Source organism: Symphalangus syndactylus, chromosome X (genome assembly GCF_028878055.3).
Source record: "Symphalangus syndactylus isolate Jambi chromosome X, NHGRI_mSymSyn1-v2.1_pri, whole genome shotgun sequence".
NCBI classification, from domain to species: Eukaryota; Metazoa; Chordata; class Mammalia; order Primates; family Hylobatidae; genus Symphalangus; species Symphalangus syndactylus.
In genome coordinates this window covers 68,391,199-68,463,287 of record NC_072447.2, presented here as the reverse complement: position 1 = coordinate 68,463,287, position 72,089 = coordinate 68,391,199, and positions in this window count along the sequence as shown.

The following is a 72,089-nucleotide window of genomic DNA, read 5'->3' as shown; positions in this document are numbered from 1 at the left end:
AAAGTATACAGACAAACACAGAATATTATAATACTGTAGTTGTGCTGTGTAAGCTACTCATATCTTGAGTACAAAAACTAAAATATGAACCTATCAAAAATAATAACTAAAACATCTTTTCAAAACATGGACAGTATAATAAGATATAAACTGAAACAAGAAAAAGTTTAAAAGTAGAGGGGGAATGAAGTTAAAGCGTACAGTTTTCATTAATTTTCTCTTTGCTTGTTAGTATGTTTATTTGGTTTGCAATCACTGTTAAGTTGTCATCACTTTAAAATAATGGATTATAAGATGTTACTTGCAAGCGTTATACTTGCAAGGTTATAAGATGTTACTTGCAAGCAAATCAAAAAACCTACAACAGATACCTAAAAATTAAAAGGAAAGAATTAAAACATACCACCAGAGAAAATCACTTTCACAAAAAGGAAGACAGGAAGGAAGAGAAGACCACAAAACAACCAGAAAACAAATAACCAAATGGTAGAAGTCCTTACTTATCAATAATAACATTGAATGGAAATAGACTAAACTCTCCAGTCAAAAGATAGAGTGGCTCAATGGATTAAAAAGACAAGACCCAGCGATCTGTTGCCTACAAGACACACAAGTGTGTCTATTTTTCAAGTCCTATTAAATTCTGTTCTGCACTGTCTGTCCTACTGTACTATAGGTTACAACCCAAACCTCTCTTCTTTTCTTTTTCTCCCCTTTCCCCATTCTTCCACTGACCTTCCGTCTTCCCCCACCCCCATATTTTTCTTTTTTATTATTTTATTTTTACTTTTATTGGTAAGTCAGAATATTGTTCTTTTGTTGTAAGTTTAAATGTATTGTTTAACAACATTGTGCACAGTGCTCCTTTTATAAAAGTGAATTTTTAAAAACCATTATACTGTATTTAACATTCCCATTTTATTCCCATAATTACTCATTTGTGGCCTTTCTCTCTCTCTCTAACTTTTTTTTTGTCAAATAATCAGCTTTTGGTTTTGTTGATTGTTGATCCTATTGTTTCCTTTCTTTTACTTCTATTTTGTTCTTTTTTAATTTCTTGAATTATTTACTTAGGTTACTATTTTCAGTCTTCTTTGTTAATACAAACATTTATGTCTTCAGAATTTCACTTTAAATACCACTCTAGCTGCATCCCACAAGTTTTGATGTGTACTACTTTCATTCTCATTCCAAACCTTTTCTAATTTCCCCTATGAATTCTCCCTTGACCCACAGGTTATTTATAAACTATTCTTTGAATGGCCAAGTATTTCAGGCATTGGGGGTTATCTTTTGTTTTTGATGACTAATTTACTTGTGTTGTGGGAAGACAATGTGATAAAGAGGGCAATGACTCTTTGGTAATATTTGCTCTGTGTTATAGTATGTGTTTACTTTTAAAAAATGTTCTGTTTAGCCTAGTATGAATATGTACTCATTTTTTTTTGTTCAGTGTCTTATTTTACATTCATTCATCAGATAAACCTTGCTATGTTGTTTAATTTATCTCTATCTTTATTTAGTATTGGTTTGCTTCATCTAGCAATTACGGAGAGGAATTATGTTAAAATTCTATAATATAAATGTGATTGTCAATTTATCAGTTTCTTCTTGTAAGTCTGATGGTTTCTGCTTTACATATTTTGAAGCTATATTCTTTGGTTTATAAATATCCAGAATTGATACAGATTCTAAGTCAGTTGTTTAATTTAGCATTATTTATAAGGTTTTAATTGTATTATGTGTTTTTCTGCCTTAAAGTCAGCTTAGTCAGATGTCAATATAACTTCACCAGCCTTCTGTTTATTATTTTTGTGTGTATAGTTTCTTCATTCATCAGCTCTAAAAACTTTATTTTGAAATAATTACAGATAGAGAGAAATTTGCAAAGATAATACAGAGAGTTCCTTTATAACCTTCAAGTTTACCCAACTGGTAACATCTTACATAATTATGGCACAATATCAAAACTAAGAAATGGTCATTGACACAATGTTTGTGTATAGTTTTATGTTCTACACATATATAATATGTATAGTTCATACTATCACATGTGTAGATTTTAATAACCACCACTGACTTAAAATACAAAACTATTCAATTACCCCTTTACAGCCACATCTACTCTCTAAAATCCACCATCCCTAAGCCCTAATAACCTCTAATCCATTCTACATTTCTATACCTTTGTCAATTCGAGTATGTATATGAATGGAATATACAGTATGTGATCTTTTGAGATTGGCTTTTTTCACTCAACATAATCCATCCTTGAGATCAATCCCAATTGTTGTGCATATTAATACTTCATTATTACTTATTTGCTCTTTAATTGATAAATAAAAATTATGTATACTTATCATGTACAGCATGTTTTGATATATTTATACATGTAATGGCTTAATCAAGCTAGTTAACATATGCATTACCTCACATACTTATCATTTTTGTGGTGATAGCACTTAAAATCTATGCTCTTAGCAATTTTCAGTAGTTAACTATAGTTATTATATAGTATAGTTTAGTTAACTCTAGTTAACTATAGTCACCATGTTGTACAATAGATCTGTTGAACTTATTCTTCCTATCTAACTGAAATTTTGTAATATTTGACCAACATCTTCCCAGTCCTTGGAAATCATCAGTCAATTTTCTACTTCTATCAACTCAACTCTTTTAAATTCCACATATAAGTGAAATCACGTGGTACTTATCTTTCTGTGCCTGGCCTATTTTACTTAGCACAATGTCCTCTAGGTTCACCTATGCTGTCACAAATGGCAGGACTTTCTTCTTTTTAAGGTTGAATAGTATTCCGTTGTGTATAAATGCCACATTATATTCATCCATTCATCCATTGATGGACACTTAGCTTGATTCCATATTTGACTATTGTGAATAATGCTGCAGTGAACATTGGAGTGCTGATATCCCTTCAACGTACTGATACCATTTCCTTTGGATATATACCCAGTAATGGAATTGCTGAATCACATGATAGTTCTACTTTTTGTAAATTTTTTATTTTATTATATTTTTTAAGTTCCAGGGTACATGTGCAGGATGTGCAGGTTTGCTACATAAGTAAATGTGTACTATGGTGGTTTCCTGCACCTATCAACCCATCACCTAGGTATTAAGCACAGCATACAATAGCTTTTTTTCCTAATGCTCTCCCCACCCCCCTGTCCTCCCCTGACAGACCCCAGTGTGTGCTCTTCCCCTCCCTTTGTCCTTGTGTTCTCATTGTTTAGCTGCCATTTATCACTGAGAATATGTGGTGTTTGGTTTTCTGTTCCTGCGTAACTTTGCTGAGGATAATGGTTTCTAGCTTCATCCATGTCCCTGCAAAAGACATAATCTCGTCCTTTTTTATGACTGCATAGTATTCCATGGTGTATGTGTACCATATTGTCTTTATACAGTCTATCATTGATGGGCATTTGAGTTAATTTCACATCTTTGCTAGTGTGAATAGTGCTACAATGAACAGATGCAAATGGTATTTCTGGTTCTAAATCTTTTGAGGAATCACCACGCTGTCTTCCACAGTGGTTTAACTAATTTACATTCCCACCAACAGTGTAAAAGCATTCCTATTCCTCCACAACCTCACCAGCATCTGTAGTTTCTTGACTTTTTAATAATCACCATTCTGACTGGCATAAGATGGTATCTCATTGTGGTTTTGATTTGCATTTCTTTAATGATCAGTGATGTTGAGCTTTTTTTCATATGCTTGTTGGCCACATGTATGTCTTCTTTTCAAAATTCTCTGTTCATCTCTTTTGCCCACTTTTCAATGGGGGTGTTTGTTTTTTTCTCATAAAATTTGCTTAAGTTCCTTGTAGATTCTGGATATTAGACCTTTGTCAGATGGATAGATTGCAAAAATTTTCTCTCATTCTGTAGGATGTCTGTTCACTCTGATGATAGTTTCTTTTGCTGCACAGGAGCTCTTTAATTAGATCCCATTTGTCGATTTTTGCTTTTGTCGCAATTGCTTTTGGTGATTTCATCATAAAAATCTTTGCCCATGCCTATGTCCTAAATAGTATTGACTAGATTTTCTTCTATGGTTTTTATAGCTTTGGGTTTTACATTTAATTCTTTAATCCATCTTGAGTTAATTTTTGCATAAAGTGTAAAGAAGGGGTCCAATTTCAATTTTATGTATAGGAATAGCCAGTTCCTCCAGCACCATTTGTTAAATAGGTAATCTTTTCCCCATTGCTTGTTTTTGTTGAAGGTTTGTTGAAGATCAGATGGTTGTAGATGTGTGGTTTTATCTCCGAGTTCTTTATTCTGCTCCATTAGTCTATGTGCCTGTTTTTGTACCAGTACTGTGATGTTTTGGTTACTGTAGCCTTATAGTACAGTTTGAAGTCAGGTAGTGTGATGCTTCCAGCTTTGTTCTTTTTGCTTAGGATTGTCCTGGCTATACGAGCTCTTTATAATTGTATATCTAGAAAACCCCATCATCTCAGCCCAAAATCTCCTTAAGCTGATAACCAACTTCAGCAAAGTCTCAGGATACAAAATCAATGTACAAAAATCACAAGCATTCTTATACACCAATAACAGACAGACAGCCAAATCATGAGTGAACTCCCATTCACAATTGCTAAAAGAGAATAAAATACCTAGGAATCCAACTTACAAGGAATGTGAAGGACCTCTTCAAGGAGAACTACAAACCACTGCTCAATGAAATAAAAGAGGATACAAACAAATGGAAGAACATTCCATGCTCATGAGTAGGAATAATCAATATCGTGAAAATGGCCATACTGCCCAAGGTAATTTACAGATTCAATGCCATCCCCATCAAGCTACCAATGACTTTCTTCACAGAATTGGAAAAACTACTTTAAAGTTCATATGGAAACAAAAAAGAGGCTGCATTGCCAAGTCAATCCTAAGCCAAAAGAGCAAAGCTGGAGGCATCACGCTACCTGACTTCAAACTATACTACAAGGCTACAGTAACCAAAACAGCATGGTACTGGTACCAAAACAGAGATATAGACCAATGGAACAGAACAGAGCCCTCAGAAATAATGCCGCATATCTATAACCATCTGATCTTTGACAAACCTGACAAAAAGAATAAATGGGGAAAGGATTCCCTATTTAATAAATGGTGCTGGGAAAACTGGCTAGCCATATGTAGAAAGCTGAACTGGATCCCTTCCTTACACTTTATACAAAAATTAATTCAAGATGGATGAAAGACTTAAATGTCAGACCTAAAACCATAAAAACCCTAGAAAAAAACCTAGGCAATACCATTCAGGACATAGGCATGGGCAAGGACTTCACGTCTAAAACACCAAAAGCAATGGCAACAAAAGCCAAAATTGACAAATAGGATCTAATTAAACTAAGAGCTTCTTTACAGCAAAAGAAACTACCATCAGAGTGAACAGGCAACCTACCGGATGGGAGACAATTTTTGCAACCTACTCATCTGACAAAGGGCTAATATCCAGAATCTACAAAGAACTTAAACAAATTTACAAGAAAAAAACAAACAACCCTATCAAAAAGTGGGCGAAGGACATGAACAGACCCTTCTCAAAAGAAGACATTTATGCAGCCAAAAAGCACATGAAAAAATGCTCATCATCACTGGCCATCAGAGAAATGCAAATCAAAACCACAATGAGATACCATCTCACACCAGTTAGAATGGCCATCATTAAAAAGTCAGGAAACAACAGGTGCTGGAGAGGATGTGGAGAAATAGGAACACTTTTACACTGTTGGTGGGACTGGAAACTTGTTCAACCATTGTGGAAGTCAGTGTGGCGATTCCTCCGGGATCTAGAACTAGAAATACCATTTGACCCAGCAATCCCATTACTGGGTATATACCCAAGGGATTATAAATCATGCTGCTATAAAGACACATGCACACGTATGTTTATTGTGGCACTATTCACAATAGCAAAGAGTTGGAACCAACCCAAATGTCCAACAACGATAGACTGGATTAAGAAAATGTGGCATATATACACCATGGAATACTCTGCAGCCATAAAAAATGATGAGTTCATGTCCTTTGTAGGGACATGTATGAAGCTAGAAACCATCATTCTCAGCAAACTGTTGCAAGGACAAACAACCAAACACCGCATGTTCTCACTCATAGGTGGGAATTGAACAATGAGAACACATGGAAACAGGAAGGGGAACATCACACATTGGGGCCTGTTGTGGGGTGGTAGGAGGGGGTAGGGATAGCATTTGGAGATATACCTAATGTTAAATGATGAGTTACTGGGTGCAGCACACCAACATGACATATGTATACATATGTAACAAACCAGCACGTTTTGCACATGTACCCTAAAACTTAAAGTATAATAGAAAAAAAGAATTTTAACATAGTCTTTTTCTAATTATGTGAAGAATGTCAATGGTAGTTTAATGGGAATAGCATTGAGTCTTTACATTGCTTTGGGCAGTATGGCCATTTTCACAATATTGATTCTACCTACCCATAAACATGGAATGTTTTTCGATATTCTTGTGTCTTCTCTGATTTCCTTGAGCAGTGGTTTGTATTCCTCCTTGAAGACATCCTTAACTTCCCTTGTTAGCTATATTCCTAGATATTGTATTCTCTTTGTGGCAATTGTGAATGGGAGTTCATTCATGATTTGATGCTCTGCTAGGCTGTTGTTGGTGTATAGGAATGCTTGTGATTTCTGCACATTGGTTTTGTATCCTGAGACTTTGCTGAAGTTGCTTATCAGCAGGAGAAGCTTTTGGGCTGAGTCAATGGGGTTTTCTAGATATAGAATCAAGTCGCCTGTAAATAAAGAGCATTTTGACTTCCTCTCTTCCTATTTGAATACACTTTATTTCTTTCTCTTGCCTGATCACACTGGCTAGAACTTCCAATACTACATTGAATAAGAGTGGTGAGAGAGGGCATTCTTGTCTTGTGTTAGTTTTCAAGGGGAATGCTTCCAGCCTTAGCACATTTACTATGATATTGGCTGTGGGTTTGTCATAAATGGCTCTTATTATTTTGAGGTATGTTCCTTCAATACCTAGTTTATTGAGAGTTTTTAACATGAAAGGATGTTGAATTTTATCAAAAGCTTTGTCTGCATCTATTGAGATAATCATGTGGTTTTTGTCTTTAGTTCTGTTTACATGATGAATTACATTTATTGATTTGTGTATGTTGAACCAGCCTTGCATCCCAGGGAAGAAGCTGACTTGATTGTGGATAAGCTTTCAGATGTGCTGCTGTATTTGGTTTGCAAGTATTATATTTAGGATTTTTGCATCAGTGTTCATCAGGGATATTGACCTGAAGTTTTTGTTGTTGTTGTATCTCTGCAGGTTTTGGTATTAGGATGATGCCATCCTCATAAGATGAGTTAAGGAAGAGTCCCTTCTTTGCAATTGTTTGGAAGAGTTTCAAAAGAAGTGGTACCAGCTCCTCTTTGTACCTCTGGTAGAATTCAGCTGTAAATCCATCTGGTCCTGGGGTTTTTTTGGTTGGTAGGCTATTTATTACTGCCTCAATTATAGAACTTGTTATTTGTCTATTCAGGTATTTAACTTCTTCCTGGTTCAGTCTTGGGAGGGTGCATGTGTCCAAGAATTTATCCATTTCTTCTAGATTTTCCAGCTTATTTGCATAGAGGTGTTTACAGTATTCTCTGATGGCTGTTTGTATTTCTGTGGGGTCAGTGGTGGTATTCTTAACATTTCTGATTGTGTTTATTAGAATCTTCTCTCTTTTTTTCTATATTTGTCTAGCTAGCAGTCTATATATTTTACTGATTTTTTCAAAAAACCGGCTCCTGGATTCGTTGATGTTTTGGAGGGTTTTTCCTATCTTTATCTCCTTCAGTTCTGCTCTGAGCTTGGTTATTTCTTGTCTTTTGCTAGCTCTGGGGTTTGTTTTCTCTTCGTTCTCTAGTTCTTTTAGTTGTCATGTTAGGGTGTCTATTTGAGATCTTTCTAGCTTATTGATGTGGGCCTTTAGTGCTATAAATTTCCCTCTTAACACTGCTTTAGCTGCATCCCAGAGATTCTGCTACATTGTCTCTTTGTTCTCATTAGTTTCAAAGGACTTCTTGATTTCTGCCTTAATTTCATTATTTACCCAGAAGTCATTCAGGAGCAGGCTATTCAATTTCCATGTGATTGCATGGTTTTGGGTAAATGCCTTAGTCTTGTGTTCCAATTTGATTGTGCTGTGGTCGGTGAGACTGTTTGTTATGATTTCAATTCCTTTGCATTTGATGAGGAGTGCCTTGCTTCCCATTATGTGATTCTGTGGTGATGAGAAGAATGTATATTCTCTTGTCTAGGGTGGAGAGTTTTGTCAATATCTATGAGGTCCACTTAATCTGGGTTTAGGTCCCAAATATCTTTGTTAATTTTCTGTCTCAATGATCTGTCTAGTATTGTGAGTGAGGTGTTAAAGTCTCCCATTATTTTTGTGTGGAAGTCTAAGTTTTTTTGAAGGTCTCTAACAACTTGTTTTATGAATCTGGGTGTTGCTGTATTGGGTGCAAATATATTTAAGATTGTTAGCTCTTCATGTTGAATTGAACCCTTTACCATTACGCAATGCCCTTCTTTGGCTTTTTTGGTCTTTGTCAGACACTAGGATTGCAACACTTGATTTTTTTCCGTTTTTCATTTGCTTGGTAGATTTTCCTCCATCCCTTTACTTTGAGCCTATGTGTGTCATTGCATCTGAGATGGGTCTCTTGAAGATAGCATACAAATGGGTCTTGGTTCTTTATCCAGCTTGGCACTCTATGTATTTTAATTGGGGCATTTAGCCCATTTACATTTAAGGTCAGCGTTGATATGTGTGGATTTGATCCTGTCATCATGTTAGCTGGTCATTTTGCAGACTTTTTGTGTGGTTGCTTTATAGTGTCACTGGTCTGAAGTACATTGTGTTTTTGTAGTGGCTGGTAACAGTCTTTCTTTTTCACATTTAGTGCTTCTTTCAGAAGCTCCTGTAAGGCAGGTCTCAGCATTTGCTTTTCTGAAAAAAGATCTTATTTCTCCTTTGCTTATGAAGTTTAGTTTGGCTGGCTACAAAATTCAGCATTGGAATTTCTTTCCTTTAAGAATGTTGAATATTGGCCCCTAATCTCTTCTGGCTTATAGGGTTTCAGCTGAAAGGTACATTGTCCTCCTGATGGGCTTCCCTTAGTAGGTAACGTGTCCTTTCTCTCTAGCTGCCTTTAACTTTTTTTTTTTCATTCCAACTTTGGAGAACCTGAAAATTACATGTCTTGGGGATGATAATCTCACGGAATGTTTTACTGGAGTTCTCTGCATTTCCTGAATTTCAATGTTGGCCTGTCTTCCTTGGTTGGGGAGGTTTTCACGCATAAAACCTGCAATATGTTTCCCAAATTGGTTCCATTTCTCCAATCTCTTTCTGGTACACCAATGAGTTTTAGATTCAGTCTCTTTTCATAATCCCATATTTCTAAGAGGTTTTATTTCTTTCTTTTCATTCTGTTTTCTCTATACTTGTCTGCCTGTCTTATTTGAGAAATGTAGTCTTCAAACTCTGAGATTCTTTCCACTGTTTGATCTAGTCTGCTATTAATATCTATGATTGCACTATGACATTCTTCCAATGTGTTTTTCAGCTCTATCAGGTCAGTTACATTCTTCTCTATCTTGGCTATCTTGTCAGTCAGCTCTTGCTATGTTTTATCATGATTTTTAGCTTCTATGCATTGAGTTACAATGTAGTCCTTTAGCTCAGTGAACTTTGTTCCTATTCATATTCTGATTTCTATTTCTGTCATTTCAGCCATCTCAGCTTCAGCCTGGTCTGAACCCTTGCTGGAGAGGTTGTGCAGTCATTTGGAGGAAATAGGGCACTCTGGCTTTTTGAATTTTTAGCATTCTTGCACTAATTCTTTCTCATTTTTGTGGGCTTATCTACCTCCCGTCCATGAGGTTGCTGACCTTTGGATGAGAAACAGCAAAGATGGCAGCCTTCCCCCTGCTCTGGGAGCTCTGTCCCAGGGAAGTACAGAACTGTTGCCAGCCCAAATGCACCTGTAGGAGGTGGTTGCAGATGCTGTTTGGGAGGTCTCACCCAGTCATGAGGAATGGCATAGGATACCTGCTTAAAGAAGCAGTCTGGCCATGCTTGTATAGAGCAATTGTGCTGTGCCAGAATACTGCTTCCACCCTCTTTTGGTTTGAACTCTACCAAGGCTGCTGGCTGAAACAGCTGAGTTGCTCAAACAACAAAGATGGCAGTCTACCCCTTATTCCAGGAAACTCTTTCCTGGGGAGGATTCCAATCTCTATCAGTCAAAGAACACCAGTGGGAGTGGCTGGAAGCCCAGATTGCAGGTCCTGCCCAGTGAGGAGGAATGGATCAGAGACCTGATGAAAGAAACAGTTTGGCCATGTTTTGGTAGAGCAGCTGTGCTGTGCTTAGGGATCCCTTCTGCTCCTGGTTGGACTCTCCAAAGCCTGCAGGCTGGAATGACTGAGTTACCCAAACAACAAAGATGGTGGCCCACCCCTCCCCCTGGGAACTCTGTCCCAGGTAAGGGCGACACTGGCTGGAATTCCAAGCCAGTGGGTCTTACCCTGTGAGGCTCAGTGGAAGTGGGGCCCACAGACCATTGCTACTCAGCCCACTTCCTAGAGGTATGTGTGGAGGTTCAACCCCCTGCCTTGCCTGAGTTGCAGTCACTTTTGCCAGGAAGCCCGGAGCTGGAGTATGTAAAGCTCCTGGGCCTCCATGCATGCCTGAGTGGCTGCTCTGCCGAGATTTCACACTGAGTGTCAGCCTGAAGGCCCTGGTGGGTTGTCTTCATAAGGGGGTCTCCCAACCAAAGGGTTGTAAAGATCAGTGGCAGAAGCATGGTTTCCTGGGGTCAATCATTCACTCACTGCTTCCCTGGGTTGGGGAGGTTTTCCTGCCTCTGTGTGACTCCCAGGTGGGCTGTTGTCCTGTCTTGCTTTTCTCCTTTCTCTGTGGGTTGAGTTGTTTCCTTGATTAGTCCCAATGTGAGTACCTGGATTTTTCAGTTGAAGGTGCTATATTTACTTGCCCCTTTTGTTTCTCTCCGTGAGAGGCATGCACCTTAGCTGCTTCCAGTCAGCCATCTTGTCCCAAATCCTTATTTTTTTAATCACTTTGTAGATGTTATAGTGTCTTCTAGGTTTTACTGTTCCTATTGAGATGTCATCTAACAGGTTAAATGTAATTCTTCTGTAGATAATTACATATTCTTTTGCTGCTTAGAACATATCTTTGTTTTTGGGTTTCTGTAGTTTTATTATAATATGTCTAGATGTGAATTTAGTTTTATATATTCTATGTGGGGTTCACTAGACTTCCTGAATCTGAGGATTTATTTCTTTCATAATTTCTGACATATTCTCAGCCTTTATATTTTTAATATCACCTATTTCTTATTCTTTCTGTTATCTATTTCTGACATTACAATTTGATGAGTGTACAACCTGCATACCATATTCTCCATATCCTTTAATTTCTCTTTCATATTTTTAATTTCTTTATTTCTCTGAATTTCATTCTTGTTAACTTATTCAAATACATCTTCCTGTTTACTCCATCTCACTGTAGACATGATCACAATTATATCACAGGCTAAATGTGTTAGGTAGTAGAGAGTGGTAAGTAGAACCTACTCAATCATTATGTTCATCATCTTAATCCTTCACAAGTCGTCAACCCAAATTGACAGAGATAAACAGCTATTTTATAGTATAAATATGCTCCTTGTGATAATCAGGATATAATTATGCTAAAATATTCACCATATAGCTAAAATTCAATTTAACAAGGTGTCCTGTATTTTATCAGGCAAGTTTAATGGGAAGTCAACTTCTACCAAAGAAGCTGAGACAGATATCAAGGATATCTGTGTGATGATGTAAATTAACTTGTTCTTCAGTGCTAACTCTAGTAAACATATAATGTAAATCTAAAGTTAGGACATATGAACTGCCAAAGATTTTTATGCTATCTCTGAATGTGAGAGACATACTAATAAAATTTCCAGGTAATTTTCTACCTTGTGTATGGACACGGGAAAGAATACTGGATATCAGAATTTTTCTAAATATTCAGGTCATAATTTATATATCACTGGGTATAGGGCAATTCCAGTTAGTAAGAAGTTACATAAAGCATTTTTCTCTCTAAACAAAGGGTGATTCTCTTTTGGAGACTCATTCTTGGTGTTACAGATGCTTTTTCCCCCATCTCGTGTGTGTGTGTGTGTGTGTGTGCCTGTGTGTCTGTGTGTGTGCCTGTGTGTCTGTGTGTGTAAGAACACTAAACATGATATTATCCCCTTGACACATTTTAAGTGCACAACAGAGTATTGTTAACTATAGGCACAATGTCGTACAGCAGATGTTCAGAATGTATTCATCTTGCGTAACTGATACTATACAACTGGTGGACAGCAACTCCCCATTTTAAGGATACTCACTCTGTTGTCTATTCTTTAAATTTTAGATGTTTTAAGATTACACGATTGTGGCAAATCAGATGCAATTATTATAACCCAAGTGACCCAATGGAGACCCCAAATTACAGTTAGTGGAAAATAAAAATGCTGTTCACATTCTTTAGTCTTAATCTCAGAAACTTAGAATAGTGTTTAGAAATTATAATTTCTTGTCTGAAATTATCATATGTACAAGTGAGATGGTATTGAAATGGTCCTCATCAGCCAGAGTCATATTAAGCTATCAATTTGAATTATATGTAAAGTGAAACATAATCATTTTTGGCTTGACTAGCTAAGCACAATTCCAGACAGAGAGGATTCAAAATTATTCACTTGGCATTTAACTCTCATTGGGGAAGCCTAAACTGACATCTTTAACTTGATATAAATATTACCATTTAGGCAATTAATCTCTTGAGAAAATGCTAAATCTCAGCAAAATTTTGAAATATAACAGTCGTCAGATACTTCTATAACTAAGCTTATTTTAATATTATTGCCAATACTTTGAATTGGTTTAAATCATTAATTTGAATTAGTTTGCATCACTCTTCACTGTCTTAGGCTGAATATCTACTAAAGCCATAATTGAAGATTCTTTAAAAACACATGTTGCAAATTAGGACTACATATTGCATAGAAACAAGTAGATTAAATTTATTTGTCAATTTTATGTGCAAAATAAACATACCAAAGTACTTTGGGAATGTACAACTTGACTGTGCTTTTATAGCACTGACTCTAACTCCCTGCCCAATTCTTTTATTTGCATGGTTGATAATTTGATCTGATCTTACTATTTCTAGATCTGGTTCTCAACTTTCTTTTCTGTTCCACTGTTCTATATGTCCTTCTTTACATCAATATCACACTGTCTTGATTGTAGCTTTATAATAAATTTTGAAATCTGGTAGTTTAAGGCTTTCAAGTTTGTTCTTTTTTTCAAAATTCTTTTGTGAGTTAGAGATCCATATAATTTACAAATAAGTTTTAGCAGTCTTATAAACTTCAACAAAATAACATGCTAATATTTTCACCTGGGTTGTGTTGACAGTATAGATAAATTTGGGAATAAATGATATCTTAACAACATTGAGCCTTCCAATGAATGTGGTATATTTCTCTACCTACTTAGTTTTTCTTTTATATATCTCATTAATGTTTTATAATTTCTTTGCATAAAATTTAGAATCAGCTTGTCAATAGTTACAAAAAAAGTTTCCTAGCAAGAAAACCATATGACTCCCAAATCAATTTAGGTCTTCTTTAATTAGGTCTGTAAACAATGTTGTTTTGTTCTCAGGGTACATATTTTATCAAACTTATCCCAAAGTATTTCTGGTTTTGTGATGCTGTTGTAAATGGTATTTTTATATTATTAACTTTCAGATAGTTGCTGGTATATAGAAATACAATTGAGTTGTGCATATTGAACTTGTATTCTGCAACTCTGCTAAACCAATTTTTAGTTCTAGTATCTTTTTTATATACATATACAATCATGTTGTCTAAAACATGTTAAAAGTAGAAAAATAGTTTTTCTACTTAAAAAAAATCTGTATTCCCTTTTTTACCTGACTTATTACATTAGTTAGAATCTATGGTAAAAATTCAAATGGGAGTTTTAGAAAAGATTTCCTTGGCTTACCCTCAATCTTGAGGGGAAGCATTGTCTTTCACCATTAAGTATGATGGTACTTATAGGTATTTTGTAGTTGCCCTTTACCAGGAATAAGTTTTGTTCTATTCCTAGTTTGTTGAGAGGTTTTATCACGAACATTTGGATTTTGTATAATGTTGTTTTCTGCAGTAAATGAGATGATCATATAGACTGTACTTTTTAGACTGTTAATATGATGAATGCTGCTGATCAGTTTTCAAATATTAAACCAACCTTGCATTCCTGGAATAAACCCCATGTGGTTATAACCTACAATATTATTGGGCCAGGTGCAGTGGCTCATGCCTGTAATCCCAGCACTTTGGGAGGCCAAGGAAGGAGGATTGTTTGAGCCAAGGAGTTCAAGATGAGTCTGGGCAACAAAGTGAAACCCCATCTTACCAAAAATTTTAAAGCAATTAGCTGGGCATGGTGGTACATGTCTGTAGTCTTAGCTATTCAGAAGGCAGAGGCAGGAGGATCACTTGACCCCAGGGGGTTGAGGCTGCAGTGAGCTGTGTTCATGCCACTGCATTCCAGCCTGGGTGACAAAGCAAGACCTCGTCTCAAATAAATAAAATAAACATAACATATCATTTGTGTGTGTACGTGTATATATATATAATATATATAGCATGTATATACACATGCACACATCTATATATGATTTGCTAAAATAGTAGTAAATATTTTTGTATCTATATTCACAATATATATTGATGTAGTCTTCTTGTAAACTTTGTTTTGTTTTATCTTTGTATCAGAGTAGTGCTCACTTTACAGAATGGTAGGAAAGTGTTTCCTCTTGTTCTTTTATTGGAGTAGATTGTGGAAAATTGGTATTATTACTTCCTTAAATGTTTGGTAGAATTCTGGGGCTGGAGTGTCCTTTCTGGGAAAGTTTTTACTAATATGTAGGAGTATAAAAACTATCTATTTCTTCACAAGAAAGAGCATCAACTCCTACCTACACTCAGCAGTAAGAATGAGCCTCTACCACTGGATATTAATAGAGATCAAGTGGAGAATCTGGAATTCCACTACCATCTGGAAGAAATGAGGAAGTACCCCTCTTTTCCTGACAGCATGGGAGAAAAAATATTTAAATAAGGTCCATAGTGTCATAACACCCAAAATGCCCAGGTTTCAATAAAAAATCATCTACAATACCTAGAACCAAGAAAATCTCCACTTAAATTAGAAAAGACAGGGCCATCTGAAATGACAAGAAAAAATCTTTCCATAACAGCTACAAGAACACTGGTAAAATATGTCAAACAAAATTTTCAAAACTGGAAATTAGCTAAATATTTGTAATAACTGAGAAGTGTTTATTCAAGAAAAATGTTGAAACTCAACAAGAAACGTGAACTTCATGGAGTTTTAACTTGCCCTTATTATATCCCCCACTTTTTACCTTCATGGTATCCTTGAAAAGTAATAGCACCAGTGCTATAGTACCTATGAAAACCAGCAACCTAGCAGCAAATGTGGGGTGGGAGTGGAGGATGCATTTGGAGGTCCCCAATATCTTCACCCAGAGAATTACTACAATTTGACCTGTCTGGAAACTCACTGAAAAGCTTCATGCTCAAGGCTTATATTTATTTGACAAGACTCAGAGATCACTCTGAAAAACTCTATTGCCAAGGCATTTATCAAAAACATCAGAGGCGAGTGTTTAACATAGCAGCTGCCTTAGAAGAAGTTAGGGCTAATAAGAGGTTACAAAAAAAAATTAAAAGAAAAAAACTGGAGAATGAGGGTTTCATATGGGGCTTGGAAAACCTACAACATATTCTTGGGAATTTAGAAGGCCATGCATATGTCCAAGGCTTTGCACATACTCAAGAAAGACATGAGAAGGCCCTAATCTCTCACTTGTGGTTTTGGACAAGTAGGAAATGAAGGCGAAGGCAGAATTGTAAACTGCCTGCTGGAGCATTGAAGGTGTATCTCAACACATACACAGAGCTTCTTGGTAAAGGCTGGGAGACGTAATGGTTCAAGGCATTTAAGGAAATCTCTACCTTATCATTAACTGACTACTAAGCTAACTGAGCAGAGAGTTAATTTGCTGTACATGATGAAAAATACAGACTACAGAATTGGTTCAGTAAAGTCATTAAACAAACAACAACAAAAACAAACTAGCAACAACAAGAAATCCTAGTACATTAATGGCCTGCTGATGTAATTAATTCACACAAACTTAGTGGCTTAGGACAGCACAAATTTATTATTTTACATTTCAGGAAAGTGGAAGTCTAAAATGTGTCTTAGTTGACTAAAATGAAGTTATCAGCAAGAATATGTTATTTCCGGATGTCTTAGGAGGAATATTTTTTCTTACATTTTCCAGTTTCTAGAGTCTACCTACATTCCTTGGTGTGGCCCCATTCCTCCATTTTCAAATCCAGTAACATCAAGCTGTCTTTTGTCATGCTACAATCTCTCAGGTTATCTCTTCTGATTTCCTCTTCCACTTTTAACACAACCATGTAATTACACTGGGCCACTCAGTTAATCCAGGATAATCTCCCTGTTGCTAAGTCAGCATATTAGCAAAGTTGATTGCATGAGCAAACTTAATTCCCTTTTACAATATAATCTGTTATAACAGAAGATTCTGGATAATTAGGACATTAAACATCTATGAGCAGTAATTAATTCTGTTTGACCTACCTGTAGTGAGGGATACCTCATTGCCAGAATTGCTTCATTATATTATTTAAAATACCAAGTTTTTAACAAAAATTATGAGAATGCAAAAAAAAATAGGTAATTATGGCCTATACACAGAAAAACATCCCACAATCAATAGAAACTTTTTGTGGAAGCATGAATATTGAACTTAGTAAACAAAGAATCTAAATCAGCCATTTTAAATATGTTCAGTGAACTAAAGGAAATCATGTATAAAGGACTAAAAGAAAGTATGAAAACTATGTCCTCCCAAGTAGAGAATATCAATAAAGACATGAAAATTATTTTAAAAAGGATCGAAATTATGAAGAGAAGTACCACTAAAATGAAAATTTTCACAAAGGAGCTCAATGGCAGGTTTGAACTAGCAGGAAAAAGGAGTGAGCAAGATATAGACAGGTCAATTGATACTATACAGTCCGAGAAACAGAAAAAAAGAATGAATAAAAATAAATAGAGCCACTTGGACCTATGGAACAACATCAAGAGCACCAACATAGGCATAAGAGTCTAGGAGAGGAGAGAAGTGAGAAAGAAAGAACGCTGAAGAAATCATCACCAAAATTATGAAATTTGGTGAAAAACATTAACCTACACGTCCCAGAAGCTCAACAAACTCCAATTAGGATTAACACAGAGAGCCACAGCTGAGGACATCATAGTCAAACTGTCAAAAAGCAAGGGCAAAGAAAAAATCTTAAAAGCAGCAAGAGAGAAATGACTCATCATATACAAGGTATCCTCAAAAATATAATAGCTGACTTCTCATCAGAAACCATGGAGGCCAAGATGTCATTGGGATGGCATATTCAAAATGATTAAATAAAAAGGCTGTCAACCCAGTATTTGTATCTGGAAAAAACTACCCTTCAAAAATAAAATAATAATTAAAACTATATTTGATAAACATTGAGATAATATATCACCAGCAGATTTTACCTACAAGCAAAACAAACCAAATAACCAAATTACAAAATGGACAAAGAACCTAGATAGACATATCTCCAAAGAAGATATGCAAATGGAAAACTGGCATATAAAAATGTGCTCAATGTCACTAATCATCAGTGAAATACAAGTCAAAACCGCAGTAAATGATCACCTCATAGCTGTTAGGATGCCTATTATTAAAAAACAAAGGAAAGGTGTTGATGAGGATGTGGAGAAAAGGGAACTCTTTTACATTTTTAAATGTACATATGGAAATGTAAATTGGTGTAGTCACTGTGGAAAACCATACATACACTATTCAGCAATAAAAAGAATGAACTTTTGATGCATAAAACATGATAAATCTCAAAATAGTTTTGCTGAGTGAAGGAAGACGGGCAAAGCAAAAGAGAACATGTCTTCAAAATTTTACAAAACAGAAACTAATGTATAGTGACAAAAAATACATCAGTAATTGCCTAGAGACAAGTCACAAAGAGGGATGGGAAGAAAAGTTAGATAAGGAAACTTTTTGGAGTGCTGGATATGTTCACTGTTGTACACTTTATGTGCAGTTTATTGTATGTCAACACAGCTATTAAAAATCATAGATGAAATATTTAGATTATTTTTTTCATATTATGTCTTCAAATTCCAGTGTGTTTTTCACCTTTACACAATATCTCAATATTTCTAGCCCTATTTCAACTGCTTAGTAGCCACATGTTGGTAGTGGCTATTGTATTGGACAGCAGGTCTGCACTGTTCTTAGCAGGAGGCCCACATTCTGGAGGGACATAAAAGAGGCTCAAGACAACACCCTGTCTCTTCATGGAGAAGATGCTTCTAATGAGAACTCATTGGCTTCTATGAATAACTAGCTGAAAAATATCAATGTGAGTTTTTTAGTTCTCTCAAAAGCAATGTTTTTGCACAAGAAAGGCCACTTTGGTTAGTGTTGATAAAAGCATATAATTTGTTAAATTTATAGACTAAAAATCCTAGTTTTTTAAAGTTTTTGATGTCAAACAAATTATTTTTATCAACTTACTTTACCAATCATTTTCAAGGGAGCATTTATAAGTTTATTAAGTTTCTTTGCATATTTTAAACTGAATTGATAAATTTATATTTGAGTTTCATTTTAAATACCTCAATTTTCTCACAAATAAATCTTCTCAAGATCTTAGATAAAACATCAAAATAATCATATAAATATAGTAAACCTGAAGTTCTCCTAAATATTCATAGTTTATAAGTTTTGCAAAATTCTCCTATAACTTTCAATATAAAATTCTCAAATCTAATCATTAATTCAACTACACATTTAAAATTAGTAACCACTGAACTCTCTAATATGCCCAATTCTCTTACCATTACAAACCTTTAAATAACAAATATATAGAGGCTATTCCTAATCTGTACACAAAATTTTAAAAGCATAGATTCAATTCAGTTTGTCATATGTATATTATTTATAATCTTTCTGGAATTAAAACACCCATGTAGAAAGCAGTTCAAGATCCAAGATTTTGGAATTTTCATCTTAGACACCTGAGGTGGAACATCAAACCTAGAGCTTTTGGCTGTGATGCAAGATACAGAGCTGCAGAGATTTCATTGCTGAGTCCTCTCTACATCTTTACGTTTTACTCAGAGGGTTGGTTCCTCTATTCTGTATTAATTTACAACTATGGCTCTTGATGCCCATGAGTTCCATGAAGTTGCCTTGAATACTACCTTGGGAAGCAAGGTGGAGAGTAAGCTAGTGAGAATCTGGAATTTACTTGAGGGGTTCCAAGTAATATTTGAAAAAAGGGCTCTGCTACTGAATGCTTCAACCAAAGTTTTATGCTTTGGGGTTTGAGGTAATATGTGAAGAAAAGGTTCTGCTACTGAAAAAAATGTTTTTACAACACCATGTGGAAGATCTTAGTCCATAGAGGAATAATGTAGTTAACTATATCTGTAATTTATTTGGACAGTAATCCAATAAGCTATAGAGATCTGGCTTCCTTCCTATTAACTCTTAATCTGGCTTAGGTTGCTCCTGATACAGCTTTCTGTGATCTGGTACAAGGAATACCATCACCACCAACTTTAGTGTCCACTAAAAAACTGAGGAGACTTCAGATGTTGTGCTTAGTTCACTGAGCATACCAGTCTGATGCCTCCTTGTATGTTCTTCCTAGGATGTTCTTCTATAAGACTTATGTATAATAAGAAGTGGTAAACTAAGGACATTATATGTATAGAAGACCCTCAGAAGACCTGTAAGGAAATGCATGACATTAGGAAATAACCAAGCATTGCATCACTGCAAGTGTGGATACCCTCTATTGTCTGTAACATGTGAATAGCCATTCAAATAGAGTTGAGCCCCACTACACTCTCCAAATACTGGGACCACATTGAGGAGGCACTGGTCAAAGGTGATCATGATTGTGTGTATCTCATATCCATGAATGTTCAGTCATCATAATTATCTCCAAAAGAATTTTTAGAGCATTACACCTCACAGAAAGGTTGGATTCTGACATTGCAGCTTTTCTCACATGTTCTATAATAGGCAGTTCTGGCTGTAAACAGTGCATATCAAAGTGGATCCTTCTAGCTATAATGTCAATGGTGCAAGTCAAACTGGAACTGGAAAAATTAGGCTTATGTCTTCTGATTTACATAAGATGATGGAGAATGGAATGATGAGACCTTCAGTAAACATGAGTTTTTACCCTCTAAAGTATTGTACACAGTCTTTAACTGATATGTTTCGTATCAAATGTGGAAGTCTACCCTACATAGACAATCTTGGGAATAAGAAAGAGAGACAAAGGTGTTACTCTAGCCTGAAAGGGTCTTGTGAAACAATGGCTCCTGACTTCATTATTTAAACTGCTGGTTTGGGCATAGAGAAGGTGGATTGGTGCAGGTTAATGCAAGGCAGAAAGTTAAGCAGAGTTTTGAGTTGCTGCTAGATCAAAGGTCCATTTTTGTGATCAAACTCTTAGGACACAGACATTTGGGGTGAGGTGTATGTAATAACTGACAAAGCCCAAAGAGATGACACAATCATCAAAAAGGACAGAGGAAGGGACCACGAGCTTGGTCAGATTCTCAGATAGGTATGTGGCTTAGGGAATTATAAAAAGTACTTTGACTAGAAGAAGCTCTTGTCTAGAAGTAGACCTCTGTAGAAGTTTAGGATGTGATATTGACTAACAGTGTGCCTTGGACAAGTTGCTTAATTTCCTCAAAGCCCCAGTTTTTCTTTCTGTGCAGTGGGAATGATAATACCTGTTTCAGCACCATTGTCAGAAACACATTGTCAGGAAGCACAATGTAAATCCAAAATGCTTTAAAATGCAAAGTGTTCCGGTGTAGCACAGATCCATTCTTTAATCAAAGTGAAGAGTTGTGTTTGATAAGAAAATAAAGCAGAAAAATTGTTTGTCAAGGAAAATAAAGTTTCTATATGTGACAATGACATTTTTAATGAAGCGATTATTTGTTTGAAATGCACTAATTGCTTTGATTATTTGTATGATATGTGCTGGTAATAACAATAATGATACTGATGCCTTATATTTCCAAAGTTTATAGCACTCTTGATTTATCTTACCAGATGTTCCTGATAGCTGTGTCTTTACTCTTGAATGTTGAATAGGTTCGTGACTGGGACCATAGTGTTCCATTGCCATGGTTTCACTGGATTTCATAAACTGTTGCTTAGCAATCCCACCTGTCACCCAGCTGTTTTCCCTTTGCACTGTCTTCACATTGTACCACCAGTAAAATGTAGCTGAGCCTCTTGGTGAGGGAAAATACTAGTCTCCAAACAAAGTTTAACCTTCCCACTTTGGGCTATTTTCTTTTTTAAAAAAAAATCAGAATGCCAGATGCCAGAAAGCCTTATATTTTAGTGATAAATATAGGGTGTGTGGAGTCAAAGCAGATCTGTATTCACATCTTGGGCTTGACAACTTATTAGCTATTTGATCTTTAGTCAACTACTTAATCTCTCCATATCTCATATTCTTCATCTATAAAATGTGATAATTATATTCATCTCAGGGGGATATTGTGAGGATTAAATCAGATAACACATCAAAAATGCACCCGGCACTTAATAGGGCCCCATAACTGTTATCTGCACTATTAAGGCAGAAAGCAGGTGGTAAAAACACATCTGCCTAATGCACACCTTTCTGCAGCAAACTGCTCTAATGTGCTGGTGAGAGTCTTAAAATTCTACATCAACTACTAACGTTGAAAAACCTAGTTTTGATAGCTGGTATAAGGCTATAACGCAATGCTTACAATCAGCTTGTAATCAGTGAAACACTGATCAATACATTCCTATTGGTCCAATTGCCAGTTCCATGGGTCCAAGTGACTTTAATCCCTAGATGAGTGACAGCATGCTGTATGTATGTTATATTTTATTTGCTACTGTTTCTATTTGCTTCTAATAGATATCTGTAGGTGGTTATCTGAACGGATACTGCTAATGAAGTAACATGAGACTCAATGTCTCCATTCTACCTAACAACAACAGCACTAATATGCCCATTTATATTGTATATGTATCCATAGGAAAACAATGTTTACTTAAAATTCTCTATTGCCTTTTAAGGAAGTGAGTTCTACTAAGTGGAGAAGATTGTTTTTTTCTGAGTGCTGTTTTTAGCTTTAGAATACTAAACGTCTTTTTACATATTTCAAGGCAAAATTCAGTAAAGGGTAGGGTGTTCCAATTTAGCTTTAGAAACTGAGAGATTCTTACATTTGATTTATAATTGTTCTATTGTAATGGGGGTAGGGGGGGCTAACAACCAAGTAGGACAAGATCTAGAGAAATTTAGAGGCTTCCCAGAAGAAGAATACAGAGGGGAATCCTTCTGGTTAGAGAATGTGGCCAATGCAGGTTTTTCTGGTGAAACACTGAGGAATAAACTTCATCTGCTCCCTGAAATCGTCACTCACTGCTGTGATGTGAATGGATTATTCTTAAAAAGTCTAGGCTAGGCATGGTGGCTCACGCCTGTAATCCCAGCCCTTTGGGAGGCCGAGGCGGACGGATCATGAGGTCAGGAGTTCAAGGCCAGCCTGACCAACACAGTGAAACCCCATCTCTACTAAAAATACAAAAATTAGCTGGGCATGGTGGCAGGTGCCTGTAATCCCAGCTATTTGACAGGCTGAGGCAGGATAATCGCTTGAACCCAGGAGGCGGAGGTTGCAGTGAGTCGAGATCGTGCCACCGCACTCCAGCCTGGGCGACGGAGCTAGACTCCATCTCAAAAAAAAAAAAAAAAAAAAAAAAAAAGAAAGAAAAAGAAAAGTCTGAAAATATTCTGATTCCTATTTCAGGTTTGGGTTTGGAAATAAGAGTCTGCATGTAATCTCCACAAACCACACTTGTGTGAATGAAGAAGCATGATAATGTAAAAAGACATAGAGATCACAATTCACAGGTTACACAGCAATGGAGGGTATTTACTCTGCTCTAGCTAGAAGCCTACAGTCTAAATAAGCACATGAGAAGCCTGAGGCAGTCTGCTGAGTCATGTGATAGTTGAAAAGTCTCTAGTGAGAGGCCCTAGGCTCCTGGAGTTTCTCACGCTGCCCTCCTAAAGGAATGCTTGAGTTTCATTTTTTTATTATTATTATACTGTAAGTTTTAGGGTACATGTGCACAATGTGCAGGTTTGTTACATATATATATACACATGTGCCATGTTGGTGTGCTGCACCCATTAACTCGTCATTTAAATTTAGGTATATCTCCTAATGCTTGTATCACCGCAGATACTAACTAGAAGAAATATTACTGTACCTGCTGTCACTCAGATACCAGCTGGGGCAAATCTTGAGAGCTCTGTAGAAGATAAGTGGAAACTTCCCAGTTGAGAAGATTCAAACAGTTTCCTTAAAAACAAACTTTCAAAATCAAAATAATATGGTCATAAATCATTTACAATCACTCTTTTTACCATTTAGAAATTATTTTTCAGCATTAATTGTTTTGTTGCTTTTTCTCCCAGGCCACAAGTTTATTCCTGTCACTTTTAAAAATATTTTGATCCTTTGTTTTTACTATGGCAATTGATATTTTTTAGCTTTTCTCCCCCAAACAAATTGTGCACTTATCAGAATCAAGGGGCATTATTTATTTTGTATTTCATAAAGATGATTTTTATAGTTTTTTTATTTTATTTATTTTTTTCACTTTTTTCTTTTTTTATGTCTATTTTAACATTTTATTTTTTCAATATTTGAACATGTTAATATATTTTCAGAAAGATGTACCTACTGTATTTTTAATTATTACAAATTGTTCATACATATAGAATAATTATTTGAAAAACAAAAGGTTGACAAACAGAAGGGTGATTAGAGTGATTAATCCCCAATTAAGCCATTCATTCTTGGAACAAGGTAACTCATTCTCTCACCTTTATGGAGATAAGCACAAAAAGTGATATTTTACACTGTAAAGTAAATATGTGTGTCTTTGGAGAATGTTTTCTCTTGTAAGCATCCTGTCTCGGTATATACCCAATCCTTGGTCAGCTCTAAAAAGGGCTGCTTGGGACTAAAGCTAGACAAAATGGATTCAATTATGAAGCTGTTAGTAGGCAGAACCTGGCAGTGGCAAAAAGGTAAACTGAGCACAGGAATTAAAGCAGTGAATTGAGAGTAAATTGAAATGTAAATCAATCTGGAGCAGAACTTGAGAGGAGCTGGACACTATGGGGAAGATAATGAGATAATTCAAAGAGGTGTGAGAATGCAGAACTTTTTTATTATACTTTAAGTTCTAGGGTACACGTGCACAACGTGCAGGTTTGTTACACATGTATATATGTGCCATGTTGGTGTGCTGCACCCATTAACTCGTCATTTACATTGGGAATATCTCCTAATGCTATCCCTCCCCCTTCCCCCCACCCCATAATAGGCCCTGGTGTGTGATGTTCCCCTTCCTGTGTCCATGTGTTCTCATTGCTCAATTCCCACCTATGAGTGAGAACATGCGGTGTTTGGTTTTTTGTCCTTGCGATAGTTTGCTGAGAATGATGGTGTCCAGCTTCATGCATGTCCCTATAAAGGACATAAACTCATCGTTTTTTATGGCTGCATAGTATTCCATGGTGTGTATGTGCCACTTTTTCTTAATCCAGTCTATCATTGTTGGACATTTGGGTTGGTTCCAAGTCTTTGCTATTGTGAATAGTGCTGCAATAAACATACGTGTGCATGTGTCTTTATAGCAGCATGACTTATAATCCTTTGGATGTATACCCAGTAATGGGATGGCTGGGTCAAATGGTATTTCTAGTTCTAGATCCTTGAGGAATCGCCACACTATCTTCCACAATGGTTGAACAGTCCCACCAACAGTGTAAAAGTGTTCCTATTTCTCCACATCCTCTCCAGCACCTGTTTTTCCTGACTTTTTAATGATCGCCATTCCAACTGGTGTGAGATGATATCTCATTGTAGATTTGATTTGCATTTCTCTGATGGCCAGTGATGATGAGCATTTTTTCATGTGTCTTTTGGCTGCATAAATGTCTTCTTTTGAGAAGTGTCTGTTCATATCCTTTGGCCACTTTTTGATGGGGTTGTTTTTTTCTTGTAAATTTGTTTGAGTTCTTTGTAGATTCTGGATATTAGCCCTTTGTCAGATAAGTAGATTGCAAAAATTTTCTCCCATTCTGTAGGTTGCCTGTTCACTCTGATGGTAGTTTCTTTTGCTGTCCAGAAGCTCTTTAGTTTAATTAGATCCCATTTGTCAGTCCTGGCTTTTGTTGCCATTGCTTTTGGTGTTTTAGACATGAAGTCCTGCCCATGCCTACATCCTGAATGGTATTGCCTAGGTTTTCTTCTAGGGTTTTTATGGTTTTGGGTATAACATTTAAGTCTTTAATCCACCTTGAATTAATTTTTGTATAAGGTGTAAGGAAGGGATCCAGTTTCAGCTTTCTACATATGGCTACCCAGGTTTCACGGCACCATTTGTTAAATAAGGAATCCTTCCCCTATTGACTGTTTTTGTCAGGTTTGTCAAAGATCAGATTGTTGTAGATGTGTGGTATTATTTCTGAGGGCTCTGTTCTGTTCCATTGGTCTATATCTCTGTTTTGGTACCAGTACCATGCTGTTTTGGTTACTGTGGCCTTGTAGTATAGTTTGAAGTCAGGTAGCGTGATGCCTCCAGCTTTGTTCTTTTGGCTTAGGATTGACTTGGCAATGCAGGCTCTTTTTTGTCTCCGTATGAACTTTAAAGTAGTTTTTTTCCAATTCTGTGAAGAAAGTCATTGGTAGCTTGATGGGGATGGCATTGAATCTACAAGTTACCTTGGGCAGTATGGCCATTTCCTCCTATCCATGAACATGGAAAGTTCTTCCATTTGTTTGTGTCCTCTTGTATTTCGTTGAGCAGTGGTTTGTAGTTCTCCTTGAAGGGGTCCTTCACATCCATTGTAAGTTGGATTCCTAGGTATTTTATTTTCTTTGAAGCAATTGTGAATGGGAGTTCACTCATGATTTGGCTCTCTGTTTGTCTGTTATTGGTGTATAAGAATGCTTGTGATTTTTGCACATTGATTTTGTATCTTGAGAGTTTTTAGCAGAAGGTTGTTGAATTTTCTCAAAGGCCTTTTCTGCATCTATTAAGGTAATCATGTGGTTTTTGTCATTGGTTCTGTTTATATGCTGGATTACGTTTAATGATTTGCATATGTTGAACCAGCCTTGCATCCCAGGGATGAAGCCCACTTGATCATGATGGATAACCTTTTTATTGTGCTGCTGGATTCATTGTGCCAGCATTTTATTGAGGATTTTTGCATCAATGTTCATCAGGGATATTGGTCTAAAATTCTCTTTTTTTGTTGTGTCTCAGCCAGGCTTTGGTATCAGGATGACGCTGGCCTCATAAAATCAGTTAGGGAGGATTCCCTCTTTTTCTATTGATTGGAATAGTTTCAGGAGGAATGGTACCAGCTCCTCCTAGTACCTCTGGTAGAATTCGGCTGTGAATCCGTCTGGTCCTGGACTTTTTTTGGTTGGTGGGCTATTAATTATTGCCTCAATTTCAGAGCCTGTTGTTTGTCTATTCAGAGATTCAAGTTCTTCCTGGTTTAGTCTTGGGAGGATGTATGTGTCGAGGAATTTATCCATTTCTTCTAGATTTTCTAGTTTATTTGCATAGAGGTGTTTATTGTATTCTCTGATGGTAGTTTCTATTTCTGTGGGATGGGTGATGATATCCCCTTTATCATTTTTTAATGTGTCTATTTGATTCTTCTCTCTTTTCTTCTTTATTAGTCTTGCTAGTGGCCTATCAATTTTGTTGATCTTTTCAAAAAACCAGCTCGTGGGTTCATTGATTTTTTGAAGGGTTTTTTGTGTCTCTATCTCCTTCAGTTGTGCTCTGATCTTAGTTATTTCTTGCCTTCTGCTAGCTTTTGAATGTGTTTGCTCTTGCTTCTCTAGCTCTTTTAATTGTGATGTTAGGGTGTCAATTTTAGATCTTTCCTGCTTTTTCTTGTGGGCATTTAGTGCTATAAATTTCCCTCTACACACTGCTTTGAATGTGTCCCAGAGATTCTGGTATGTTGTGTCTGTATTCTCATTGGTTTCAAAGAACATCTTTATTTCTGCCTTCATTTCATTATGTACCCAGTAGTCATTCAGGAGCAGGTTGTTCTGTTTCCATGTAGTTGAGCAGTTTTGAGTGAGTTTCTTAATCCTGAGTTCTAGTTTGATTGCACTGTGGTCTGAGAGACACTCTGTTATAATTTCTGTTCTTTTACATTTGCTGAGGAGTGCTTTATTTCCAACTGTGTGGTCAATTTTGGAATAAGTGCAATGTGGTGCTGAGAAGAATGTATATTCTGTTGATTTGGGGTGGAGAGTTCTGTAGATGTCTATTAGGTCCACTTTGTGCAGAGCTGAGTTCAATTCCTGGATATCCTTGTTAACTTTCTGTCTCGATGATCTGTCTAATGTTGACAGTGGGGTGTTAAAATCTCCCACTATTATTGTTGTGGAGGAAATTTATATTCTGTAGAGAATCCACTTCCCTTTCCAGGTCTTTTACTGATGCTAAAGAGGTTGAGAGTCTAGCACCTTTTAAAGGAAACATTTGCCATCTATTGCCTCTAAGGATGGCCACCTACGAGACTTCATCTATCTAATATGAACCCTGGTCTCCACAATCCCTTATATTAACTCAGACACTCCTTTCTATTGATTACAGGTTTTTAGATAATAACTCTTTCAACCAATTGCCAATCAGAAAATCTTTGAATCCACCTATGACCTGTGAGCACCCCCACTTCAAGTTGTCCTGTCTTTAAGGACCGAACCAATGTATACCTCACATGTATTGGTTGATATCTTATGTCTCCCTAAAATTTACAAAACGAAACTGCAACCCAGCCACTTTGGGCACATGTTGTCAGGACCTCCTGAGGCTGTGTCATGGATCATGGTCCTCACATTTGGCTTAGAATAAATTTCTTCAAATATTTTACAGAGTTTGGATTTTTCGTCAACACACTGGATATGTGTTGTCAGTGTAAGGGAAAAACTGATATGCTCAGCATCTAAATCTGAAAAAAATGACAATCTTCCCTCTTTTTTAACAGCTGGGGAAAAAAATCGTGAGTAGAGGGAAGCCCCTGCATATGAGTCATGGCCCTCACATTTGGCTCAGAATAAATCTTCAGATATTTTTTAGCATTTGGCTTTTTGTCCACACTTTCGTCAATCATTTTCTTCTCTGCTCCTGGTTTTTCTGTCATTTTTACAATGACTTTGTCCACCCTACAGAATAAACACATTCACATCTGTTTTGTTTAATACTATTTGGTTGCATTATTATACAATTAATTCCTTCATCTGACAAAGAGTTTCTGTTTGACCAAACTTTAGTCAGGCTCCTGAAACTTCTCCTAGGCCCATCTGTGTACTTCCGTCGTAAAATCCAGTTTTAACAAAGAACCCTGCTAAGTCCATTTAGCAAGGACACCCTACCCTTGATATCTGATCATCCTTGATATCTGATCCTGTTCCCCATCCTCCACCATTCCCTAGGTGATGTCTGATCACTCTGGCCTGTCTTCAGCAAGAATCCTGTTAGGCAGGTTTAGCCAGAATCCTCCTTAATCCTGATGTTCCCTTTTAGTAATTTTCCATCCACTGACTCCCACCCTGCTCCTTGGCTATAAATTACTACTTTCTTATGCTACTTTTCGAGTTGAATCCAATCTCTTTTTCCTGCTGCAAAACCCCAATGTCATGATCCTTATATCCATCACAATGATCCTGAATAAAGTCTGCCTTGCATGCTTTAACAAGTTTCATTGACTAATTTTTTCTTTAGCAAATCTACCTAGGGCAAAGAGTGAAGGATTCACCATTGTTTAATGAATTCCTGTTTCTCCTACTTGTTTAAAATGGCTCATTTTGTATGTCCTACATCCCCATTCATTTTTGTATTTAGTTCTTTCCTTTTAATTTTCTTTTCTTTCTTTATTGTATATTTGTTTATTCAATATTCATTTTTGTATATTTATGTTTGTACCACTTTAACCTATTTTAATTGCTATAACCTAATTATATTTTAAGTGTCAAGTAATGTTTGTTCTTCTCCATTATTTTCTCTTTTCCTGGCTCTTCTGGTACTTTGATCTTTCAGAAGAACTTGAAAATCTTTCAGTCAGATGCCAAAAAAAATTTCTGTTGGAATGCTAATTGCAGTAGTATTTAGTTTACATATTAAGTTAGGAAAAATCATCATCTTTCTATAACTAGGTCTGTTTATCAAAGAAAGAAGTAATTGCCAAATTTCTCCAGTCTTCTATCATTTTCCTCAGAAGGGTTTTATTATTTTATTATTTTTATTATATTACGTCTTTACATTCATGTTACATTTATAACTAGGCTAGAGGATAGCACAATACACACACACACACACACACACACCTTTTTTCCTCCATCCATACCATTAAGTCAAATAAAAACAATCTAGTCTTAGATAAAGACTTTTTTCAAAAACACTATTATCATAGGAAGAATGCTCTGACTTCAGAGTCCTTGAGAATCTCAGAATCAGAAAAAGGCTTTCCTTTACAGGAAGAGATAAGCAGGTCTAGCAGGAACATTTGAAGAGAAATTGGGGGAAAAAGTGAGACTGAACAGACAACATGACCAGGTGACCTGACAGAAAATATTTTATGCTGTGGTCAATTGCTTCTCAGGCTAAGCTATTAAGGGTAGATTTTGAATTGTAGTGACTGCTCCCTCCAACTAGGGAGCAAGCCAATGTTTAGGTGCCTGTAAGGAAGAAAGGAGCCTAAGGTCAATCCAAGCCAGAGTGTAAGTAACAGCCAATTGTTAACACTTGGTCACCCATAATGAAACAATATTTAGTCCTCTGTTGATTCGTCTGTACTGGTTCAATAATTGGTAAAGCTGAGTAGCTGTGATAAAGACCATAAGTGGTGCTCTCCTCACCTGGCACTGTTGCTTGTCACACTATAAATCTCAGAGATGCAGTTACAACTTGACATAATTTTTAATTACTAGGCCATTTATTTACTACCCTACTTCCATCTTTTGTATTCACTGAGGATTCTGAAATCTGTGCACCACCAGCAGTTCCGGCACAGTGTCCTGGGCACAGACACCTTAAACAGTGCCCTCAAGACTCACCCTATCTTTAACTAAACACCTTCCTTCTGCAGCCTTTCTCTTTTGCCTTAGCTCCATCATGAGGAAAAGAGTCATGGTAAAGGCATCACCAGAGAAGAGAAGTAGACTACCTGCTAAGACAAAAATATCAACATTCTTTATAGAATGTACACAAGACCAAGAGTCTCATGACCTAATATTCAAAATTCCCAGGATATAATTAAAAATTCTCACAACATGAAGAATTGGGAAAATCTCAATCTACATGGGAAAAGACAATTTACAGATACCAAAGTCAAAAAGGCAGAGATGTTGGGATTGTCTGACAGTCTTAAAGCCAAAATTGTCAAAATGCTCCAACATGAGATCATGAACACTTCTGAAAGAAATACAGACATCTCAGCATACGCACACACAAGTACAAAAAAGATTTAACGAAGAGCCAAATGGAAATTTTAGGAGTTAAAAAAGTTAATCATTAATCTGCTTCACTATAGTAACCATTTTACTATTGTGAAAGGAAAATAAGTCCGGGGACACCAAACTCACTAAGCCAAAGGGAAAAGTCAAGCTGGGACCTGGGTCACACAAGGCTACCTCACATTTTATTCCTAAATAAGATAGCTACAAACATAAGCAAAATAAAAGCTGGATACCTCCCTCATAATTTGCCCACAATGGGCCCCAAGCTCTTTACCCTAAAATAGTTCTGTTAAATTTCACCCTGACAATGTAAATTAATAACTTACCTTCACAGGTACCAGACAAAGGACAGAACTAAAAAGTCATCCCTCTGCTTACCTGAGAAAAATGCATATCTGACTGTTTCCTCTGCCCTATGTTTATTTTATCCTATATAAAAATGAAGATTCACTGAATGCGGAAGTGGTGATTTCTCTACCCCACCTTCCACATGTAAAATGTATAGTCAGTGAAGCAGATCAAAGACTAAATGTGTATACATCAGTGTCAGGTGTTCCCAAGACCACCACAAGTTTGATGAGCTCCTAGGAAAACTCACAGGACTCAGCTGATAGTCGAATTCACAACTCAGATTTATTACAACAAAAGGGGAGCTATTGTTGAATGGGTATAGTTTTAGTCTTGCAAGATGAAAATGTTCTGGAGATTAGTTGCACATTAATTAAAATATTCTTAACATTACTGAACTCAGAAATTGTTGAGATGACAAATTTGTTTTATGTGACTTTACCATAATCAAAAAGGAAAAAATACATTTACTACAGTAAAAGGACATAAAACAAAAATGGCAAAAGGAAAAGATGCCTGGAGTGAAGACTGAAAGATATCTGTACAAGTTTTCAAAAGTCCTCTCCTTGTAGAATCACACATTTTGTTCCGCCAGCAATGATTTGTAACAATTTGTGTGAAATGTTTTCTACCAGGGAAGCTCATTGGAGACTCAGCATGTAAAGTTTTTATTGAGAGCTGGTCACTTAGGCACTCTCTGCCTAGCACATACCAATATTCTAGACTCCCACAAACAAAAGCACTCAGTTTGAAATACTGTCTTCTCTCAGTATCCATGCAACAAAGGAAAGAGGAACGTGTGTGGAAACCAAAACTCATAGATACTCAAGCCCCTTATGTAAAATTGTGTAGTATTTGCATAGACCTATGTACATCCTGCTGTATACATCTTTCTTATTGTCTGTCATTGTGATTCAGTGGATTTCTGTAGTGGTATCATTTTAGTCCTTTCTCTGAGTCCATTGTGTAATTGCCTTACCAGTGAGTTATACTTTCATGTGATTTCATGATAGTATTAATAAATGTCATCCTTTCACTTCCATGTTTAGGACTCCCTTGAGCATTTCTTGTAGAGCTGTTCTATTGGTAGCACATTTTCCTAAGCATTTGCTTGTCTGGGAAAGACTGTATTCCTATCTTTTTGCTGAATATAATATTCTGACTAGCAGTTTTCTCTTTCAGCATTTTGAATATATCATCCCATTCTCTCTCCCTCTCTCTCTTTCTCTTTTTTTTTTAGTAGAGACGAGGTTTCGCTATGTTGGCCCATGTGGTCTCAAGCTCCTGACCTCAAGCGATCTGCCCACCTAGGCCTCCCAAAGTACTGGGATTACAGGCGTGAGCCACCATACCCAGTCTATCATCCCATTCTCTTTTAGCCTGTAAGGTTTCTGCAGAGAAGTCTGCCGTTATTCTGAAGGGGTTTCCTTTATAGGTGGCTAGTTGCTTTTCTCTTGCTGTTTTTAGGATTTTGCTTTTTTTTCTAACTTTAAATAGTGTGACTACAATGTGTCATGTAAAAGACATTTTTGTATTCTATCTGCTTAGGGATCGCAGAGTCTCCTGTATCTGGATGTCTAAATCTTTTGCTAGACTTGGGATGTTGTTATCTATCATTTTGTTAAATAGATTTTCTTTTTTTTTCTTTTTTTATTATTATTATTATTATTATTATACTTTAAGTTTTAGGGTACATGTGCACAACGTGCAGGTTTGTTACATATATATCCATGTGCCATATTGGTGTGCTGCACCCATTAACTCGTCATTTAGCATTAGGTATATCTCCTAATGCTGTCCCTCCCCCCTCCCCACACCACACAACAGTCCCCGGAGTGTGATGTTCCCCTTCCTGTGTCCATGAGTTCTCATTTTTCAATTCCCACCTATGCGGTATTTGGTTTTTTGTCCTTGCGAGAGTTTACTGAGAATGATGTTTTCCAGTTTCATCCATGTCCCTACAAAGGACATGAACTCATCATTTTTTATGGCTGCATAGTATTCCATGGTGTATATGTGCCACATTTTCTTAATCCAGTCTATCGTTGTTGGACATTTGGGTTGGTTCCAAGTCTTTGCTATTGTGAATAGTGCCGCAATAAACATATGTGTGCATGTGTCTTTATAGCAGCATGATTTATAGTCCTTTGGGTATATACCCAGTAATGGGATGGCTGGGTCAAATGGTATTTCTAGTTCTAGATCCCTGAGGAATTGCCACACTGACTTCCACAATGGTTAAACTAGTTTACAGTCCCACCAACAGTGTAAAAGTGTTCCTATTTCTCCACATCCTCTCCAGCACCTGTTGTTTCCTGACTTTTTAATGATGGCCATTCTAACTGGTGTGAGATGGTATCTCATTGTGGTTTTGATTTGCATTTCTCTGATGGCCAGTGATGATGACCATGTTTTCATGTGTTTTTTGGCTGCATAAATGTCTTCTTTGAGAAGTGTCTATTCATGTCCTTTGCCCACTTTTTGATGGGGTTGTTTGTTTTTTCTTGTAAATTTGTTTGAGTTCATTGCACATTCTGGATGCTAGCTCTTTGTCAGATGAGTGGGTTGCGAAAATTTTCTCCCATTCTGTAGGTTGCCTGTTCATTCTGATGGTAGTTTCTTTTGCTGTGCAGAAGCTCTTGAGTTTAATTAGATCCCATTTGTCAATTTTGGCTTTTGTTGCCATTGCTTTTGGTGTTTTACACATGAAGTCCTTGCCCACGCCTAGGTTTTCTTCTAGGGTTTTTATGATTTTAGATCTAACATGTAAGTCTTTAATCCATCTTGAATTAATTTTTGTGTAAGGTATAAGGAAGGGATCCAGTTTCAGCTTTCTACATATGGTTAGCCAGTTTTCCCAGCACCATTTATTAAATAGGGAATCCTTTTCCCATTGCTTGTTTTTGTCAGGTTTGTCAAAGATCAGATAGTTGTAGATATGCGGCATTATTTCTGAGGGCTCTGTTCTGATCCATTGATCTATGTCTCTGTTGTGGTACCAGTACCATGCTGTCTTGGTTACTGTAGCCTTGTAGTATAGTTTGAAGTCAGGTAGCGTGATGCCTCCAGCTTTGTTCTTTTGGTTTAGGATTGACTTGGTGATGTGGGCTCTTTTTTGGTTCCATATGAACTTTAAAGTAGTTTTTTCCAATTCTGTGAAGAAAGTCATTGGTAGCTTGATGGGGATGGCATTGAATCTGTAAATTACCTTGGGCAGTATGGCCATTTTCATGATATTGATTCTTCCAACCCATGAGCATGGAATGTTCTTCCATTTGTTTGTATCCTCTTTTATTTCATTGAGCAGTGGTTTGTAGTTTTCCTTGAAGAGGTCCTTCACATCCCTTGTAAGTTGGATTCCTAGGTATTTTATTCTCTTTGAAGCAATTGTGAATGGGAGTTCATTCATGATTTGGCTCTCTGTTTGTCTGTGATTGGTGTACAAGAATGCTTGTGATTTTTGTACACTGATTTTGTATCCTGAGACTTTGCTGAAGTTGCTTATCAGCTTAAGGAGATTTTGGGCTGAGACAATGGGGTTTTCTAGATATACAATCATACCATTTGCAAACAGGGACAATTTGACTTCCTCCTTTCCTAATTGAATACCCTTTATTTCCTTCTCCTGCCTGATTGCTCTGGCCAGAACTTCCAGCACTATGTTGAATAGGAGTGGTAAGAGAGGGCATCCCTGTCTTGTGCCAGTTTTCAAAGGGAATGCTTCCAGTTTTTGCCCATTCAGTATGATATTGGCTGTGGGTTTGTCATAGATAGCTCTTATGATTTTGAGATATGTCCCATCGATACCTAATTTATTGAGAGTTTTTAGCACGAAAGGTTGTTGAATTTTGTCAAAGGCCTTTTCTACATCTATTGAGATAATCATGTGGTTTTTGTCTTTGGTTCTGTTTATATGCTGGATTACATTTTTTGATTTGCATATGTTGAACCAGCCTTGCATCCCAGGGATGAAGCCCACTTGATCATGGTGGATAAGCTTTTTGATGTGCTGCTGGATTCGGTTTGCCAGTATTTTATTGAGGATTTTTGCATCAATTTTCATCAAGGATATTGGTCTGAAATTATCTTTTTTGGTTGTGTCTCTGCCAGGCTTTGGTGTCAGGATGATGCTGGCCTCATAAAATGTGTTAGGGAGGATTCCCTCTTTTTCTATCAATTGGAATAGTTTCAGAAGGAATGGTACCAGTTCCTCCTTGTACCTCTAGTAGAATTCGGCTGTGAATCCATCAGGTCCTGGACTCTTTTTGGTTGGTAAGCTATTGATTATTGCCACAATTTCAGAGCCTGTTATTGGTCTATTCAGAGATTCAACTTCTTCCTGGTTTAGTCTTGGGAGGGTGTATTTGTCGAGGAATTTATCCATTTCTTCTAGATTTTCTAGTTTATTTGCGTAGAGGTGTTTGTAGTATTCTCTGATGGTAGATTGTATTTCTGTGGGATCGGTGGTGATATCCCCTTTATCATTTTTTATTGCGTCTATTTGACTCTTCTCTTTCTTCTTTATTAGTCTTGCTAGCAGTCTATCAATTTTGTTGATCTTTTCAAAAAACCAGCTCCTGGATTCATTAATTTTTTGAAGGGTTTTTTGTGTCCCTATTTCCTTCAGTTCTGCTCTGATTTTAGTTATTTCTAGCCTTCTGCTAGCTTTTGAATGTGTTTGCTCTTGCTTCTCTCGTTCTTTTAATTGTGATGTTAGGGTGTCAATTTTGGATCTTTCCTGCTTTCTCTTGCGGGCATTTAGTGCTATAAATTTCCCTGTACACACTGCTTTGAATGTATCCCAGAGATTCTGGTATGTTGTGTCTTTGTTCTCGTTGGTTTCAAAGAACATCTTTATTTCTGCCTTCATTTCATTATGTACCCAATAGTCATTCAGGAGCAGGTTGTTCTGTTTCCACATAGTTGAGCGGTTTTGAGTGAGTTTCTTAATCCTGAGTTCTAGTTTGATTGCACTGTGGTCTGAGAGACAGTTTGTTATAATTTCTGTTCTTTTACATTTGCTGAGGAGAGCTTTACTTCCAACTATGTGGTCAACATTTTCTAATATTTTTGTTCTGTCTTTGCCCTGGGGGATACCAATTATTCTACTATTCAGTCACTTTATGTTACTTCAATTTTTTTGTTAATTTGTTTAATTTAATCATTCTATAATATATACATATATCAAAATACCACATTGTACCACACAAATATATATAATTATTTATCAGTTAAAATACATAAAGGAAAAGTGATAATACAATTAAAACATAGCAATATATAGAATTTCAGACAAAACAAGAAGTGACAGACATTGTCAATATTAAGTATATTAGAAAAGAAGGAATTTCAATATAGATACCACAAGCTTTACAAAATTCTCTTAGGTATGCTTCCCTAAATAAGAGCTTTATGTAATAAAAGAACCATACACACATACTTTGTATAATCTTCTTTCATTTACTCAACATCATGATTGGAAATTGAATTATGTTGCTGCTTGTAGTTTTCATGTATGCATTTTCACTACCTTATAATATTCCACAGAGTGTACATATCACCCAGTTTTCCTCCTTTGGGTAGACGGATTTTTGTATAAGTTTTAGCTAATAAGGACAACATTCTTATCAATGTTCTTGTGAATATTTTATGGTGCATATGTACACATTTTTCTCTGGGGTATGTACTTAAAAGTCATAGCTCTGTGCCTCTTCCTTTAGCTAGATAATTCCAGTCTACTCCCATAATTGATTAAAACAACTTGTACTCCTATCAGTAATGTACAGAAATTTTGCATGATCATTATTTTTGCCAACCATGGATGTTACTATTTTTTTTGCATCCATTGTGCTGTGATATATTTTTTAAATTTTTATTTCCATAGTTTTTGGGGAACAGGTGGTTTTTGATTACATGGAGAAGTTCTTTAGTGGTGATTTCTGAAATTTTGGTGCAGCCTTCACCAGAGCAGTGTACACTGTGCCCAATGTGTACTCTCTCATCCTTCATCCCCATCTCACTCTTTCCCTTGATTCCCCAAAGTTCATTATATCATTCTCATGCATTTGCATCCTCATAGTTTAACTCCAACTTATAAATGAGAACATATGATATTTGGTTTTCCATTCCTGAGTTGCTTCACTTAGGATAATGATCTCCAACTCCATCCAAGTTGATGCAAATGGCATTATTTCATTTCTTTTTAGGGCTGAGTAGTATTCCATGGTGTATATATACCACATTTTTTATACACTTATTGATTAATGGGCATTTAGGTTTGTTCCATATTTTTGCAATTGCAAATTGTGCTGCTATAAACATGCATATGCAAATGTCTTTTTCATATTACGACTTCTTTTCCTTTGGGTAGATACACAGTAGTGGGATTGCTGGATCAAATAGTAGTTCTACTTTTAGTTCTTTAAGGAATCGCCACACTGTTTTCTATAGTGGTTGTACTGGTTTATGTTCCCATCAGCAGTGTAAAAGTGGTCCCTTTTCACCACATCCACACCAACACCTATTATTTTTTATTTTTAAATTATGGCCATTTTTGCAGGAGTAGGGTGGTATCTCATTGTGGTTTTAATTTGCATTTCCCTGATAGTCATGTTGAGCATTTTTTCATGTTTGTTGGCCATTTATATATCTTCTTTTAAGAATTGTCTATTCATGTCTTTGGTCTTCTTTTTGATGGGTTTATTTGTGGGAGTTTTGCTGATTTGTTGGAGTTCTTTGTAGATTCTGGATGTTAGTCGTTTGTCACATGTGTTAGTTGCAAATATTTTCTCCCACTCTGTGTGTTGTCTATTTACTCTGCTGATTATTTCTTTTGTTGTGCAGAAGATTTTTAGTTTAATTGGGTCCCATTTTTTTATTTTTGTCTTTGTTGCATTTGCTTTTGGGTGCTTTGTCATGAAATTTTGCCCAAGCCAATATCTAGAAGAGTTTTTCCAATGTTATGTTCTAGAGCTTTTATGGTTTCAGGTCTTTGATTTAGGTCTTTGATCCATCCTGAGTTGATTTTTGGATAAGGTGAGAGATGAGGATCCAATTTCATTCTTTTACATGTGGCTTGCCTGTTATCCCAGCACCATTTGTTGAAGAGGGTGTCCTTTTCCCACTTTATGTTTTTGTATGCTTTGTCAAAGATCAGTTGGCTATAAGTATTTATGTTACGTTATTTCAAATGTCATGAAGGCTTTGCTATTTTTTTAATTTTTTTTTCTTTAGTTTTTTTCTGACTGGATTATTTTTAAATACCTGTCTTCAAGTTCTGAGATTATCTCTTCTGTTTGATCTAACATATTGTTGAAGCTTTCAAATGTTTTGTACTTTCTTCAATAAATTCTTCTGTACCAGGATTTCTATTTTGTTTTTTAAAAAAATTGCTATCATTTTGGCAAATTTGTCATTCATATCTTGAATTGTTTTTCTGATTCTTTGTATTGTTTTTCAGAATTCTCTTGTATTTCTGAGCCTCTTTAAAATCAATATTTTGAATTCTTCCTCTGGGATTTTGAGATTTTCTTTTTGATTAAGGTCTATTGCTGGAGAATTATTGTGTTCCTTTGAAAGTAACATATTTCTTTGGCCTTTCATGTTTCTTGTGTCTTTATATTGATATCTGAGCATCTAGTGTAACAGTTGCTTCTTCCTATTTTTGAATTTACTTTTGAAGGTGAGGACGTTTTCCTGACGATGTATTTATGGTGTTGATTGAGTAGGGCATTTTGACTTTGATTCTGGGTGTGTGCAGTAGTGTAGTCTCTGTATGATTTCTTTGGCTGTAAACAGCATTACTCGTATCTATGATTTACTTGGTGGGTTAGGTGTAGTTATTAGTAGAGGCAGGAATGAAGTTGTGCTTGGGACTCGGACACTGGGTGAGCAAGTCCTCAGGCCCCAGTAGTGGCAGCAGTGGGCTGAATGTGCCTATCTTTGTGCCCCAGGGCAGCGTACACTGGCATAAGTGTTGGTGGTTACCAGCAGGCCAATTTTGGGCGTCCAGGTGGCTTGTTTACATACCAGTAGTAGCAATGGTGAACCAGGTGGTTGGGTGAGTTCTTGAGCCCCTAGGCAACTGGAGTGGCATGGACAATGGTACTAGCAATGGTGGGATGATTTTCTGGGTCCGGAGCAGTATGCATTGACGTTGGCAGTGGCTGCAATGGCTTGGATGGGTCAGTCTCCAGGCCTGAAGATGGTGCTTGCAGGCAGAAGCTAACTGTGGTGGCAGTGGCCAGGAGTTTTTGCTCAATCTCAGGCCCCTGGGAAGAGAGTTCAAGTGTTCGATGTGATGGGTTGGGTTGGGCAATCCGCATGACCCCAGGTTATATGCCTGGGGTCTTGGAGGGAGTGTGTAAAGCTGGGCTGAGTGGGCTTGTACTCAGGCCCTCCAATGGTGACAGGGAGAGTTAATCCTCAGACTCCAGGTGGAATGCTCAGGAGAGAGGTGGTTAGTAGCTGAGCTGAGGCCCTGCCACTGGACAAGGTGGGGCTCACCTCAGTGGCCATGGCCTGGGCTGGCAGGTGGGAAATGCATGTCCCTCTTATGCTCCAGCTCCAGCGAGCCTCACCCCTCGATCCTGGTGGTGGTAGCCCACACCTAAGTCTCACGCCAGCCCTAGCTGCAGGAGTCCCTCACCCAGCTTGAAACTAAGTCCCAATGGCAACTTGCACCCCCTTTCAAATCTCAGTCTCAATACTAGTAGTGCTCAATTCCCAACACTGACAGCTGCAGCCCACGCCTTGCTCGCTTCTAAGCCCCAGCCGTGGGAGCCTGCTTCCGTCTTGCTCCTCAGCTCCAGCAACAACAGCCCAAGCTTCACTAACGCCTCAGTCCTGGCATACTCTGTTAAAGGCTGTGATTTCAAATGGCACTGTGCTAACTAAAGCACCCATTTAGTTCTCAGAAAGGGTTTGGGACCCAGTGCAGGCTCCCTCCCTGTAGCAGTTTTGTCTCATCATCTCCTGCCAGCTCCTTATGTTAGTTTCAGTGCTTGGAGGATCGAGGGGCTCTTCAAGTGATCAGGATTGCAGATTCTATGGTGGGGATGTGGGCCACTGCTTGTCTCTCACTTACCTTTTCCCCATGTAAGGAAGTCACTCCCAGTTCCCTGCCAATCTCAGTCAAGCAGACTGCCTCTCTTCTCTCTCTTTTCTTGCTTTCTGTCACTTTTCTGTTGAATTTCAGTGTTCTCTATTGGATAATGTACTTGAAATGTGATTGTCTATACACTATTTTGGTTCTTCTAAGCGAAGGAGGGAGGTGAGAAAGAAATTCTTCTATTCAGCCATCTTGAAGCCCTTCCTCTCTCATATACTTTAAATCATTTCTAGATTACTTATACTACCCAACGCAACGTAAATACTATGTAAACAGCTGTTATACTGTATTGTTTAGGAAATAATGACAAGAAAAATGTTTGTACATGTTTGATACAGATGCAGCCATCCTTTTTAAAAAAATATTTTAAATCTTCAGTTTGTTGAATCCAAAGGAGGTAGAGCCCATGGATACTGGGGACTGATTCTATTGTTTACACAAATGATGAAGTACAGTAAACCACTTTTATCAATTAAGAAATAATGAAAATACTCTCAAAATCCAAGTTCTTAGATTTCTGGCAAGGGCCAACCTTGCAAACTGGACTTTTCTAGGATAGCAGAATCAGGTCAACTATAATTAACACTTTTCTATACTACATTAAAACACAGAAATTTAAAATACGTGAGCAAAATCAGGCAGAACTGGGAAGACACATGAACAAGTGTACAATTATACTTGGAGATCGAGCACTGGACTATTATCAGCATTGCAAATGTCCACTGGATTCCTTCCCAATCAGTGTTTTTTTTCCCACTGTCCCCAGCTTCCCCTTTCTGCCTTTCTCCCATATCCCAATGCCTTCCTCATTCCTAATGTCCTTCCCTTCACCAAAAGTAGAAATGTTATGATGGTCATCGTTACTCTATTATAACTTTTCACTTATACTGACTGGTTAGCTTACATCCATTATGCATGGTGTCCACCCTCTAGCTGTAATGTTCAAATTTTCTGTCTCTCATAATGAAGATTTTGTTCCTCCTTTCGGAATTCCAGGTGTGAACAGGAAAAGAGGCTCAGGGAAATTCTCAGAGTCTCAGGTCTTTCATTTATACAATGGAAATAACCCCACCTCTCTCACAGGTTGTGGGAGAAATAGAGTTACTATTACTAGGTGGCTTTCAATGAATGCTATGTACCAAAACCTGAGATGATGAGGGGTTTACCAGTATTACAGGAGTCAAATTTCAGGAACACACCAAGTTTTCTTCTCAGGGCGTGTATTAGTCCATTTTTATACTGCTATGAAGAAATATCTGAGACTGGGTAATTTATAAAGAAAAAGAGGTTTAATGAACTCACAATTCCACATGGCTGCGGAGGCCATACAATCACGGCAGAAGGTGAAGGAGGAACAAAGGCATGTCTTGCATGGTGGCCGGCAAGAGAACATGTGCAGGGGAATTGCCTTTTATAAAGCCATCAGATGTCATGAGACTTATTCACTATCATGAGAACAGCATGAGAAACCCACCCCCATGATTTAATTACCTTCTACCAGGTTCCTCCCATGACACATGGGGATTATGGGAGCTACAATTCAACATGAGATTTGGGCAGAGACAGAGCAAAACTATATAATTTCATCCCTGGCCCCTTCCAGGTCTCATGTCCTCACATTACAAAACCAGTCATGGCTTCCCAACAGTCCCCCAAAGTCTTAACTCATTTCAGCATTGGCTTCAAAGTCCACAGTTCAAAGTCTTATCTGAGGCCAGGCAAGTCCCTTCCACCTATGAGCCTGTAAAATTAAAAGCAAGTTAGTTACTTTCTAGAAACAATGGGGGTACAGGCATTGTGTAAATATACCCATTTCAAGCGGGAGAAACTGGCCAAAATGAACAGGCTACAGGCCCCATGCAAGTCCCAAATCTAGTGGGGCAGTCCAATCTTAAAGCTCCAAAATGATCTCCTTTTACTCCATGTCTCACATCCAGGTCACACTGATGCAAGAGGTGAGTTCCCACAAACTTGGGCAGCTCTGAACCTGTGGCTTTGCAGGGTGCAGCCCCCTTTCCGGCTGCTTTCATGGGCTGGCATTGAGTGTCTGCAGCTTTTCCAGGTGCACGGCAAAAGCTGTTGTTGGATCTACCATTCTGGGGTCTGGAGGACGGTGGTCCTCCTCTCACATCTCCACTAGGCAGTGCCCCAGTGGGGACTCGGTGGGGGGTCCCACTCCACATTTCCCTTCCACACTGCCCTAGCAGATGTTCTCCATGAGGGCTCTGCCCCTGCAGCACACCTCTACCTGGACACTCAAGCATTCCCATAAATCCTCTGAAATCTAGGCTGAGGTTCCCAAACCTCAGTTCTTGACTTCTGTGTACCTGAAAGCTTAACACCATGTGTAAGCCACCAAGGCTTGGGGCTTGCACCCTCTGAAGCACTATCCTGAGCTGTACTTTGGCTCCTTTTAGCCACAGCTGAGACCCAGGGCACCAAGTCCCAAGACTGCAGAAAGCAGCAAGGCCCTGGGCTCAGCCCATGAAACCATTTTTGACTCCTAGGCTTCCAGGTCTCTGATGGAAGGGGCTGCCATGAAGACCTCTGACACCCAGGAGACATTTTCCCCATAGTCTTGACAATTAACATTTGGCTCTTCATTACTTTTCCAAATTTTTGCAGCCCACTTGAATTTCTCCTCATAAAATGGGTTTTTCTTTTCTATTGCATCATCAGGCTGCAAATTTTCCGAACTTTTATGCTCTGCTTCCCTTTTAAGCATAAGTTTTAACTCCAAACCATACCTTTGTGAATGAATAAAATTGAATGCTTTTAAGAGCACCCAAGTCACATATTGAATGCTTTGCTGCTTAGAAATTTCTTCTGCCGGATACCTTAAATCGTTTCTCTCAAGTTCAAAGTTTCACAGATATCTAGGGCAGGGGCAAAATGCCACCAGTCTCTTTGCTAAAGCATAGCAAGAATCACGTTTGTTCCACTTCCCAATAAGTTCCTCATCTCCATCTGAGGCCACCACAGCCTGGATTTTATTGTCCATATTACTACCAGCATTTTGGTCAAAGCCATTCAACATGTCTCTAGGAAGTTCCAAAGTTTCCCACATCTTCCTGTCTTCTGAGCCCTCCAAGTCTCTAGGAAGCTCCAAACTTTCCCACATTTTCCTGTCTTCTTCTGAGCCCTCCAAACTGTTCCAACCCCTGTCTGTTACCCAGTTCCAAAGTTGCTTCCACATTTTTGGGTATGCTTATTGCAGTACCCTACTTTACCGGTACCAATTTACTATATTAGCCCCCTTTCATACTGCTATGAAGAAATACCTGAGACTAGGTACTTTATAAAGAAAAAGAGGTTTAGTGGACTCACAGTTGCACATAGCTGGGAAGGCCTTACAATCATGGTGGGGAGGCAAAGGAGGAGCAAAGGCACATCTTACATGGTGGCAGGCAAGAGAGTGTGTGCACAGGAACTGCCCTTTACAAAACCATCAGGTCTGATGAGACTTATTTACTGTCACAAGAACAGCATGGGAAAACCTACCTCCATGATTCAATTACCTCACCCCAGGTCTCTCCCACAGCACGTGGGGATTATGGGAGCTATAATTCAAGATGATATTTGGGTGGAGACATAGCCAAACCATATCAGGGCACCTACTGTTCCTTCTGCCTGGAATGTTCTTTCTCTAGGTAATTGCATGGCCTGCTTCCTCACTTCCTCCAGGTCTGATCAATAATCATGTTTTCAGGGAGGCCTTCCCTGATATACTTGAATGTTGGGAGCAAGCCCCCCAAAGTCTGGCCATAAACTGGCCCCAAAACTGGCCACAAATAAAATCTCTGCAGCACTGTGATATGTCCATAATGGCCCTAACGCCCAAGCTGGAAGGTTGTGGGTTTACGGGAATGAGGGCAAGGAACACCTGGCTCACCCAGGGCGGAAAACCACTTAAAGGCATTCTTAAGCCATAAACAAAAGCATGAGCTATCTGTGTCTTAAGGGCATGTTCCTGCTGCAATTAATTCAGCCCATCCCTTCGTTTCCCTTAAGGGATACTTTTAGTTAATTTAATATCTATAGAAACAATGCTAATGACTAGTTTGCTGTTAATAAATATGTGGGTAAATGTCTGTTTGGGGCTCTCAGCTCTGAAGGCTGTGAGACCCCTGATTTCCCACTTCACACCTCTATATTTCTGTGTGTGTGTCTTTAATTCCTCTAGCGCCGCTGGGTTAAGGTCTCCCTGACCGAGCTGGTCTCAGCACTTGAATACAGTAACAATTCTTTTCACATATCATTCCTCCTAACCTATCTTTCTATGTAGTATTTACTACCCTCTAGTGGACTATACATTTTTTGGAAAATTATATGACGTTAGATATTTGTGAATGTTGTTTGCTATTGTATTCTCGGCACTGAAAATAGTAACAAAGCACACAGCAGTTGCTCAGAGAATTCTTGTTGAAGGACAACTAGAAACCAGGCCCTGTACACACATAACTAACATGCACAAATACCCTCCAAGATAAGTATCGGCACAATTTTACTTGAATCTGGGGATGGAGTTCAGGGAGTATATAAAATATGGAATAATTAGAATTTAAATATAAATTTAATTAATTAGTTAATTTATTTATTTCCTTATTTTTGAGTCAGAGTCTTGCTCTGTCACAAGGCTGGAGTGCAGTGGCGCAATCTCGGCTCACTGCAATCTCCGCCTCCCAGGTTCAAGCGATCCTCCTGCCTCAGCCTCCCGAGTAGCTGGGACTACAGGCATGTGCCATCACACCCAGATAATTTTTGTGTTTTTAGTGGAGACAGGGTTTCACCATGTTGGCCAGGATGGTCTCAATCTCTTGACCTTGTGATCCGCCCACCTCAGCCTCCCAAAGTGCTGGGAACACAGGCGTGAGCCACCACACCTGGCCTTTTTTCTCTAATTTTGTGAAAAATGACATGGGTACTTTGATAGGAACAGCAGTGAACCTGTAAATTGCTTTAACCAGTATGACCATTTTAACAATATTGATTCTTCTTATCCATAAGCATGGAATGTTTTCCATTTGCTTGTCATCTGGGATTTCTTTGAGCAATGTTTTGTAATTTTTCTTGTAGAGATCTTCCACTTCCCTGGTTAGCTGTATTCCTAGGTATTTTATATTTTTGTGGCTTTGTGAATGCAATTGTGTTCTTGATTTGGCCCTGACCTTGGATGTTATTGGTTACTGATTTTTTTGTACATTGATTTTGTACCCTGAAATTTTGCCAAAGTTTATCAAATATATGAGTCTTTAGGTAGAGACTATGAGGTTTCCTGGATATAGAATCATATGGTCTGCAAAGAGAGATCGTTTGACTTCCTATCTTCCTATTTGGATGCCTTTTATTTCTTTCTCTTGCCTGATAGCTCTTGCCAGGACTTCAAGTACTATGTTGTATAGGTATAGTGAGAGTGAGCATCCTTGTATTGTTCTGGTCCTCAAGGGGAATGCTTCCAGCTTTTGCCCATTCAGTATGATGTTGGCTGACAGTTTCGCATAGGTGGCTTAATTATTTTGAGGTATGTTCTTCCAATGCCTAGTTTGTTGAGGGCTTTTAACATGAAGGAATGTTGAATTTTATCAAGTCTTTTCTGCATCTATTGAAATGGTCACTTAGTTTTTGTTTTCTGTTCTGTTTATGTGATAAATCACATTTATTGATTTGTATATGTTGAACCAACTCTGCATCCCAGGAATAATGCCTGCTTGATCATGAGCGATTAGCTTTCCCATGTGCTTCTGGATTTGGTGTGCTAGTATTTTGTTGAGGATTTTTGCATCTATGTTCATCAGAGACATTGGCCTGAAGTTTTCTTTCTTGTGTCCCTGCCAAATTTTGATCTCAGAATGATATTGGCCTCATGGAATGAGTTAAGGAGGATCCACTCTTCCTCAAATTTTGGAAAAATTTCAGTAGAATTGGTACCAGCTCTTATTTATATGTCTGGTAAAATTTGGCTATGAATCCATCTGGTTCAGGCCTTCTACTAGTTGGTAGGTTTTTTATTACTGAGTCAATTTCAGAACTCATTATTGGTCTGTTTATGGTTTCAATTTCTTCCTGGTTCATTCTTGGAAGGTTATAAGTTTCCAGGAATTTATCCATTTCTTCTAGGTTTTCTAGTTTATGTGCGTAGAGGTATTTGTAAGAGCTTCTGAGAATATTTTTTATTTCTGTGATATCAGTGGTAATGTCCCCCTTGTCATTCCTGATTGTGTTTATTTGGATTTTCTCTCTTTTTTTTCTTTATTAGTCTAACTAGTAGTCTATCTTATCTATTCTTTCAAGGAACCAACATTTGGTTTCACTGATCTTTTGCATCACAATTTTATTCTGTTGAGCTCTGATTTTGGTTATTTTTTTTCCTGCTGCTAGCTTTGGTGTTTGTTTTCTCTTATTTTTCTAGTTTCTATAAATGTAATATTAGTGTGTTAATTTGAGATTTTTCTAACTTTTTGATGGGGGCATTTATCACTATAATTTTCCCTCTTAACACTGCTTTAGCTATGTCCCAGAGATTCTGGTATTTTGTATCTTTGTTTCAAAGAATATATATTGTATATTAGTTTCAAAGAATTTCTTGATTTCTATCTTAATTTCATTGTTTACCCAAAAGTCGTTCAGGAACAGATTGTTTAACCTCCATGTAATTGTACGGGTTTAAGTAATCTCCTTAGTATTGATTTCCATTTTTATAGCACTGTAGTCAAAGAGTGTGGTTGGTATGACTTTGGTTTTTGTGAATTTGCGGAGAATTGTCTTATGGCTGATTGTATGGTCAATTTTAGAGACTGTGCCATGTGCAGATGATAAGAGTGTCTATGCTGTTGTTTTAGGGTGGAGCATACTGTAGATGTCTGTTAGGTCCATTTGGTCAAGTGGTGAGTTCAGGTCCCAAATATCTTTGTTAGTTTTCTGCTTTCATGATCTGTCTAATACTGTCAGTGGAGCGTTGATGTCTTCCACTGTTATTGTGTGGTTATCTAAATCTTTTCATAGGTTCCTAATAAATTGTTTTATGAATCTGGGTACTCCTGTGTTGAGTGCCTTTATGTTTAGTATAGTTACATCTTCTTGTTGAATTGAACTTTTTACCATTATGTAATGACCTTCTTTGTCTTTTTTGATATTTGTTGGTTTAAAGTCTATTTTGTCTGAAATGGGAAGAGTGACCCTTGATCTTTTTTGTTTTTCATTTACTTGATAGATCTTTCTCCGTACCTTTACTTTGAACTTATGAATGTCATTGCATGTGAGATAGATTTCTGAAGACAGCATACTGTTGGTTCTTACTTCTTTTTTTTTTTTTTTGACAGAGTCTTGCTCTGTTGCCCAGGCTGGAGTGCAGTGGTGCGATCTCGGCTCACTGCAACCTCTGCCTCCCAGGTTTGTGCCATTCTCCTGCCTCAGCCTCCAGAGTAGCTGGGGCTACAGGCCCCTACCTCCACGCCTGGCTAATTTTTGTATTTTTAGTAGAGACAGGGTTTCACCATGTTAACCAGGATGCTCTTGTGATCTGCCCACCTCTGCCTCCCAAAGTGCTGGAATTAAAGACATTAGCCACCGCACCTGGACTTTCTTCTTTATCCAACTCACTATTCTGTGCCTTTTAGGTTGAGTGTTTAGCCCATTAATCTTTAGCCCAAGGTTAATACTGATATATACAGATTTGATCCTATCATCATGTCATTAGCTAGATGTAATGTAGACATGATTGTATAGTTGCTTCATAGTGTCAATGGTCTATGTACTAAAGTGTGTTTTTGCTGTGACCCATAATGGACTTTTGTTTCCATGTTTAGCACCCCTTTGAAGACCTCTTGTTAAAGAGGTCTGGTAATGATGAATTCCCTTTGCATTTGCTTTTCTGAACTGCTTTTATTTCTCCTGTGCTTCTGAAGCTTAGTTTTTCTGGATATGAAATTTTTTGTTGGAATTTATTTTCCTTAAGAAGGCTGCATATAAGCCCCCCAATCTCTGCTGGCTTGAAGGGTTTCTGCTGAAAGATCTGCTGTCAGCTTAATGGGGTTTCTTTGTAGGTGACCTGCTCCTTCTCTTTAGCTGCCTTTAATGTTTTATATTTTGCATTGACTTTGGAGAATCTGATGACTATGTGGCTTGGGGATAATTACCTCGTATAGTACCTTGTAGGGGTTCTCTAAATTTCCTGAATTTGAATGTCAGTCTTTCTAACAAAGTTGGGACAATTATCAGGAGCAATGTTCTCAAAAATGTTGTTCAAGGTGCTTGTTCTCTCTCTCTCTCTTTCAAGGACCCCAATGTGTTTTAGGTTTGGTCTTTACATGATCCCATATTTCTCGAAGGTCTTGTTCATTCTTTTTTATTTCTTTTTCTTTATTTTTGTCTGACTGTGTTGATTTGAATAACTGATTTTCAAGCTCTAAAATTCTTTTGTCAGTTTGGCCTATTCTTCTGTTAATACTTCTGATTGGTTATGCAATCGTTGTAGTGAGTTTTTTTTTAGCTCTATCAGATTTGTTTGGTTCTTTCTTAAAAATGGCTATTTCATCTTTCATCTCTTGCATCATTTTACTGGATTCCTTATATTCCCTTGGATTAAGTTTCAACTTTCTCTTGGATTTTGATAATTTTCATTGCCATCTGAATTCTGAATTCTTTGTCTATCATTCCTGCCATTTCAGTCTGGTTAAGAACCACTGCTGGGGAGCTAGTGCAGCCATTTCTAGATAAGACACTTTGGCTTTTTGAGTTGCCAGAGTTCTTGCGCTGGTTCTTTCTCAGCTTTGCAGGCTGTTGTTCCTTTAATCTTTGAAGTTACTGTCCTTTGGATATGGTTTTATATTCTTACAAATTCTTTATATTTATATTTTGATATTATTTGATGACCTAGAGGGTATGACTGTGGTATAAGTTGGGTTCAGTTGACTGGTTTCATTTCTGGACCATTTCAGGTGGCCAAGGTTCAGCTCTGCACTCCCAGGATTCGTATTCTAACTTTGGGGGGTTGGGACCAAGCCAGTTGCTTTGTTCTCTGGTCCTTCAAGGTTGACCACCTGCTGTGCTGGAAAGACCAAGGTGTTCCTCATCTGCTGGCAAAAACACTCTAACGGGGAGTGCTGGCAAAAGTTCTTCATCAGAGTGGTGGCAGCAGAATCCACACTCATGCACGTGCCCCAATAGCAGCAGCATGGTGGTGTATGTGTGTAGAACATGCCAGTGGTGGCAGGGCAGCAGGGTATGCACATGTGGACCAGCCTGAGTAGTGTGGCCTCAGCAAGGTCCACACATGCTGGTGGCAGTGACCAGTGAGGCCCATGTGCCTGCACCAGCAAACCAATGGGGGAAAGCTGCAGGGAAGTGAAGGCTGGCAATGTGTTTGAGGTAGGCAGTGGATGGCGCATGCCAGCAGAGGCCCATTTGCAGAAGCTCTCTGACAGGCAGGGTCTGCCAGTGAAGGAGCTATGGTAGTAGCCCCTGAGGAGCACCTGGGTTGGGCATCTGAAGCTGCACTGCTAATGAGTGCGGTCCAACAAAGACCCTGACAGGGGGATGTTCAGATTGGATTGGCCCTGTCCCACAGGCAAGATATACTTGTTCTGTTCAGGTTCAACAGTCAACAAAAGCCAAAACCCCCTAGAGGAGCATGGCAAGCCTTGGGGGATGGGCGTCCCCAGCTGTGCTCCACTGCAGCCATTCCTACACCAAACCTTCTGGGCTTTGCACAGCCTGGAGTCCTGTCCCTGTCAACTCTCCAAACAGCTCTCCCTGCCAGCTCCAATGTCAATGGGGACCATGGGGTCTCCTGCAGCTGTGGTTTCAGAGGTTCATAGTGAGAGTGGGCAGCCACTCAGGGCCAGGAATGAGTCCTAGTGCTCAGCAACCCCATGCAGGCTTCCCAGATTTCACCAATTTTAAACAAAATGAAACATAAAAACATGAAACAAAACCATCACTTACCCCACATTTCTTTTGACCTGCTAAACAAGACAAAAGTTAAAAAACAAATGATTAAGTTATTTCACATTAGAATAAATGCTTTGAAGATAATAATCAATGTGATAAAGTAGACGCTAACTGCTTGAAGCGTATTGCATTATCAGGGTAGGTAAAGTTAAGCTGTAATGGGAAACAACTTCCAGATATGAGATCCTGAAAATCTTGAAGATTTATTTACTACTGCTAATATTTATGCATCCCAGGGCAACAATAGGGCTCTGTAGTCAATGTTATGAAAGCTACAATCCCTAAGGGTACCTATCTCATAGCAGAGCAAAAGAGAGATATCTAGAAGGTCTCACATCAGCAATTTAGTGTTCCATGTTGGAAGTGTCATCACTTCACAATTGGTCACATGGTCCCACCAAACTACAAGGAATAAAGATGTGCAGTAAGGTTGTATGCCTTGACGTGAGAAAAAACATGAGAATATCTTGTCAGATAATACACAAACCAAAAGTGATTTCAAAAAGGAAGTTCACCTGTGTGGTAGGCTGAATAATGGCCCCTCAAGGTTTCTATGTCCTAACCAGTGAAGCCTGAGTGTTGCCTTACAAGCACAAAAGAGATGTTGCAGGTTTGACTAAATTAAGGGTCTTAAAATAAGGAGATTATCCAGGATCACATTAAATTAATAAATTAACTTCAAGAAAAATAAAGTCTGTGATGTTGAGTTGTCTGATGCAAGATCAATTAGTATCATTCCATTTGTTTAAGTTTACTTCCCTTTCACACGTGTTTTTCTAATTTTTAATTTAGAAATAATTTTATGAATTTATGGGGTACAATGTGATGTCTTGATATGTACTTACAATGTGAAATGATTAAATCTAGCTACTAACAAAGTGTTTTAAAGTTTTATTCACTTGTTATGTTTATTCCTATATATTATTTTGCTGATAAAAATAGGATTTTCTCTGCTATCACATCCTCTGGCTGATTATCTTTGGTGTATACAAAAACTATTGAAATTTGCATATTTATTTTATTGTCCGCTACTTACAGAGTTACTTAATATTTTGAGTACTGTTGACATTTTGGTTCTGTTTACATTTTGAGGTGGATAATTCTTTGTCATTGGGGGAGGGGCTCTCCTGTGCATGGTTGGATTTTTACTAGCATTCATGGCCTCTATCCACTAGATTTTAGTAACAACATCTCCCCAGTGTGACAAACAAAAATATTTCCAGACATTGCTAAAATGCCCTGGGATGCAAGGCTGATTCAGCATATGCAAATCAATAAACGTAATTCATCACATAAACAGAATCAATGACAAAAACCACATGATTATCTCAATAGACGCCAAAAAGGCTTTTGATAAAATTCAACATCCCTTCACGTTAAAAACTCTCAATAATCTAGGTATTGAAGAAACATACCTCAAAATAATAAGAGCCACATATGACAAACCTAAAGCCAATATCATACTGAAAGGACAAAAGCTGGAAACATTCTCTTTGAAAACCAGCACAAGACAAGGGTGGCCTCTATCACCACTCCTATACGACATGGTATTCGAAGTTCTGGCCGGGGAAATCAGGCAAGAGAAGGAAATAAAGGCATTCAAGTAAGAAGAGAGGAAGTCAAATTATCTTTGTTTGCAGATGACATGATCTAGAGAAGCCCATCGTCTCAGCCCAAAAGCTTCTTCGGCTGATAAGCAACTTCAGCAAAGTCCCAGGATACAAAATCAATATGCAAAAATAGCTAGCATTCCTATACACCAACAACAGACAAGCAGAGAGCCAAATCATGAATGAACTCCCATTCACAATTGCTACAAAAAGAGTAAAATACCTAGGAATACAGCTAACAAGGGAAGTGAAGAACCTCTTCAAAGAGAACTACAAACCACTGCTCAAGGAAATCAGAGAGGACACAAACAAATGGAAGAACATTCCATGCTCACAGATAGGAAGAATCAATATTGTGAAAATGGCCATACTGCCCAAAGTAATTTATAGATTCAATGCAATTCCCATTAAGCTACCATTGACAGTCTTCACAGAATTAGAAAAAAAAACTATTTTAAAATTTATATGGAACCCAAAAATAGCCCAAATAGCCAAGACAAACCTAAGCAAAAAGAACAAAGCTGGAGGCATCACACTACCCAACTTCAAACTATACTACAAAGTGACAGTAACCAAAACAGCATGGTACTGGTACAAGAACAGACACATACACCAACATAACAGAATAGAGAGCTAAGAAATATTTGTTAATTTAAAAAATAAATTAAATTTTAGAAATCTTGAAAGAATGTTAGCAGTTACTATAAAGTATTGATGCTTCAAAGAATAGATTATTGGTTAGAAACTCCTAGCTGATATCACTTAAGCAATTTTCAGACTGTACTCTTTGGCCTTGGTATTTTTGCCAGGATCACTTTTTGGCTGGAAGCATATGGCTACATGGAAGGAGACTGTTGAACTGCTTTGTTCTGAAGATTTGTGTCTACCCAAAATTTATATGTTGAAACCTAATCACCAAAGCGAGGGTACTAGGAGGTGGGTCATTTGGAATGTGATTATGCCATGAGGGTAGAAACTTCATAAATACAATTAGTATCCTTATAAACAGCTCCCCAGAAAGCTGCCTTGCCACATCCATAATGTGAGGACACAGTGAGAAGAGACTGTCTATGAATCAGGAAGTGAATCCCCATCAGACACTGATTTTGCTGACATATTGATCCTGCACTTCCTAGCCTCCAGAACTGTGATGAATAAGTATTTGTCATTTATAAGCCACCTAGTTTATGACATTTTATTGCAGCAGCCCAAACCGATTGAGTCATGACCTAACATCCACCAGAACACGAATTAAATACATAAATATGTCTTATGGTTTGAATGTGTTTCCTTTAAAATTCAGATGTCGCCAATGTGATAGTATTTAAAGATGGAGCTTTTAAGTGGTGGTTAAGCCATGAGGGCTTCTCCTTTGTGGATGAGATTAAATGCCCTTATCAACAAGTCTCAACACATTTTAAAAAATGAAATAATATCAAGTATCTTTTCTGACCACAATGGAATAAAACTGGAACTCAAGAACTTCAGAAACTAACTATATAAATACACGAAAATTAAACAACATGCTCCTGAATGACAAATGGGTTGAGGAAAAAATTAAGAAGAAAATTTTTAAAATTCTTCAAACAAATAAAAATGCCATCACAACAAATCAAATGTATGAGATATAGTAAAAGTAGTACTAAGTGGGAAGTTTACAGCAATAAACACCTACATCAAAAAAAGTGGAAAGACTTCAAATAAAAAACCTAATGAAACAGTTCAAGCAACTGGACAAGAACAAATTGAACCCAAAATTCGTAGAAAAAAGAATAATAAAGAACAGAACAGATATAAATAAAATTGAGACTAAAAAATACGAAAGATCAATAAGATGAAAAGTTGGTTTTTTGAAGAGGATAAAAAAATTGACAAAACATTAGCTATATTAAGAAAGAGAAGACTCAAATAAAGAAAATCAGAGACAAATACAAAAGCATTACAACTGATACCACAGAAACCCAAAGAATCATTAGAGACTATTATGAACAAATATACACCAACTTATATGGTTTGGCTGTGTCTCCACCCAAATCTCATTTCGAATTGTAGCTCCCACAATCCCCACATGTCACAGGAGTGACCCAGTGGGAGGTAATTGAATCATGGGGGAGGGTCTTTCTCATGATGTTCTCATGATAGTGAATAAGTCTCACGAGATTTGATGGTTTTATAAAGGGGCATTCCCCTGTACATGCTCTCTTGCCTGCCACCATGTAAGACTTGACTTTGCTCTTCATTCGCCTTCCACCATGATTGTGAGGCCTTCCCAGCCATGTGGAACTGTGAGTCAATTAAACCTCTTTCCTTTATAAATTACCCAGTCTCAGATATGTCCTTATAGCAGCATGAGAAAGGACTAATACACCAACAAATTGGAAAACCAAGAAGAAATGGATAAATTCCTGAACATATACAACCTACCATATTGAAACATGAAGAAATAGAAAACCTTAACAGACCAATACTGAATAAGCAGATAGAAGCAGCAATAAAAAGTCACCCCTGAAGCAATCACTGCTGAATTTTACCAAAAATTTAAGAACTAATACCAATCCTGCTCAAAATATTCCAAAACATTGCAGAAAAATATACTTTCAAACTCATTTTACAAGGCCAGCCTTACCCTCATATCAAAACCAGACAGGCACCAAAAAAAGGAAAACTACAGGCCAATATTCCTGATAAACGTAGATGCAATAACCCTCAACAAAAACTAGCAAACTAAATTTAACAACAATACATTTAAAAGACCATTCACCACGATCAAGTTGGATTCATCCCATGAATGTTAGAAGGATTCAACAAACACAAATCAATAAATGTGATACATCACATCAAAAGAATCAAAGCCAAAAACCACATGGTTATTTCAATAGATACTGAAAAAGCGTTCAGTAAAATTCAAATTCAACATCCCTTCATGAAGGGATAAAAAGTCTCAACAAGCTGGGTGTAGAAGGAACATACCTCAAAACAATACAGGCCATATATGACAAATCCAAGCTAATATCATACTGAACTGGGAATAATTGAAAGACTTTCCACTAAAATCTGAAACAAGACAAGGGTTCCCACTTTCATCATTTATTCAACATAGTTCTGGATGTCCTAGCCAGAACAATTTGGCAAAAGAAAGAAAGGGCACCTAAGTAGGAAAGAAGGAAGTCAAATTATCCTTATTTGCAGATGACATGATCTTATATTTAGAAAAACCTAAAGACTTCACCAAAAACCTCTTATAACTGACTGATAAATGAATCTAGTAAAGTAGTAGGATACAAAATGAATATGAAACAATCAGTAGCACTCCTGTACTCTAACAGCAGTCGATCTAAAAAAGAAATAATTAAAATAATCCCATTTACAATAGCTAAAAATATTAAAACCCTAGTAATCAATTTAATCAAAGATTGCAAATAGCTAAAGCAATCCTGAGCAAAAAGAACAAAGCTAGAGGTATCACACTACTTGACTTCAAATATACTACAAAGATATAGTAAACAAATAAGCATGGTACTGGCACAAAAACAGGCACATAGACCAATGGAACGAACCCAGAAATAAATCTATGAACTTACAGCCAACCCATTTTCTAAAACAGTTCCAAGAACATATATTGAGGAAAGAATACTCTCTTAAATAAATGGTGCTGGGAAAACTGGATATCCATATGAAGTTGAAACTAGATCCCAATCTTTCACCATATAAAAAATCAACTCAAAATGGATTAAAGACTTAAATGTAAGACCTGAAACTATGGAACTAGTGGAAGAAAATGTTGGGGAATTACTCTAGGACATTGGTCTGGGCAAAGACTTTTTGTGTGGGACCTCAAATACACAGGCAACAAAAGCAAAAATAGACAAATGGGGTTAAATCAAACTAAAAAGTTGCTGCACAGCAAGGAAAACAATCAACAAAGTGAAGAGACAGCCTACAGAATGGGAAAAATGATTTGCAAATTATTCATTTGACAAGAGTTTAATATGCATGATATATAAGGAACTCAACTCAATAGCAAAACACCAAACCAAACAAAAAACTCAAATAATTCAATTTTAAAAGGGCAGAACATCTGAATATACATTTCTCAAAGGAATACATACAAATGTCCAGCAGGTATATGAAAATATGCTTAACATCACTAATCATCGGAGAAATGCAAATCAAAACCACAATGAGCTATCATTTCACTTAAGATGGAATGGTTATTATCAAAAAGACAAAAAATAACAGACGCTGGCAAGGACGTGAAAAAAGGGGAACACTTGTACAGTATTGGTAGGAATGTGAATTAGTAAAACCACTATAGAAAACAGTATGCAAGTTCCTCAAAAAAATGAAAAATGGATCTACCATATGATCCAGAAATACCACTGCTGGGTATATATCCAAATGAAAGGAAATCATTATATCGAAGGGATATCTGCGCTCTCATGCTTACTCAGCATTACTCACAATAGCAAAGATACGGAATCAACCTAAATGTCCATCAATGGATGAATGGATAAAGAAAATATAGTGTATATACACAGCAGAATAGTATTCAGCCATAAGAAAAATTAAATCCTGGGTTTTTGCAGCAATATGGATGGAACTGGAGGACATTATGCTAAGTGAAATAAGTCAGGCACAGAAAGGCAATTTTCACATGTTCTCACAAATATGTGAGAGCTAAAAAAGTGGATCTCATTGAGGTAAAGAGTAGAATGGTCATTACCCGAGGCTGAGAAGAATGGGTGGAGAAGAGAAGTTGGTTAATGGTACAAATATCCAGTTAGATAGAGGGAATAAGTTGTAGTTTTGGATAGTACAAAAGGGGGACTAGAGTTCACAGTAATTTCTTGTACGTTTAAAAATAGTCAGAAGAGAAGAGCTGTACTGTTCCCAACACAAAGGAAAGATAGATTTTTGAGGTGATAACCCAATTACCCTGATTTAATCATTACATATTGTATGCATGTATCAAAATATCACATGTACCCCCAAAATATGTACAACTATTATATATCAATAAAAAAGGGCTTGACAGTGGGAGTTTGGTCTCTCTTGCCCTTCCTCCTTCTGCCATATAAGGATGTAGCAAGAAGACCCTCACCAGATGCTAGCAGCTTGATTTTGGAGTATCCAGCCTCCAGAACTGTGAGAAATAAATTTAAGTTCTTTATAAATTGCCCAGTCTCAGGTATTCTGTTATAGTAACACAAACAGACTAAGACACTATGAATGAAATAATTAGGGAAAGTTAATTGTGGCTATTTATTGGAAATATGTTGATGTTGTTTTAAGAAAATTGTTATTTTCTGATGCACATATGAAGAAGTCCCTTATATTCTTTATCAGTCTATCTCTAACTCACAGTTTATTTGACTGTGCTTTTGTAAATTGAAATAAAACGTTTTAAAATGGTATCTGCTTCTCACTGAACTATTTGAATTCAGAAACAATTATTTATAACTGAGTTTTCTTACTATTCATGGCAACATAGCTTTTTATATGGATTAAATAAGAATCTGTTCTCCTTTTAACCAGGATATAGTTGGAAAAATCAATTGTGCAACCAGGGCAATGCCTAAAGTGTCACTTAATCATTTATGTCAAGTCCACTAAGGAACAGAGATTGACTTTACATGCAAACCAATGACTACAAACCAATGCCATCCACAGAAGTGGTAAGAAAGGTCACTTCTTGGCATGCTACAAACCACAGCAAATTTGGTTGACCTTGAGAAAGGAGAAATCCCCTCGAATTTATAGGAGCTTCAGGTGAAATATGGTAAAGCTAATTTCTTGGGTTTGATTTTCTCTCCTTGAGATAGAAGAGCAAATAATAGAAGAAGTTGTAAAGTCCTTTCCAAGATTCAGCTGGACAAGTTCCTGGCAGAAATTAATTATTGGGCGTTAGGAGTTGCTCAATATTGCTAGCAGCTGAATTTGAAACACAAACTCAAAGTTTTCTATATTATTAATAAGCACTCCTGCTACACTTATGTAAATAACTGGGCAAAACATAATAAGTCATTTTGTGAATCTTTAGAGGTTATTTATAAGCACAAAGCTGAGACTTTAATGAAAAATTATTCAAAATGTGGATATTCTTATCAGTGTAGTGCTGGGCATACAATAATTGATTTTTGTTTGGCTACATTTTTACAGCACTGTACAGGTAGAGGTTAACTTGCAGAAAACTGATAACAATGCAAATGATTCTGGTCTGAGAGAAATACAAATGATTCCTATATATTTCAATGCAAATGAATTTTATCTGGTATAATTAATTATAATAATTATAGAGGCAATTAACATTATGTAGAAAAGATAAATCTTAATAATACAATTTATTGTTTTTCAAGATATTAACCAGTTTTGCATCTATTAACAAGTTCATTTAAGAATATTTCTGACTGACTACATAAATTCCTGTTCTTCAATTTCTTCTTTGAACCTGTGTCAATGTCTCACTGGTATGTCCATTAATTGAATTGAATAAAGTCATTGATATGTTCTATTAAAAATTACATGTTCCCAGAAAAGGAAATGCTTATACACTGTTAGTGGGAATGTAAATTAGTTCAGTTACTGTGGAAAGCAATTTGGAGATTTCTCAAAAGACTTAGAACTTCCATGACCCAGCAATCCCATTCTTGGGTAGTTATCCAAAAGAAAACAAATCGTTCTACCAAAAAGACATGCACTTGCATGATCGTCGCAGCACGATTCACAATAGCAAAGAAATGGAATCAACCTAGGTACCCATCAACGGTAGATTGAATTTTTACATATTGGGTACACATTGAGAGGCTGAGGTGGGCAGATCACGAGGTCAGGAGATCAAGAACATCCTGGCTAACACGGTGAAACCCCGTCTGTACTCAAAAGACAAAAAAAAAAAAAAATTAGCCGGGCGTGATGGCGGGCGCCTGTAGTCCTAGCTACTCGGGAGGCTGAGGCAGGAGAATGGTGTGAGCCGGGAAGGCAGAGCTTGCAGTGAGCCGAGATCGCTGCACTGCACTCTGGCCTGGGCGACAGAGCGAGACTCCGTCTCAAAAAAAAGGAAAAAAAAAAAAGGTACATACACACCATGGAATGCTACACAGCCATAAAAAAGAATGAAATTATGTCTTTTACAGAAACATGGGCGCAGCTCGAGGCCATTATACTCAGCGAATTAATCCAGGAACAGAAAACAAAATGCTGCATGTTCTTATTTATAAGTGGTAACTAAATATTGGGTACTCATGACCATAAAAATGGCAACAATAGACACTGGGGACTACTAGATGGGGGAGGAAAAGAGGGAGGCAAGGATTGAAAAACTAACTATTGGGTACTATGCTCAGTACCTGGGTAGCAGACCATTTGTACACCAGACCTCAGCATCATGCAATATACCCAGGTAACAAAACTGCACATGTACCCCCGAATCTAAAATAAAAGTTGAAATAAATAAATGTTTAAAAATCACGTTTCCTTTAGTTGTATTTTTTCACTGCACCTTTATTCCATAAACTGAAAAATTACGTTCATATTTATATTTCCTTATTATTCCAATCATAATTGCCATATAGTCTTTTCCTTTTCCAAAACCGTGTGCCAGAAACTGTGCTAAGCACTGAACATTAAGAAGCAGCAAGACAGAATGGGTGTTGGAGAAGATGGCAATACAAAAAACAGTGACATCAAACTGAGAAAGTGTTCTTCAAAATAAAGTTTGCCAATGGGTACACATGACCATGAAGATGAAATAATAGACACTGGAGATTCCAAAAGGTGGGAGAGTGGGAGGGGAGTGAGGGTTGAAAAATTACCTATGAGAGACAATGTTCAGTATTTGGGTACTGGGTACACTAGAAGCCCAATCTTCACCAGTATGCAATATACCCATGTAACAAAAAAGCACATGTACCCTGAGTGTAAAATAATAATAATAAAAGGTTTGCTGTGGCCTCAGTTTAGCACATATCAGGAAAATCTCCCCTGAGGTTCAGTGGCTAGGGTAATTCTCTCAAATAAATATATAGTGTTAAAGATTTCTGGCTCGGGTAAAATGAGTAGAGAGCAGCGGCTTTCACCTTGTTAGGCAACACTAAAGGAGTGCACGATTTCAGGGTAGAGGGAAGATGATTTCATTGCGGACATGTTGATTGTCAGGTGCCTCTGAGAACCCACAATTGGCCAGTAAGCATGTAGATTAGGAAACAGGCCTGAGCTAGAAATGTGGATCTGATGTTCATCAATATACGGTTCTCTCATGAATTACTCCTGTGATTTTGGAGATCATATTTTACTTAAACATAATTCAGTTTTTTTCATCTGCAAATGAAAATAATAAAAACTTGGGATAATTATTCACTTCTCCCTTCTTCTTTTAAACTATGAATATATTATTTGTATTTGTAACAACAAAGAGCTGTTCTAGTATCAATTTCCTCCCTATGAGAAGAGAATCTCTGTACACATTTCCCTATAGTTAGGCATGAAGATGTTTCTGGCATTTTTACCATGTACCTGTATTGCTTATGCAAAAACAGTAAGCATTTGAGCAACTTTACAATAAAAGGCATTTATTCTTATGAATATGCACTATAATAAATATATTATTACTATAATAAAAATAAACTTACCAGTCAGCGCCACAGAGAAGCACACTTCCTTTCCATCCTTCTCCAGTCAGCCCCACAGAGAAGCCCACTTCATTTCTATCCTTCTAGTCCCAACCCTAGGACCTACAGCTGGGATATTTAGGGTCTATTTTTTTGTAATGAAACCCCTCTCTGTGAAATCACGCATATTGTCCGAAAACTCTTCTTTCCTCCTCAAGAAGCACTTGTTCCAGCCAATCACATCTATTAGGGATAAGTCACTCCCATGCTGCTTCTACTTTCATGTGCTGGGATGTCTTATATTTCAGTGCTCAACCCCTTTTCTCCTCAGAGTAGAGCTTTATTTTTTGTTACCCAAAAAAGCCTACCTCCCCTTCCACAGCTCCACCCTGTCTTCCTCCAGCCCTGTCTACTTCAGGCCTGAGGGAGGAAACTAGGATTCAGTTTCTCTAAGAAGCTCTTTCCCAGTGGCCTGAAGGCCAGGTGGCCTCATGACTCTGTTGTCCTTCTCCTGTCATTTAAGGAAGTCTAGGACTTCCGAAGGAGTACTTTTTTCATAGATCTTAACCTCTTATTCTGGGGCAGTGGTGCTTAATGTAGCAGATGTAGGCAGATAATTTGAAGTAGCACTTGGAGTGAGGACAGTATGGGCCTGAGAGACATAGACAGAGAGAAGGAGATTAAAGAATGAGAGAGAGAATATGAGAATAAAAACGCAGGCCAGGGTATGACTTAATGTTTCTAGAATTCCATAATTGGTTGGGTGCAATGGCTCATGCCTGTAATCCCAGCACTTTGTGAGGCCAAGGTGCGCAGATCACTTGAGCCCAGGAGTTTGAGATCAGCCAGGGCAACACAGTGAGACTCTGTCTCCACAAAAAATACAAAAATTAACCTGGCATGCTAGTGCACACCTGTAGTCTTAGCTATTCAGTAGGCTGGGGTGGGAGGATCACCTGAGCCCAGGAGACTGAGGCTGCAGTGAGCCATGATTTCACCACTGCATTCCAGCCTGGGCGACAGAGTGAGACCTTGTCTCAAAAACATAAAAATAAATTTTTAAAATACAGTTCCATAATTGAACATAGTCTTTCCCTTTTCCTGACCTTAAACTACATTCAGCAATTGTTAGACTCACACACGTTGCCTCTTCAAGAACAGAATTTTTTTTTTTTTTTTTTTTTTTTTTTGAGAAGGAGTCTTGTTCTGTCGCCCAGGCTGGAGTGCAGTGGCACGATCTCGGCTCACTGCAAGCTCCGCCTCCCGGGTTCACGCCATTCTCCTGCCTCAGCCTCTCCGAGTAGCTGGGACTACAGGCGCCCGCCACCACACCCGGCTAATTTTTTTTGTATTTTTAGTAGAGACGGGGTTTCACTGTGGTCTCGATCTCCTGACCTCGTGATCCGCCCGCCTCGGCCTCCCAAAGTGCTGGGATTACAAGCGTGAGCCACCGCGCCCGGCCAAGAACAGAATGTTAATTTAAAATTTGTGTATCAAATGTTTCTCTTTTCATGTTAGGAATTTCCCTTATAGGTGGAGAGTAAGATCTTTAAACCTTCTATGGGTAATATCAAACACAGAGACCTAACTGGGCTAGGAGGATTGCTCCTCCAAAATTGTTCAAATAGATGATAGATAGATAGAGAGATAGATAGATAGATGATAGATAGATAGATAGATAGATAGATAGATAGATAGATAGATAGATGATAGATAGACAGACATATGATAGATAGATAGATGATAGATAGATAGATAGATGATAGATAGATAGAGATATATATAGATAGATAGAGATAGATATGGCAGGGAGGAGAGGGCATGATGCCTCCCAACTAAGTCCCAACCCCATAGAAAAAAGATAAAGAAACTGAAGTGTTTTCATAGAAACTGACGATTCACTTACTGAGATAATCAGAGAAACTCTGGAATGTGTGTGTGTCAGACCAGTTACCACATAATATATGATTAGCTCCAATTTAAACATGTTCTGTTTTTTTTTTTTTTAATCAGTATGAGTTGAGTATCCCTTATCTGAAATGCTTGGGACCAGATGTGTTGGGATTTGGGATTTTTTGGATTTTGGAATATGTACATTTATTAGGTCATTGCAAAAGTAATGGCAAAAACGGTAATTTTGTTATTTTGTTTTTGCCATCAAAAGTAATGGCAAAAACCACAATTACTTTTGCACTGACCTAATACTTATACTTACTGGTTGAGCAGCCCTAATCCAAAAATCTGAAATCCAAAATGCTCCAATGACCATTTCCTTTGAGAATCATGTTGGCACTGAGAAAGTTTCAGATTCTGGAGTGTTTCAGATTTCACATTTTCAAATTAAGTTTGTTCAACCTGTATAAATTTAATTAGTCAATTGTTTCAATATTTTCAGATAATGAGAGGACTCTTGGTTCAATTTTCTAGAGTGGATCAGATCTATGGAAGGAAAACTACACTGTTATGATGAATTTGGTTGTATGGTTAATAATTTGTATTTCAAGGCAATTTCTCTATGTAAGAATACACCAGGCTAGGCAGAGTGGCTCATGCCTGTAATCCCAGCACTTTGGGAGGCCGAGGCAGGAGGCCGGGGGTTTGAGACCACCCTGGGCAACATAGTAAGACCCCATCTCTGCAAAAAAAAAAAACAAACCCACTTTTTAAATTAGCCAGGCATGGTGGCATGGGTGTGCACTCTCAGCTACTTCAGAGGCTAAGGTGGGATGATCACATGAGCCTAGGAAGTTAAGGCTGCAGTGACCTGTGTTTACACCACCGCACTCAACCTGGGTGACAGAGTGAGACCCCGTCTCAAGAAAAAGAAAAAACCCAACAATAAAAGAATGCCCCTATTGTGAAGTAGAATTTTGTGCTGTTGTTGCAAAAAAATAAAATATTCCTTATTGTATATGGTTAGCTTTGTCCGTTTTCTTTAAGATTATGTAAAATTAGTGGATCCGCTATTCGTAGATGTATTTAAAAGTAGCAGTCTTTTTAATTTACTAGTTGGGTTATTTTTTCCTTTTTTTCTTTTAGTTTTTATTTTTAGTTCTGGGGTACATGTGCAGGATGTGCAGGTTTGTTACATAGGAAAATGTGTGCCATGGTGGTTTGCTGCACCCATCAACCCATCACCTAGGCATTAAGCCCAGCATGCATGTTGTTGCAAAATGGCATTGCTTAGACAAACTAGTCAGTGTAACAGCAATAGAGAGAAAAATATCCAAATATGTATATAGAATACTTTAGTCCTCCCCATACACGGTACATGTAAATGTGAAAAATCAACAGGGCTATTTCTCCCAGCATATTAATTCCTAGAGTTTGATAAAAATTTCACAGGGTACCATAATTTTAAAGGTTTTTGGAAGAAGTACAGGTTTCCAGATCTTATTTGCATATATATTAAGATTTAAGTTGTATTTGAGTTTGGAAGAAAGAGATAGTTCAGTATTCTAAATTACAACCATCTATTTTTCATCAGCCAGGATAAGGGGGCAATATAAATTAAACACAAATGTTCAGTTTTAAGTTGTGCCTAGATATATGGCAGATAGATTTCCTTTACTAAATAAAAATGATTTTTATGTAATTGACTGACTCTAAAATTCATTTAGCAGACTTAAAGAACTTATATGAATTCTGGCTTCTGCATAAGATTGAAAAACTGGAAAGAGCACTACTCCCACACAAACAGAAAGAAAGAGCTAAAAATCATAACTTTTCTTGAACTAATCAGAAAGCTTAGTTTTCAGAGATACTTGCTAGCCTGAAATCTAAGGAAAGAAAAGCACCTGTAAGAATTTTCAAAACAAGAATGATGACTCCCCCACCGCAGGGCAGAGCATGGGAGGAGGACACACTGGATGAGTAGACTTCAGTCAACACTTTTAACAAGCTGATAAGGGCCTAGTGTGGCCTACCATGGTGGTATAGAACTCTTGACAGCCACAGACACAGGAATATTGTGCCCTCTTGCAAGTTCTTCCAAATATACTTTCACTGAATGCTCCTGAGAAAGATGGGGGGAATTTGCAAAATTGCAGAACGATCAGTACCCAAAAAGTACACATCTGTATATCAGATCAGTTGCAATATAAAATTTCAGAAAAATATACGGTTTATAATAGCAAGACATGCAGGACTTTTTTGGATAAAATTATAGAACTTTATTGAGAGAATTTTAAACAGTCAAATTTCCAACATAAGGACAGCATGTCTTCCTTGAAGAACTTTGTCTTCCTTGAAAGCTACAGTTGCCTGTCACCTATAAAATAGACATAACAGTTGGGAAAACTACTTAGCAAAATTCTATTTAGATGACAGTAAAAGGTCCAAAGAACACCGCAGTTAAGGTTTTATAGAATGAACTAAAAACAGAATTCTAAGGGCAACCCTTGGGTTTATATCTAGTTAAAGGTCTATACAGACTCTGAAGGTAGAATTTTAGGCATATTAACAATATTTTTGTTAAACATACTACCCTTTCTAGTAGAAGGGGATTCAAATTGACTATTCAAGTAAAGAACAGATTAAATCAAAAGAAGTTATTTAAAGGTACTTTTAAGTCGAAAGCAAAAATCTTGTAACTCTTAATAACAACGCAACTAAAGCAAACAAATACCAAAACAAAGAGAAATATTTAAAGCTATCATTGAGATATTTTGTCTAGAAATGATATTCTCAACACAAGATAGCTAAAATGATGTCAGTCTTAGAACTACCAGGTAAAGTGAATAAAAAGACCACCATTATATTTACTTTATCTTTTTTGTGGAAAAGTACAAAAAGGTACCTTTGGGCTAATTTAGCCATTGTGTGTTTGTTTTAATTAGAGTAGCCACTTGTCCTCTTTCTCACCCATACTCCTGCATTAATTATAAATAATGCCTCTTTATATACTTAAAGTTTTTTTCAGTTTGTAAAATAAATTATAGGAACACACTAGTTTTAAGTCACATAAATTTAGGAAACAAAACAACGTGAAGAAAAAAATAATACAATTAATTTCTTATGGTCTGGGAGAAAGAGACAGAGAGAGAGATTGGGAAAAGTCAGTATACATATATACAGATTATTATTGGCTTCTAAAAGATAATTGCTTTGGAGGGATAACTGACAAATTTTAAAAGCTCATCCATATTATTTGTGTTGTTTAGATATCTAGTTACTCTTGCAATATGTTAAAGAATTTATGTTTTCCTAGCACATTTCATTCATATTTTAAAAATATTTAGATTTCAAAAATGTATTAACTTTTAATTATACAACATGTGCTAGCATCTTGTCCATATTCCTTAATACATATGGTTGGCTTTATCCATTTTCTTTAAGATTATGTAAAATTAGTGGATCCTCTATTCGTAGATGTATTTAAAAGTAACAGTCTTTTTAATTTACTAGTTGGGTTATTTTTTTCCTTTTTTTCTTTTAGTTTTTATTTTTAGTTCTGGGGTACATGTGCAGGATGTGCAGGTTTGTTACATAGGAAAATGTGTGCCATGGTGGTTTGCTGCACCCATCAACCCATCACCTAGGCATTAATCCCAGCATGCATTAGCTATTTTTCCTAATGTTCTCCCTTCCCCCAACACCAACCACCAACAGGCCCCAGTGTCTGTTGTTCCCCTCCCTGTGTCCACATGTTCTCATTGTTCAGCTCTCACTTATAAGTAAGAACATGCGGTGTTTGGTTTTCTGGTCCTGTGTTAGTTTGCTGAGGATAATGGCTTCCAGCTTCATCCATGTTCCTGCAAAGGACATGATCTTGTTCCTTTTTATGACTGCATAGTATTTCATAGTGTATATGTACCACATTTTCTTTATCTAGACTATTGTTCATGGGCATTTGGGTTGATTCCATATCTTTGCTATTTTGAGTAGTGCTGCAATAAACATATGCATGCATCTATCTTTGTAATAGAATGATTTATGTTTCTTTGGGTATGTACCCAGTAATGGGATTGCTAGGTCAAATGGTATTTCTGGTTCTAGATCTTTGAGGAATTGCCACACCTTCTTCCACAATGGTTGAACTACTTTACACTCCCACCAACAGTGTAAAAGCGTTCCTATTTCTCTGCAACCTCACCAGCATCTGTTGTTTTTTCACTTTTAATAATCGCCATTATGAATGGCATGAGATGGTATATCATTGTGGTTTTGATTTGCATTTCTCTAATGATCAGTGATGTTGAGCTTTTTTCCATATTTCTGTTGGCTGCATGAATGTCTTCTTTTGAAAAGTGTCTGTTCATGTCCTTTGCCCACTTTTTAATGTTTTTTTTCTTGTAAATTTGTTCCTTGTAGATTCTGGATATTAGACCTTTGTCATGTGGATATATTGCAAAAGTTTTCTCACATTCCGTAGGTTGCCTGTTTGCTCTGATGATAGTTTCTTTTGCTGCATGGAAGCTCTTTAGTTTAATTAGGTCCCACTTGAAAAATTTTGCTTTTGTTGCAATTGCTTTTGGAGATTTTATCATGAAATCTTTGCCCATGCCTATGTCCTGAATGATATTTCTTCTAGGGTTTTTACAGTTTTGAATTTTACATTTAAGTCTTTAATCCATCTTGAGTTAATTTTTGTATAAGGTGCGAGGAAGTGGTCCAGGTTCCATTTTCTGCATATGGATAGCCTGTTCTTTCAGGACCACTTATTAACTATGGAATCCTCTCCCCCACTGCTTGTTTTTATCAGGTGTATCAAAGATCAGATGGTTGTAGATGTGCAGTCTTATTTCTGAGTTCTCTGTTCTGTTTCATTGGTCTATGTGTCTGTTTTTGTACCAGTACCATGCTGTTTTGGTGATTGTAGCCTTACAGTATAGCTTGAAGCCTAGTGGTGTGATGTCTCCAGCTTTGTTTTTTCTCTTAGGATTGTCTTAGCTATACAAGCCCTTTTTTGGTTCCATACGAATTTTAAAATAGTTTTTTCTAATTCTGTGAAGATTGTTAATGGTAGTTTAATGGGAATAACATTAAATCTATAAATTACTTTGGGCAATGTGGTCACTTTCACAATATTGATTCTCCTATCCATGAGCATGGAATATTTTTCCATTTGTTTGTGTCCTCTCTGGTTTCCTTGGGCAGTGGATTGTAGTTCTCCTTGAAGAAGTTCTTCACTTCCCTTGTTATTTGTATTCCTAAGTATTTTATTCTTTTTGTAGCAATTGTGAATGGGAGTTCATTCATTATTTGGCTCTCTGCTTGTCTGTTTTTGGTGTATCAGAATGTTTGTGACTTCTGCACACTGATTTTGTATCCTGAGACTTTGCTGAAGTTGCTTATCAACTGAAGAAGCTTTTAGGCTGAGACAATGGGGTTTTCCAGATATAGGATTATGTCATCTGCAAACAAAGACAATTTGACTCCCTCTCTTTCTATTTGAATACTCTTTATTTTGTTCTCTTGCCTGATTGCCCAGGCCAGAACTTCCAATACTATGCTCTATAAGAGTGGTGAATGTGTGTAAAAATATTACAAAGGATAAAAAAGAAAGTGAAAAAGTAAAAAAAAAAAAAAAAAGAATGGTGAGAGAAGGCATCCTTGTCTTGTGCTGGTTTTCAAGGGGAATGCTTCCAGCTTTTGCCCATTCAGTATGATATTGGCTGTGGGTTTGTCATAAGTAGCTCTTATTATTTTGAGGTGTGTTCCTTCAATACCTAGTTTGTTGAGAGTTTTTCACATGAAGGGATGTTGAATTTTATCAAACGTTTTTTCTGCGTCTATTGAGATAATCCTGTGGGTTTTCTCTTTAGATCAATTTATGTGATGAATTATGTTTATTAATTTGCATATGTTGAACCAGCCATGTATCCCAGGAATGAAGCCAACTTGATCATGGTAGACAAGCTTTTTTATGTGCTGCTGGATTTGGATTGCCAGTATTTTATTGAAAATTTTTGCATCAATATTCATTAGGGATACTGGCCTGAAGTTTTGTTGTTGTTGTTGTATCTCTGCCAGGTTTTAGTATCAAGATAATGCTGGCTTCATAGAATGAGTTAGGAATGAGTTCCTCCTTTTCAATTGCTTTGAATAGTTTCAGAAGAAAGGGTATCAGCTCCTTTTTGTACTTCTGATAGAATTCAGCTGTAAATCCACCTTGTCCTGGGCTTTTTTATTTTTATTTATTTACTTATTTATTTATTTATTTATTTTTGGCTGATAGGCTATTTATTACTGCCTCAGTTTCAGAACCTGAATTGGTCTATTCAGGGATTCAACTTCTTCCTGGTTTGGTCTTGGAAGGGTGTGTGTGTCAAGGAATTTATCCATTTCTTCTAGATTTTCTAGTTTATGTGCATAGAGGTGTTTACAGTATTCTCTGATGGTTGTTTGTATTTCTGTGTTGTCAGTGGTGATATTCCCTTTATTGTTTTTTATTGTGTCTATTGATTCTTCTCTCTTTTCTTCTTTATTACTCTAACTAGTGGTCTATTTTATTTTTTTTTCAAAAAAAAAAAAAAACAGCTCCTGGATTCATGTGTTTTTTAAGGGTTTTTCTTGTCTCTATATCCTTCAGTTTCACTCTAATCTTGGATATTTCTTGTCTTCTGCTACCTGTGGGGTTTGTTTGCTCTTGGTCCTCTTGTTCTTTTAGCTGTGATGCTAGGGTGTCGATTGAGATCTTTCTAGCTTTTTGATGTGCACATTTAGTGCGATAAATTTCCCTCTTAACAGTGCTTTAGGTACCTCCCACATATTCTGGTACATTGTCTCTTTGTTCTCATTGGTTTCAAAGAACTTCTTGATTTCTGCCTTAATTTCATTATTTACCAGGAGTCATTCAGGAGCAGATTGTTGAATTTCCACGTAGTTGTGTAGTTTACAGTGAGTTTCTTAATCTTGGGTTCTAATTTGATTGTGCTGTGGTCTGAGAGACTGTTTGTTGTCATTTCAGTTCTTTTGCATTTTCTGAAGAGTGATTTACTTTTAATTATATGATCAATTTTAGAGTAAGTGCCATGTGGCACCAAGGAGAATGTGTATTCTCCTTGTTGTTTCGAGGTGGAGAGTTCTGTAGATATCTATCAGGTCCACTTGATCCTGAGCTCAGTTCGAGTCCTGAATATCTTTGTTAATTTTCTGTAATATTGATCTGTCTAATATTGACAGTGGGGTGTTAAATCTCCCACTATTATTGTGTGGGAGTGTAAGTCTCTCTGTAGGTCTCTAAGAGTTTGTTTTATGAATCTGTGCTCCTATATTGGGTGCATATATATATTTAGGACAGTTAGCTCTCCTGTTGAATTGACCCCTTTACCATTATGTAATGCCCTTGTCATTTTTGATCTTTGTAGGTTTAAAGTCTGTTTTGTCAGAAACTAGAATTGCAACCCTGCTTTTTTCTGTTTTCCATTTGCTTGGTAAATTTTCCTCCTTCCTTTTCTTTTGAGTCTATGTGTGGTTTTGCATTTGAGATGGGTGTCTTGAATAGAGCACACCAATGGATCTTGACTTTTTATCCAGCTTGCCACTCTGTGTCTTTTAGTTGGGGCATTTAGTTCATTTACATTTAAGTTTAATATTGTTACGTGTGAATTTGATCCTGACATCATGATGTTAGTTGGTTATTTTGCAGACTTGTTTATGTATTTGTTTCATAGTGTCACTGGTCTGTGTACCTCAGTGTGTTTTTTGTAGTGGCTGGTAATGGTTTTTCCTGTCCGTATTTAGTGCTTCCTTAAGGAGCTCTTGCAAGGCAGGCCTGGTGGTGATGAATTCCCTCAGCATTTGCTTGTCTAAACAAGATTGTGTTTCTCCTTCACTTATGAGGCTTAGTTTCGCCAGATATGAAATCCTAGGTTGGAACTTATTTTCTTTATGAATGTCGGATATTGGCCCCCAATCTCTACTGGCTTATAGGATTTCTGCTGAGAGGTCTGCTGTTAGTCTGATGGGCTTCCCTTTATAGATTACCTGGCCCTTCTCTCTGGCTACCTTTAACATTTTTTCCTTCATTTTGATCTTGGAGAATATGACGATTATGTATCTTGGGGTTGATCTTCTCACAGAGTATTTTACTGGGATTCTCTGGACTTCCTGAATTTGAATGTCTTGCTAGGTTGGGGAAGTTCTCTTGGATGATATCCTGAAGTGTGTTTTCCAACTTAGTTCTATTCTCCCCATCTCTTTTAGGTACCCCTATCATTGTAGGTTTGGTCTTTTAACATAATCCCACAGTTCTCGGAGGTTTTGTTCATTCCTTTTCATTCTTTATTCTCTAATCTTGTCTGCCTACCTTATTTCAGCAAGATAGTCTTCAAGCTCTGATACCCTTTCTTCTGCTTGGTCTATTCAGCTACTGATACTTTTGTTTGATTTGTGAAGTTCTCACGTTGTGTTTTTCAGCTCCATCAGATTGTTTATGTTCCTCTCTAAACTGGTTATTCTGGTTGACAGCTCCTGTAATGTTTTGTCATGGTTTTTGGCTTCTTTGCAGTGAGTTAGAACATAAACCTTTAGCTCAGTGAAGTTCATTATAATCCATCTTCTGGAGCCTTTTTCTGTCAATTCATCCATCTCAGCCTCAACCCAGTTCTATGCTTTGCTAGAGACGTGTTGTGATCATTTGGAGGTGAAAAGGCACTCTGGATTTTTTAGTTTTCAGCATTTTTGCAATGATTCTTTCTCATCTTCATGGGTTTATCTACCTTTGATCTTTGAGGCTGCTGACTTTTGGGTGGGGTTTTCTTGGGCTCTCTTTCATTGATGTTGTTGTTGCTACTTTGCTTTTAGCAGTCAGGCCCCTCTTCTGTAGGGCTGCTGTGGTTTGCTTGGGGTGCACTCCAGACCCTATTCACCTGGGCCCCTCCCACCCCTGGAGATATCACCAATGGAGGCTGCAGACCAGCCAAGATGGCAGCCTGCTCCTTCCTGGGGGAGCTCTGTCCCAAAGGGGCACTTACCTGATGCTGCCTGGAATGCTCCTGTATGAGGTGTCTGAAGACTCCTGTTTGTAGGTCTCAGTCAGGAGGAGCAGGATCAGGTACCCATTTAAATAAGCAGTCTGTCTGCCCCTTGGTGGGGCACATGTGCTGCACTGGGTGGAATCCCCCTCATCTGGGCTGCCCTGACTCTCCAGAGCCAGCAGGCAGAAAAGACCAAGATTACTGATCCACGATATTGCAGCCACCCCTTCCTCCTAGGGGCTCCTCTTAGGGTTATCAGAGTTCTGTCCATAAACCCCTGGCTGTGGATGCTGAGATTCCCACAGGGAGACCCTGCCCAATGAGAAGGAGTGGATCAGGGTCCTGCTTAAAGAAGCAGTCTGGCCACGAACTGATCCGCAGTCTGGCCACGAACTGATCCAGCAGCTGTGCTGCACTGTGGGGAACTGCCCTGGGTCCAGACCACACATCTCAGTGGCATGGGCAGCAGGGCAAAGCGGCCTACTGGAGCTGCAGTGATTGTGTTGCCGCTCCCCACCCGATCCCCGGAAATTCGGTCCTCTTAGGCAGTCTCTAGAGAGCTGGGCTGCCTGGGAAGATTCCAAGCCAATGGGTTTTAGTTTGTG